Consider the following 71692-nt stretch of genomic DNA (forward strand, 5'->3'; position numbering starts at 1 on the left):
AGGGAGAACAAGATCTACGTTTCCCACCTGGCACTTCCCATGTAGGAGATATAGCAGGATGTATACTGGTTTTGAGGACAACTCAATGGACAATGTAGGGAGAAAAGTTCCTGGCTCCTTGAATGCCGTTTCTGGAGACCCTGCGATCAATGTGGGAGATATGTCAACACGTGTGTTGGTTTTGAGGACGGCTCTCTGGAGAGTCTTAGCAAAGAGGTCACACGGATAATCAGAGCAATTCTCAGAGACACTGAGAACAAGTTCGAAAATTCGCTCTTGGCACTTTCCCTGTAGGAGATACCGCAAGACGTTTCTGTATATTGGGCACTGCGCTCTGCAGGCTGTTAGCAGAGACTTTCCCGGGACAGTGAAACCCTATGTCAGAGACACTGAGAAGAAGCCCCAATGTTCCTTCCAGTCATTTTCAGTGTGGGTGCCTTCTCCACGTGGTTCCTGGTTTCACTGCAGCTCTGAAGGGAATGTTAGCAAAGAGGTAATCGGGACAGTGAAAACAGTACTCAAAGACAGGGAGAGCAAGCTCTACATTATTCTCTTGGCACTTCCCATGTAGTAGATATAGCAGGATATATACCGGGTTTGAGGACAACTCAGTGGACAGTGTAGGCAGAAAAGTTCCTGGCTCCCTGAATGCCGTTCCTGGAGAGACACTGCGATCAAATCCTACAATTGCCTAAGAGCACTTTCCATGTGGGAGATATGTCAAGGTGTGCTTTGGTTTGGAGCACAACTCTCTCGAGAGAACGTTAGCAAAGAGGTAACCGGGAGAGTAGAAAGCAGTACTCAAAGACAGGGAGAACAAGCTCTACATTTCCCACCTGGCATTTTCCCTGTGGGAGATATAGCAGGATGTATATTGGTTTTAAGGTACTGTCCCCGGACAGTGTGGGCAGAAATGTTCCTGGCTCCTTGAATGCGTTCCTGGAGACACTGCCATCAATGTGGGAGATATGTCAAGATGTGTGTTGGTTTTGAGGACGTCTCTCTGGAGAGTCTTAGCAAAGAGGTCACACGGATAATCAGAGCAATTCTCAGAGACACTGAGAACAACCATGCAATTCACTTTTGGCCCTTTGCTTGTTTTACGTATAACAAGACGTTTATGGATTTTGAGGAGAACTCCTCGAGGGTGTAGGCACAAAAGTTGGTGGCACACTGAATGCCGTTATTGGAGACACTGAGAAACAAGCCCTACAATTCCCTCCTGGCTCTTTCCATGTTGGAGGGAGAGCAAGAAGATTGTTGGCTGGTTTTGCGCCTAGCTCTATGGCAAGAGTAGGCAGAGACATAATTAGGTGACTTGAAGCAGTTCCTATCGAGTCCAAGAACAGTCCCCACCTTTCCCTGCTGGCAGTTTCCATGTGGACAGATGTCTTGATATGTGCTTTGCTTTTGAGCACAACGCTCTCGAGAGAACGTTAGCAAAGAGGTAACGGGGAGAGTAGAAAGCAGTACTCAAAGACAGGGAGAACAAGATCTACGTTTCCCACCTGGCACTTCCCATGTAGGAGATATAGCAGGATGTATACTGGTTTTGAGGACAACTCAATGGACAATGTAGGGAGAAAAGTTCCTGGCTCCTTGAATGCCGTTTCTGGAGACCCTGCGATCAATGTGGGAGATATGTCAACACGTGTGTTGGTTTTGAGGACGGCTCTCTGGAGAGTCTTAGCAAAGAGGTCACACGGATAATCAGAGCAATTCTCAGAGACACTGACAACAAGTTCGACAATTCGCTCTTGGCACTTTCCCTGTAGGAGATACCGCAAGACGTTTCTGTATATTGGGCACTGCGCTCTGCAGGCTGTTAGCAGAGACTTTCCCGGGACAGTGAAACCCTATGTCAGAGACACTGAGAAGAAGCCCCAATGTTCCTTCCAGTCATTTTCAGTGTGGGTGCCTTCTCCACGTGGTTCCTGGTTTCACTGCAGCTCTGAAGGGAATGTTAGCAAAGAGGTAATCGGGACAGTGAAAACAGTACTCAAAGACAGGGAGAGCAAGCTCTACATTATTCTCTTGGCACTTCCCATGTAGTAGATATAGCAGGATATATACCGGGTTTGAGGACAACTCAGTGGACAGTGTAGGCAGAAAAGTTCCTGGCTCCCTGAATGCCGTTCCTGGAGAGACACTGCGATCAAATCCTACAATTGCCTAAGAGCACTTTCCATGTGGGAGATATGTCAAGGTGTGCTTTGGTTTGGAGCACAACTCTCTCGAGAGAACGTTAGCAAAGAGGTAACCGGGAGAGTAGAAAGCAGTACTCAAAGACAGGGAGAACAAGCTCTACATTTCCCACCTGGCATTTTCCCTGTGGGAGATATAGCAGGATGTATATTGGTTTTAAGGTACTGTCCCCGGACAGTGTGGGCAGAAATGTTCCTGGCTCCTTGAATGCGTTCCTGGAGACACTGCCATCAATGTGGGAGATATGTCAAGATGTGTGTTGGTTTTGAGGACGTCTCTCTGGAGAGTCTTAGCAAAGAGGTCACACGGATAATCAGAGCAATTCTCAGAGACACTGAGACCAAGCTCCACAATTCCTCCTGGCACTTTCCCTGTAGGAGATACCGCAAGACGTTTCTGTATATTGGGCACAGCTCTCTGCAGGGTGTTAGCAGAGATTTTCCCGGGACACTAAAACCCGACTTCAGAGACATTGAGAAGAAGCCCCAATGTTCCTTCCAGTCATTTTCAGTGTGGGTGCCTTCTCCACGTGGTTCCTGGTTTCACTGCAGCTCTGAAGAGAATGTTAGCAAAGAGGTAATCGGGACAGTGAAAACAGTAGTCAAAGACAGGGAGAGCAAGCTCTACATTATTCTCTTGGCACTTCCCATGTAGTAGATATAGCAGGATATATACCGGTTTTGAGGACAACTCAGTGGACAGTGTAGGCAGAAAAGTTCCTGGCTCACTGAATGCCGTTCCTGGAGAGACACTGCGATCAAATCCTACAATTGCCTAAGAGCACTTTCCATGTGGGAGATATGTCAAGGTGTGCTTTGGTTTGGAGCACAACTCTCTCGAGAGAACGTTAGCAAAGAAGTAACCGGGAGAGTAGAAAGCAGTACTCAAAGACAGGGAGAACAAGCTCTACATTTCCCACCTGGCACTTTCCATGTGGGAGATATAGCAGGATGTATATTGGTTTTGAGGAACTGTCCCCAGACAGTGTAGGCAGAAAAGTTCCTGGCTCACTGAATGCCGTTCCTGGAGAGACACTGCCATCAATGTGGGAGATATGTCAAGATGTGTGTTGCTTTTGAGGACGTCTCTCTGGAGAGTCTTAGCAAAGAGGTCACACGGATAATCAGAGCAATTCTCAGAGACACTGAGAACAACCATGCAATTCACTTTTGGCCCTTTGCTTGTTTTACGTATAACAAGACGTTTATGGATTTTGAGGAGAACTCCTCGAGGGTGTAGGCACAAAAGTTGGTGGCACACTGAATGCCGTTATTGGAGACACTGAGAAACAAGCCCTACAATTCCCTCCTGGCTCTTTCCATGTTGGAGGGAGAGCAAGAAGATTGTTGGCTGGTTTTGCGCCTAGCTCTATGGCAAGAGTAGGCAGAGACATAATTAGGTGACTTGAAGCAGTTCCTATCGAGTCCAAGAACAGTCCCCACCTTTCCCTGCTGGCAGTTTCCATGTGGACAGATGTCTTGATATGTGCTTTGCTTTTGAGCACAACGCTCTCGAGAGAACGTTAGCAAAGAGGTAACGGGGAGAGTAGAAAGCAGTACTCAAAGACAGGGAGAACAAGATCTACGTTTCCCACCTGGCACTTCCCATGTAGGAGATATAGCAGGATGTATACTGGTTTTGAGGACAACTCAATGGACAATGTAGGGAGAAAAGTTCCTGGCTCCTTGAATGCCGTTTCTGGAGACCCTGCGATCAATGTGGGAGATATGTCAACACGTGTGTTGGTTTTGAGGACGGCTCTCTGGAGAGTCTTAGCAAAGAGGTCACACGGATAATCAGAGCAATTCTCAGAGACACTGAGAACAAGTTCGACAATTCGCTCTTGGCACTTTCCCTGTAGGAGATACCGCAAGACGTTTCTGTATATTGGGCACTGCGCTCTGCAGGCTGTTAGCAGAGACTTTCTCGGGACACTAAAACCCTATGTCAGAGACAATGAGAAGAAGCCCCAATGTTCCTTCCAGTCATTTTCAGTGTGGGTGCCTTCTCCACGTGGTTCCTGGTTTCACTGCAGCTCTGAAGAGAATGTTAGCAAAGAGGTAATCGGGACAGTGAAAACAGTACTCAAAGACAGGGAGAGCAAGCTCTACATTATTCTCTTGGCACTTTCCATGTAGTAGATATAGCAGGATATATACCGGTTTTGAGGACAACTCAGTGGACAGTGTAGGGAGAAAAGTTCCTGGCTCACTGAATGCCGTTCCTGGAGAGACACTGCGATCAATGAGGGAGATATGTCAACATGTGTGTTGCTTTTGAGGACGGCTCTCTGGAGAGGCTTGGCAAAGAGGTCACACGGATAATCAGAGCAATTCTCAGAGACACTGAGACCAAGCTCCACAATTCCTCCTGGCACTTTCCCTGTAGGAGATACCGCAAGACCTTTCTGTATATTGGGCACTGCGCTCTGCAGGCTGTTAGCAGAGACTTTCCCGATACAGTAAAACCCGACATCAGAGACACTGAGAAGAAGCCCCAATGTTCCTTCCAGTCATTTTCAGTGTGGGTGCCTTCTCCACATAGTTCCTGGTTTCACTGCCTCTCTGAAGAGAATGTTAGCAAAGAGGTAATCGGGACAGTGAAAAACAGTACTCAAAGACAGGGAGAGCAAGCTCTCTCTTGGCACTTTGGATGTGGGACATAGAGCGAGATGTTTGCTGCTTTTACATTTGTCTGTTGGGAGATTTACAGCACAAAGATATCTAGTTGATTTGAAGCAGTTCTGAGGAAGTCTAAACATAATCCCCACTTTTCCCTCCTGGCACTTTCCATGTGGAGATATAGCAGGATGTATATTGGTTTTAAGGAACTGTCCCCGGACAGTGTGGGTAGAAAAGTTCCTGGCTCCTTGAATGCCGTTCCTGGAGACACTGAGATCAATGAGGGAGATATGTCAACATGTGTGTTGGTTTTGAGGACGTCTCTCTGGAGAGTCTTAGCAAAGAGGTCACACGGATAATCAGAGCAATTCTCAGAGACACTGACAACAAGTTCGACAATTCGCTCTTGGCACTTTCCCTGTAGGAGATACCGCAAGACGTTTCTGTATATTGGGCACTGCGCTCTGCAGGCTGTTAGCAGAGACTTTCCCGATACAGTAAAACCCGACATCAGAGACACTGAGAAGAAGCCCCAATGTTCCTTCCAGTCATTTTCAGTGTGGGTGCCTTCTCCACGTGGTTCCTGGTTTCACTGCAGCTCTGAAGAGAATGTTAGCAAAGAGGTAATCGGGACAGTGAAAACAGTACTCAAAGACAGGGAGAGCAAGCTCTACATTATTCTCTTGGCACTTTCCATGTAGTAGATATAGCAGGATATATACCGGGTTTGAGGACAACTCAGTGGACAGCGTAGGCAGAAAAGTTCCTGGCTCACTGAATGCCGTTCCTGGAGAGACACTGCGATCAAATCCTACAATTGCCTAAGAGCACTTTCCATGTGGGAGATATGTCAAGGTGTGCTTTGGTTTGGAGCACAGCTCTCTCGAGAGAACGTTAGCAAAGAGGTAACCAGGAGAGTAGAAAGCAGTACTCAAAGACAGGGAGAACAAGCTCTACATTTCCCACCTGGCACTTTCCCTGTGGGAGATATAGCAGGATGTATATTGGTTTTGAGGAACTGTCCCCAGACAGTGTAGGCAGAAATGTTCCTGGCTCACTGAATGCCGTTCCTGGAGAGACACTGCCATCAATGTGGGAGATATGTCAAGATGTGTGTTGGTTTTGAGGACGGCTCTCTGGAGAGTCTTAGCAAAGAGGTCACACAGATAATCAGAGCAATTCTCAGAGACACTGAGAACAACCATACAATTCACTTTTGGCCCTTTGCTTGTTTTACGTATAACAAGACGTTTATGGATTTTGAGGAGAACTCCTCGAGGGTGTAGGCACAAAAGTTGGTGGCACACTGAATGCCGTTATTGGAGACACTGAGAAACAAGCCCTACAATTCCCTCCTGGCTCTTTCCATGTTGGAGGGAGAGCAAGAAGATTGTTGGCTGGTTTTGCGCCTAGCTCTATGGCGAGAGTAGGCAGAGACATAATTAGGTGACTTGAAGGAGTTCCTATCGAGTCCAAGAACAGTCCCCACCTTTCCCTGCTGGCAGTTTCCATGTGGAGATATGTCTTGATATGTGCTTTGCTTTTGAGCACAACGCTCTCGAGAGAATGTTAGCAAAGAGGTAACGGGGAGAGTAGAAAGCAGTACTCAAAGACAGGGAGAACAAGATCTACGTTTCCCACCTGGCACTTCCCATGTAGGAGATATAGCAGGATGTATACTGGTTTTGAGGACAACTCAATGGACAATGTAGGGAGAAAAGTTCCTGGCTCCTTGAATGCCGTTTCTGGAGACCCTGCGATCAATGTGGGAGATATGTCAACACGTGTGTTGGTTTTGAGGACGGCTCTCTGGAGAGTCTTAGCAAAGAGGTCACACGGATAATCAGAGCAATTCTCAGAGACACTGAGAACAAGTTCGAAAATTCGCTCTTGGCACTTTCCCTGTAGGAGATACCGCAAGACGTTTCTGTATATTGGGCACTGCGCTCTGCAGGCTGTTAGCAGAGACTTTCCCGGGACAGTGAAACCCTATGTCAGAGACACTGAGAAGAAGCCCCAATGTTCCTTCCAGTCATTTTCAGTGTGGGTGCCTTCTCCACGTGGTTCCTGGTTTCACTGCAGCTCTGAAGGGAATGTTAGCAAAGAGGTAATCGGGACAGTGAAAACAGTACTCAAAGACAGGGAGAGCAAGCTCTACATTATTCTCTTGGCACTTCCCATGTAGTAGATATAGCAGGATATATACCGGGTTTGAGGACAACTCAGTGGACAGTGTAGGCAGAAAAGTTCCTGGCTCCCTGAATGCCGTTCCTGGAGAGACACTGCGATCAAATCCTACAATTGCCTAAGAGCACTTTCCATGTGGGAGATATGTCAAGGTGTGCTTTGGTTTGGAGCACAACTCTCTCGAGAGAACGTTAGCAAAGAGGTAACCGGGAGAGTAGAAAGCAGTACTCAAAGACAGGGAGAACAAGCTCTACATTTCCCACCTGGCATTTTCCCTGTGGGAGATATAGCAGGATGTATATTGGTTTTAAGGTACTGTCCCCGGACAGTGTGGGCAGAAATGTTCCTGGCTCCTTGAATGCGTTCCTGGAGACACTGCGATCAATGTGGGAGATATGTCAAGATGTGTGTTGGTTTTGAGGACGTCTCTCTGGAGAGTCTTAGCAAAGAGGTCACACGGATAATCAGAGCAATTCTCAGAGACACTGAGACCAAGCTCCACAATTCCTCCTGGCACTTTCCCTGTAGGAGATACCGCAAGACCTTTCTGTATATTGGGCACAGCTCTCTGCAGGGTGTTAGCAGAGATTTTCCCGGGACACTAAAACCCGACTTCAGAGACATTGAGAAGAAGCCCCAATGTTCCTTCCAGTCATTTTCAGTGTGGGTGCCTTCTCCACGTGGTTCCTGGTTTCACTGCAGCTCTGAAGAGAATGTTAGCAAAGAGGTAACCGGGACAGTGAAAACAGTAGTCAAAGACAGGGAGAGCAAGCTCTACATTATTCTCTTGGCACTTCCCATGTAGTAGATATAGCAGGATATATACCGGTTTTGAGGACAACTCAGTGGACAGTGTAGGCAGAAAAGTTCCTGGCTCACTGAATGCCGTTCCTGGAGAGACACTGCGATCAAATCCTACAATTGCCTAAGAGCACTTTCCATGTGGGAGATATGTCAAGGTGTGCTTTGGTTTGGAGCACAGCTCTCTCGAGAGAACGTTAGCAAAGAGGTAACCGGGAGAGTAGAAAGCAGTACTCAAAGACAGGGAGAACAAGCTCTACATTTCCCACCTGGCACTTTCCATGTGGGAGATATAGCAGGATGTATATTGGTTTTGAGGAACTGTCCCCAGACAGTGTAGGCAGAAAAGTTCCTGGCTCACTGAATGCCGTTCCTGGAGAGACACTGCCATCAATGTGGGAGATATGTCAAGAGGTGTGTTGGTTTTGAGGACGTCTCTCTGGAGAGTCTTAGCAAAGAGGTCACACGGATAATCAGAGCAATTCTCAGAGACACTGAGAACAACCATACAATTCACTTTTGGCCCTTTGCTTGTTTTACGTATAACAAGACGTTTATGGATTTTGAGGAGAACTCCTCGAGGGTGTAGGCACAAAAGTTGGTGGCACACTGAATGCCGTTATTGGAGACACTGAGAAACAAGCCCTACAATTCCCTCCTGGCTCTTTCCATGTTGGAGGGAGAGCAAGAAGATTGTTGGCTGGTTTTGCGCCTAGCTCTATGGCGAGAGTAGGCAGAAACATAATTAGGTGACTTGAAGGAGTTCCTATCGAGTCCAAGAACAGTCCCCACCTTTCCCTGCTGGCAGTTTCCATGTGGACAGATGTCTTGATATGTGCTTTGCTTTTGAGCACAACTCTCTCGAGAGAATGTTAGCAAAGAGGTAACGGGGAGAGTAGAAAGCAGTACTCAAAGACAGGGAGAACAAGATCTACGTTTCCCACCTGGCACTTCCCATGTAGGAGATATAGCAGGATGTATACTGGTTTTGAGGACAACTCAATGGACAATGTAGGGAGAAAAGTTCCTGGCTCCTTGAATGCCGTTTCTGGAGACCCTGCGATCAATGTGGGAGATATGTCAACACGTGTGTTGGTTTTGAGGACGGCTCTCTGGAGAGTCTTAGCAAAGAGGGCACACGGATAATCAGAGCAATTCTCAGAGACACTGAGAACAAGTTCGAAAATTCGCTCTTGGCACTTTCCCTGTAGGAGATACCGCAAGACGTTTCTGTATATTGGGCACTGCGCTCTGCAGGCTGTTAGCAGAGACTTTCCCGATACAGTAAAACCCGACATCAGAGACACTGAGAAGAAGCCCCAATGTTCCTTCCAGTCATTTTCAGTGTGGGTGCCTTCTCCACGTGGTTCCTGGTTTCACTGCAGCTCTGAAGAGAACGTTAGCAAAGAGGTAATCGGGACAGTGAAAACAGTACTCAAAGACAGGGAGAGCAAGCTCTACATTATTCTCTTGGCACTTCCCATGTAGTAGATATAGCAGGATATATACCGGGTTTGAGGACAACTCAGTGGACAGTGTAGGCAGAAAAGTTCCTGGCTCCCTGAATGCCGTTCCTGGAGAGACACTGCGATCAAATCCTACAATTGCCTAAGAGCACTTTCAATGTGGGAGATATGTCAAGGTGTGCTTTGGTTTGGAGCACAACTCTCTCGAGAGAACGTTAGCAAAGAGGTAACCGGGAGAGTAGAAAGCAGTACTCAAAGACAGGGAGAACAAGCTCTACATTTCCCACCTGGCATTTTCCCTGTGGGAGATATAGCAGGATGTATATTGGTTTTAAGGAACTGTCCCCGGACAGTGTGGGCAGAAAAGTTCCTGGCTCCTTGAATGCGTTCCTGGAGACACTGAGATCAATGAGGGAGATATGTCAAAACGTGTGTTGGTTTTGAGGACGTCTCTCTGGAGAGTCTTAGCAAAGAGGTCACACGGATAATCAGAGCAATTCTCAGAGACACTGAGACCAAGCTCCACAATTCCTCCTGGCACTTTCCCTGTAGGAGATACCGCAAGACGTTTCTGTATATTGGGCACTGCGCTCTGCAGGGTGTTAGCAGAGATTTTCCCGGGACACTAAAACCCGACTTCAGAGACATTGAGAAGAAGCCCCAATGTTCCTTCCAGTCATTTTCAGTGTGGGTGCCTTCTCCACGTGGTTTCTGGTTTCACTGCAGCTCTGAAGAGAATGTTAGCAAAGAGGTAATCGGGACAGTGAAAACAGTAGTCAAAGACAGGGAGAGCAAGCTCTACATTATTCTCTTGGCACTTTCCATGTAGTAGATATAGCAGGATATATACCGGTTTTGAGGACAACTCAGTGGACAGTGTAGGCAGAAAAGTTCCTGGCTCACTGAATGCCGTTCCTGGAGAGACACTGCGATCAAATCCTACAATTGCCTAAGAGCACTTTCCATGTGGGAGATATGTCAAGGTGTGCTTTGGTTTGGAGCACAGCTCTCTCGAGAGAACTTTAGCAAAGAGGTAACGGGGAGAGTAGAAAGCAGTACTCAAAGACAGGGAGAACAAGCTCTACATTTCCCACCTGGCATTTTCCCTGTGGGAGATATAGCAGGATGTATATTGGTTTTAAGGAACTGTCCCCGGACAGTGTGGGCAGAAAAGTTCCTGGCTCACTGAATGCCGTTCCTGGAGAGACACTGCCATCAATGTGGGAGATATGTCAAGATGTGTGTTGGTTTTGAGGACGTCTCTCTGGAGAGTCTTAGCAAAGAGGTCACACGGATAATCAGAGCAATTCTCAGAGACACTGAGAACAACCATACAATTCACTTTTGGCCCTTTGCTTGTTTTACGTATAACAAGACGTTTATGGATTTTGAGGAGAACTCCTCGAGGGTGTAGGCACAAAAGTTGGTGGCACACTGAATGCCGTTATTGGAGACACTGAGAAACAAGCCCTACAATTCCCTCCTGGCTCTTTCCATGTTGGAGGTAGAGCAAGAAGATTGTTGGCTGGTTTTGCGCCTAGCTCCATGGCGAGAGTAGGCAGAGACATAATTAGGTGACTTGAAGCAGTTCCTATCGAGTCCAAGAACAGTCCCCACCTTTCCCTGCTGGCAGTTTCCATGTGGAGATATGTCTTGATATGTGCTTTGCTTTTGAGCACAACTCTCTCGAGAGAATGTTAGCAAAGAGGTAACGGGGAGAGTAGAAAGCAGTACTCAAAGACAGGGAGAACAAGATCTACATTTCCCACCTGGCACTTCCCATGTAGGAGATATAGCAGGATGTATACTGGTTTTGAGGACAACTCAATGGACAATGTAGGGAGAAAAGTTCCTGGCTCACTGAATGCCGTTCCTGGAGAGACACTGCCATCAATGAGGGAGATATGTCAACATGTGTGTTGCTTTTGAGGACGGCTCTCTGGAGAGTCTTAGCAAAGAGGTCACACGGATAATCAGAGCAATTCTCAGAGACACTGAGACCAAGCTCCACAATTCCTCCTGGCACTTTCCCTGTAGGAGATACCGCAAGACCTTTCTGTATATTGGGCACTGCGCTCTGCAGGGTGTTAGCAGAGACTTTCTCGGGACACTAAAACCCTATGTCAGAGACACTGAGAAGAAGCCCCAGTGTTCCTTCCAGTCATTTTCAGTGTGGGTGCCTTCTCCACGTGGTTCCTGGTTTCACTGCAGCTCTGAAGTGAATGTTAGCAAAGAGGTAATCGGGACAGTGAAAACAGTACTCAAAGACAGGGAGAGCAAGCTCTACATTATTCTCTTGGCACTTTCCATGTAGTAGATATAGCAGGATATATACCGGTTTTGAGGACAACTCAGTGGAGTATGTCAACACGTGTGTTGGTTTTGAGGACGGCTCTCTGGAGAGTCTTAGCAAAGAGGTCGCACGGATAATCAGAGCAATTCTCAGAGACACTGACAACAAGTTCGACAATTCGCTCTTGGCACTTTCCCTGTAGGAGATACCGCAAGACGTTTCTGTATATTGGGCACTGCGCTCTGCAGGGTGTCAGCAGAGATTTTCCCGGGACACTAAAACCCGACATCAGAGACACTGAGAAGAAGCCCCAATGTTCCTTCCAGTCATTTTCAGTGTGGGTGCCTTCTCCACATGGTTCCTGGTTTCACTGCAGCTCTGAAGAGAATGTTAGCAAAGAGGTAATCGGGACAGTGAAAACAGTACTCAAAGACAGGGAGAGCAAGCTCTACATTATTCTCTTGGCACTTTCCATGTAGTAGATATAGCAGGATATATACCGGTTTTGAGGACAACTCAGTGGACAGTGTAGGGAGAAAAGTTCCTGGCTCACTGAATGCCGTTCCTGGAGAGACACTGCGATCAATGAGGGAGATATGTCAACATGTGTGTTGCTTTTGAGGACGGCTCTCTGGAGAGTCTTAGCAAAGAGGTCACACGGATAATCAGAGCAATTCTCAGAGACACTGAGACCAAGCTCCACAATTCCTCCTGGCACTTTCCCTGTAGGAGATACCGCAAGACCTTTCTGTATATTGGGCACTGCGCTCTGCAGGCTGTTAGCAGAGACTTTCCCGATACAGTAAAACCCGACATCAGAGACACTGAGAAGAAGCCCCAATGTTCCTTCCAGTCATTTTCAGTGTGGGTGCCTTCTCCACATAGTTCCTGGTTTCACTGCCTCTCTGAAGAGAATGTTAGCAAAGAGGTAATCGGGACAGTGAAAAACAGTACTCAAAGACAGGGAGAGCAAGCTCTCTCTTGGCACTTTGGATGTGGGACATAGAGCGAGATGTTTGCTGCTTTTACATTTGTCTGTTGGGAGATTTACAGCACAAAGATATCTAGTTGATTTGAAGCAGTTCTGAGGAAGTCTAAACATAATCCCCACTTTTCCCTCCTGGCACTTTCCATGTGGAGATATAGCAGGATGTATATTGGTTTTAAGGAACTGTCCCCGGACAGTGTGGGTAGAAAAGTTCCTGGCTCCTTGAATGCCGTTCCTGGAGACACTGAGATCAATGAGGGAGATATGTCAACATGTGTGTTGGTTTTGAGGACGTCTCTCTGGAGAGTCTTAGCAAAGAGGTCACACGGATAATCAGAGCAATTCTCTGAGACACTGACAACAAGTTCGACAATTCGCTCTTGGCACTTTCCCTGTAGGAGATACCGCAAGACGTTTCTGTATATTGGGCACTGCGCTCTGCAGGCTGTTAGCAGAGACTTTCCCGATACAGTAAAACCCGACATCAGAGACACTGAGAAGAAGCCCCAATGTTCCTTCCAGTCATTTTCAGTGTGGGTGCCTTCTCCACGTGGTTCCTGGTTTCACTGCAGCTCTGAAGAGAATGTTAGCAAAGAGGTAATCGGGACAGTGAAAACAGTACTCAAAGACAGGGAGAGCAAGCTCTACATTATTCTCTTGGCACTTTCCATGTAGTAGATATAGCAGGATATATACCGGGTTTGAGGATAACTCAGTGGACAGCGTAGGCAGAAAAGTTCCTGGCTCACTGAATGCCGTTCCTGGAGAGACACTGCGATCAAATCCTACAATTGCCTAAGAGCACTTTCCATGTGGGAGATATGTCAAGGTGTGCTTTGGTTTGGAGCACAGCTCTCTCGAGAGAACGTTAGCAAAGAGGTAACCAGGAGAGTAGAAAGCAGTACTCAAAGACAGGGAGAACAAGCTCTACATTTCCCACCTGGCACTTTCCCTGTGGGAGATATAGCAGGATGTATATTGGTTTTGAGGAACTGTCCCCAGACAGTGTAGGCAGAAAAGTTCCTGGCTCACTGAATGCCGTTCCTGGAGAGACACTGCCATCAATGTGGGAGATATGTCAAGATGTGTGTTGGTTTTGAGGACGGCTCTCTGGAGAGTCTTAGCAAAGAGGTCACACAGATAATCAGAGCAATTCTCAGAGACACTGAGAACAACCATACAATTCACTTTTGGCCCTTTGCTTGTTTTACGTATAACAAGACGTTTATGGATTTTGAGGAGAACTCCTCGAGGGTGTAGGCACAAAAGTTGGTGGCACACTGAATGCCGTTATTGGAGACACTGAGAAACAAGCCCTACAATTCCCTCCTGGCTCTTTCCATGTTGGAGGGAGAGCAAGAAGATTGTTGGCTGGTTTTGCGCCTAGCTCTATGGCGAGAGTAGGCAGAAACATAATTAGGTGACTTGAAGGAGTTCCTATCGAGTCCAAGAACAGTCCCCACCTTTCCCTGCTGGCAGTTTCCATGTGGAGATATGTCTTGATATGTGCTTTGCTTTTGAGCACAACGCTCTCGAGAGAATGTTAGCAAAGAGGTAACGGGGAGAGTAGAAAGCAGTACTCAAAGACAGGGAGAACAAGATCTACGTTTCCCACCTGGCACTTCCCATGTAGGAGATATAGCAGGATGTATACTGGTTTTGAGGACAACTCAATGGACAATGTAGGGAGAAAAGTTCCTGGCTCCTTGAATGCCGTTTCTGGAGACCCTGCGATCAATGTGGGAGATATGTCAACACGTGTGTTGGTTTTGAGGACGGCTCTCTGGAGAGTCTTAGCAAAGAGGTCACACGGATAATCAGAGCAATTCTCAGAGACACTGAGAACAAGTTCGAAAATTCGCTCTTGGCACTTTCCCTGTAGGAGATACCGCAAGACGTTTCTGTATATTGGGCACTGCGCTCTGCAGGCTGTTAGCAGAGACTTTCCCGGGACAGTGAAACCCTATGTCAGAGACACTGAGAAGAAGCCCCAATGTTCCTTCCAGTCATTTTCAGTGTGGGTGCCTTCTCCACGTGGTTCCTGGTTTCACTGCAGCTCTGAAGGGAATGTTAGCAAAGAGGTAATCGGGACAGTGAAAACAGTACTCAAAGACAGGGAGAGCAAGCTCTACATTATTCTCTTGGCACTTCCCATGTAGTAGATATAGCAGGATATATACCGGGTTTGAGGACAACTCAGTGGACAGTGTAGGCAGAAAAGTTCCTGGCTCCCTGAATGCCGTTCCTGGAGAGACACTGCGATCAAATCCTACAATTGCCTAAGAGCACTTTCCATGTGGGAGATATGTCAAGGTGTGCTTTGGTTTGGAGCACAACTCTCTCGAGAGAACGTTAGCAAAGAGGTAACCGGGAGAGTAGAAAGCAGTACTCAAAGACAGGGAGAACAAGCTCTACATTTCCCACCTGGCATTTTCCCTGTGGGAGATATAGCAGGATGTATATTGGTTTTAAGGTACTGTCCCCGGACAGTGTGGGCAGAAATGTTCCTGGCTCCTTGAATGCGTTCCTGGAGACACTGCCATCAATGTGGGAGATATGTCAAGATGTGTGTTGGTTTTGAGGACGTCTCTCTGGAGAGTCTTAGCAAAGAGGTCACACAGATAATCAGAGCAATTCTCAGAGACACTGAGAACAACCATACAATTCACTTTTGGCCCTTTGCTTGTTTTACGTATAACAAGACGTTTATGGATTTTGAGGAGAACTCCTCGAGGGTGTAGGCACAAAAGTTGGTGGCACACTGAATGCCGTTATTGGAGACACTGAGAAACAAGCCCTACAATTCCCTCCTGGCTCTTTCCATGTTGGAGGGAGAGCAAGAAGATTGTTGGCTGGTTTTGCGCCTAGCTCTATGGCGAGAGTAGGCAGAAACATAATTAGGTGACTTGAAGGAGTTCCTATCGAGTCCAAGAACAGTCCCCACCTTTCCCTGCTGGCAGTTTCCATGTGGAGATATGTCTTGATATGTGCTTTGCTTTTGAGCACAACGCTCTCGAGAGAATGTTAGCAAAGAGGTAACGGGGAGAGTAGAAAGCAGTACTCAAAGACAGGGAGAACAAGATCTACGTTTCCCACCTGGCACTTCCCATGTAGGAGATATAGCAGGATGTATACTGGTTTTGAGGACAACTCAATGGACAATGTAGGGAGAAAAGTTCCTGGCTCCTTGAATGCCGTTTCTGGAGACCCTGCGATCAATGTGGGAGATATGTCAACACGTGTGTTGGTTTTGAGGACGGCTCTCTGGAGAGTCTTAGCAAAGAGGTCACACGGATAATCAGAGCAATTCTCAGAGACACTGAGAACAAGTTCGAAAATTCGCTCTTGGCACTTTCCCTGTAGGAGATACCGCAAGACGTTTCTGTATATTGGGCACTGCGCTCTGCAGGCTGTTAGCAGAGACTTTCCCGGGACAGTGAAACCCTATGTCAGAGACACTGAGAAGAAGCCCCAATGTTCCTTCCAGTCATTTTCAGTGTGGGTGCCTTCTCCACGTGGTTCCTGGTTTCACTGCAGCTCTGAAGGGAATGTTAGCAAAGAGGTAATCGGGACAGTGAAAACAGTACTCAAAGACAGGGAGAGCAAGCTCTACATTATTCTCTTGGCACTTCCCATGTAGTAGATATAGCAGGATATATACCGGGTTTGAGGACAACTCAGTGGACAGTGTAGGCAGAAAAGTTCCTGGCTCACTGAATGCCGTTCCTGGAGAGACACTGCGATCAAATCCTACAATTGCCTAAGAGCACTTTCCATGTGGGAGATATGTCAAGGTGTGCTTTGGTTTGGAGCACAACTCTCTCGAGAGAACGTTAGCAAAGAGGTAACCGGGAGAGTAGAAAGCAGTACTCAAAGACAGGGAGAACAAGCTCTACATTTCCCACCTGGCATTTTCCCTGTGGGAGATATAGCAGGATGTATATTGGTTTTAAGGTACTGTCCCCGGACAGTGTGGGCAGAAATGTTCCTGGCTCCTTGAATGCGTTCCTGGAGACACTGCCATCAATGTGGGAGATATGTCAAGATGTGTGTTGGTTTTGAGGACGTCTCTCTGGAGAGTCTTAGCAAAGAGGTCACACGGATAATCAGAGCAATTCTCAGAGACACTGAGACCAAGCTCCACAATTCCTCCTGGCACTTTCCCTGTAGGAGATACCGCAAGACCTTTCTGTATATTGGGCACAGCTCTCTGCAGGGTGTTAGCAGAGATTTTCCCGGGACACTAAAACCCGACTTCAGAGACATTGAGAAGAAGCCCCAATGTTCCTTCCAGTCATTTTCAGTGTGGGTGCCTTCTCCACGTGGTTCCTGGTTTCACTGCAGCTCTGAAGAGAATGTTAGCAAAGAGGTAACCGGGACAGTGAAAACAGTAGTCAAAGACAGGGAGAGCAAGCTCTACATTATTCTCTTGGCACTTCCCATGTAGTAGATATAGCAGGATATATACCGGTTTTGAGGACAACTCAGTGGACAGTGTAGGCAGAAAAGTTCCTGGCTCACTGAATGCCGTTCCTGGAGAGACACTGCGATCAAATCCTACAATTGCCTAAGAGCACTTTCCATGTGGGAGATATGTCAAGGTGTGCTTTGGTTTGGAGCACAGCTCTCTCGAGAGAACGTTAGCAAAGAGGTAACCGGGAGAGTAGAAAGCAGTACTCAAAGACAGGGAGAACAAGCTCTACATTTCCCACCTGGCACTTTCCATGTGGGAGATATAGCAGGATGTATATTGGTTTTGAGGAACTGTCCCCAGACAGTGTAGGCAGAAAAGTTCCTGGCTCACTGAATGCCGTTCCTGGAGAGACACTGCCATCAATGTGGGAGATATGTCAAGAGGTGTGTTGGTTTTGAGGACGTCTCTCTGGAGAGTCTTAGCAAAGAGGTCACACGGATAATCAGAGCAATTCTCAGAGACACTGAGAACAACCATACAATTCACTTTTGGCCCTTTGCTTGTTTTACGTATAACAAGACGTTTATGGATTTTGAGGAGAACTCCTCGAGGGTGTAGGCACAAAAGTTGGTGGCACACTGAATGCCGTTATTGGAGACACTGAGAAACAAGCCCTACAATTCCCTCCTGGCTCTTTCCATGTTGGAGGGAGAGCAAGAAGATTGTTGGCTGGTTTTGCGCCTAGCTCTATGGCGAGAGTAGGCAGAAACATAATTAGGTGACTTGAAGCAGTTCCTATCGAGTCCAAGAACAGTCCCCACCTTTCCCTGCTGGCAGTTTCCATGTGGACATATGTCTTGATATGTGCTTTGCTTTTGAGCACAACTCTCTCGAGAGAATGTTAGCAAAGAGGTAACGGGGAGAGTAGAAAGCAGTACTCAAAGACAGGGAGAACAAGATCTACGTTTCCCACCTGGCACTTCCCATGTAGGAGATATAGCAGGATGTATACTGGTTTTGAGGACAACTCAATGGACAATGTAGGGAGAAAAGTTCCTGGCTCCTTGAATGCCGTTTCTGGAGACCCTGCGATCAATGTGGGAGATATGTCAACACGTGTGTTGGTTTTGAGGACGGCTCTCTGGAGAGTCTTAGCAAAGAGGGCACACGGATAATCAGAGCAATTCTCAGAGACACTGAGAACAAGTTCGAAAATTCGCTCTTGGCACTTTCCCTGTAGGAGATACCGCAAGACGTTTCTGTATATTGGGCACTGCGCTCTGCAGGCTGTTAGCAGAGACTTTCCCGATACAGTAAAACCCGACATCAGAGACACTGAGAAGAAGCCCCAATGTTCCTTCCAGTCATTTTCAGTGTGGGTGCCTTCTCCACGTGGTTCCTGGTTTCACTGCAGCTCTGAAGAGAACGTTAGCAAAGAGGTAATCGGGACAGTGAAAACAGTACTCAAAGACAGGGAGAGCAAGCTCTACATTATTCTCTTGGCACTTCCCATGTAGTAGATATAGCAGGATATATACCGGGTTTGAGGACAACTCAGTGGACAGTGTAGGCAGAAAAGTTCCTGGCTCACTGAATGCCGTTCCTGGAGAGACACTGCGATCAAATCCTACAATTGCCTAAGAGCACTTTCAATGTGGGAGATATGTCAAGGTGTGCTTTGGTTTGGAGCACAACTCTCTCGAGAGAACGTTAGCAAAGAGGTAACCGGGAGAGTAGAAAGCAGTACTCAAAGACAGGGAGAACAAGCTCTACATTTCCCACCTGGCATTTTCCCTGTGGGAGATATAGCAGGATGTATATTGGTTTTAAGGAACTGTCCCCGGACAGTGTGGGCAGAAAAGTTCCTGGCTCCTTGAATGCGTTCCTGGAGACACTGAGATCAATGAGGGAGATATGTCAAAACGTGTGTTGGTTTTGAGGACGTCTCTCTGGAGAGTCTTAGCAAAGAGGTCACACGGATAATCAGAGCAATTCTCAGAGACACTGAGACCAAGCTCCACAATTCCTCCTGGCACTTTCCCTGTAGGAGATACCGCAAGACGTTTCTGTATATTGGGCACTGCGCTCTGCAGGGTGTTAGCAGAGATTTTCCCGGGACACTAAAACCCGACTTCAGAGACATTGAGAAGAAGCCCCAATGTTCCTTCCAGTCATTTTCAGTGTGGGTGCCTTCTCCACGTGGTTTCTGGTTTCACTGCAGCTCTGAAGAGAATGTTAGCAAAGAGGTAATCGGGACAGTGAAAACAGTAGTCAAAGACAGGGAGAGCAAGCTCTACATTATTCTCTTGGCACTTTCCATGTAGTAGATATAGCAGGATATATACCGGTTTTGAGGACAACTCAGTGGACAGTGTAGGCAGAAAAGTTCCTGGCTCACTGAATGCCGTTCCTGGAGAGACACTGCGATCAAATCCTACAATTGCCTAAGAGCACTTTCCATGTGGGAGATATGTCAAGGTGTGCTTTGGTTTGGAGCACAGCTCTCTCGAGAGAACGTTAGCAAAGAGGTAACGGGGAGAGTAGAAAGCAGTACTCAAAGACAGGGAGAACAAGCTCTACATTTCCCACCTGGCATTTTCCCTGTGGGAGATATAGCAGGATGTATATTGGTTTTAAGGAACTGTCCCCGGACAGTGTGGGCAGAAAAGTTCCTGGCTCACTGAATGCCGTTCCTGGAGAGACACTGCCATCAATGTGGGAGATATGTCAAGATGTGTGTTGGTTTTGAGGACGTCTCTCTGGAGAGTCTTAGCAAAGAGGTCACACGGATAATCAGAGCAATTCTCAGAGACACTGAGAACAACCATACAATTCACTTTTGGCCCTTTGCTTGTTTTACGTATAACAAGACGTTTATGGATTTTGAGGAGAACTCCTCGAGGGTGTAGGCACAAAAGTTGGTGGCACACTGAATGCCGTTATTGGAGACACTGAGAAACAAGCCCTACAATTCCCTCCTGGCTCTTTCCATGTTGGAGGTAGAGCAAGAAGATTGTTGGCTGGTTTTGCGCCTAGCTCCATGGCGAGAGTAGGCAGAGACATAATTAGGTGACTTGAAGCAGTTCCTATCGAGTCCAAGAACAGTCCCCACCTTTCCCTGCTGGCAGTTTCCATGTGGAGATATGTCTTGATATGTGCTTTGCTTTTGAGCACAACTCTCTCGAGAGAATGTTAGCAAAGAGGTAACGGGGAGAGTAGAAAGCAGTACTCAAAGACAGGGAGAACAAGATCTACATTTCCCACCTGGCACTTCCCATGTAGGAGATATAGCAGGATGTATACTGGTTTTGAGGACAACTCAATGGACAATGTAGGGAGAAAAGTTCCTGGCTCACTGAATGCCGTTCCTGGAGAGACACTGCCATCAATGAGGGAGATATGTCAACATGTGTGTTGCTTTTGAGGACGGCTCTCTGGAGAGTCTTAGCAAAGAGGTCACACGGATAATCAGAGCAATTCTCAGAGACACTGAGACCAAGCTCCACAATTCCTCATGGCACTTTCCCTGTAGGAGATACCGCAAGACCTTTCTGTATATTGGGCACTGCGCTCTGCAGGGTGTTAGCAGAGACTTTCTCGGGACACTAAAACCCTATGTCAGAGACACTGAGAAGAAGCCCCAGTGTTCCTTCCAGTCATTTTCAGTGTGGGTGCCTTCTCCACGTGGTTCCTGGTTTCACTGCAGCTCTGAAGTGAATGTTAGCAAAGAGGTAATCGGGACAGTGAAAACAGTACTCAAAGACAGGGAGAGCAAGCTCTACATTATTCTCTTGGCACTTTCCATGTAGTAGATATAGCAGGATATATACCGGTTTTGAGGACAACTCAGTGGAGTATGTCAACACGTGTGTTGGTTTTGAGGACGGCTCTCTGGAGAGTCTTAGCAAAGAGGTCGCACGGATAATCAGAGCAATTCTCAGAGACACTGACAACAAGTTCGACAATTCGCTCTTGGCACTTTCCCTGTAGGAGATACCGCAAGACGTTTCTGTATATTGGGCACTGCGCTCTGCAGGGTGTCAGCAGAGATTTTCCCGGGACACTAAAACCCGACATCAGAGACACTGAGAAGAAGCCCCAATGTTCCTTCCAGTCATTTTCAGTGTGGGTGCCTTCTCCACATGGTTCCTGGTTTCACTGCAGCTCTGAAGAGAATGTTAGCAAAGAGGTAATCGGGACAGTGAAAACAGTACTCAAAGACAGGGAGAGCAAGCTCTACATTATTCTCTTGGCACTTTCCATGTAGTAGATATAGCAGGATATATACCGGTTTTGAGGACAACTCAGTGGACAGTGTAGGGAGAAAAGTTCCTGGCTCACTGAATGCCGTTCCTGGAGAGACACTGCGATCAATGAGGGAGATATGTCAACATGTGTGTTGCTTTTGAGGACGGCTCTCTGGAGAGGCTTGGCAAAGAGGTCACACGGATAATCAGAGCAATTCTCAGAGACACTGAGACCAAGCTCCACAATTCCTCCTGGCACTTTCCCTGTAGGAGATACCGCAAGACCTTTCTGTATATTGGGCACTGCGCTCTGCAGGGTGTTAGCAGAGACTTTCTCGGGACACTTAAACCCTATGTCAGAGACACTGAGAAGAAGCCCCAATGTTCCTTCCAGTCATTTTCAGTGTGGGTGCCTTCTCCACGTGGTTCCTGGTTTCACTGCAGCTCTGAAGAGAATGTTAGCAAAGAGGTAATCGGGACAGTGAAAACAGTACTCAAAGACAGGGAGAGCAAGCTCTACATTATTCTCTTGGCACTTTCCATGTAGTAGATATAGCAGGATATATACCGGTTTTGAGGACAACTCAGTGGAGTATGTCAACACGTGTGTTGGTTTTGAGGACGGCTCTCTGGAGAGTCTTAGCAAAGAGGTCACACGGATAATCAGAGCAATTCTCAGAGACACTGAGAACAAGCACCACAATTCCTCATGGCACTATCCCTGTAGGAGATACCGCAAGACGTTTCTGTATATTGGGCACTGCGCTCTGCAGGGTGTTAGCAGAGATTTTCCCGGGACACTAAAACCCGACATCAGAGACACTGAGAAGAAGCCCCAATGTTCCTTCCAGTCATTTTCAGTGTGGGTGCCTTCTCCACGTGGTTCCTGGTTTCACTGCAGCTCTGAAGAGAATGTTAGCAAAGAGGTAATCGGGACAGTGAAAACAGTAGTCAAAGACAGGGAGAGCAAGCTCTACATTATTCTCTTGGCACTTTCCATGTAGTAGATATAGCAGGATGTATACTGGTTTTGAGGACAACTCAGTGGACAGTGTAGGGAGAAAAGTTCCTGGCTCACTGAATGCCGTTCCTGGAGAGACATTGCGATCAATGAGGGAGATATGTCAACATGTGTGTTGCTTTTGAGGACGGCTCTCTGGAGAGGCTTGGCAAAGAGGTCACACGGATAATCAGAGCAATTCTCAGAGACACTGAGACCAAGCACCACAATTCCTCATGGCACTTTCCCTGTAGGAGATACCGCAAGACCTTTCTGTATATTGGGCACTGCGCTCTGCATGCTGTTAGCAGAGACATTCTCGGGACACTAAAACCCTATGTCAGAGACAATGAGAAGAAGGCCCAATGTTCCTTCCAGTCATTTTCAGTGTGGGTGCCTTCTCCACGTGGTTCCTGGTTTCACTGCAGCTCTGAAGAGAATGTTAGCAAAGAGGTAATCGGGACAGTGAAAACAGTACTCAGAGACAGGGAGAGCAAGCTCTACATTATTCTCTTGGCACTTTCCATGTAGTAGATATAGCAGGATATATACCGGTTTTGAGGACAACTCAGTGGACAGTGTAGGCAGAAAAGTTCCTGGCTCACTGAATGCCGTTCCTGGAGAGACACTGCCATCAATGTGGGAGATATGTCAAGATGTGTGTTGCTTTTGAGGACGGCTCTCTGGAGAGTCTTAGCAAAGAGGTCACACGGATAATCAGAGCAATTCTCAGAGACACTGAGAACAACCATACAATTCACTTTTGGCCCTTTGCTTGTTTTACGTATAACAAGACGTTTATGGATTTTGAGGAGAACTCCTCGAGGGTGTAGGCACAAAAGTTGGTGGCACACTGAATGCCGTTATTGGAGACACTGAGAAACAAGCCCTACAATTCCCTCCTGGCTCTTTCCATGTTGGAGGGAGAGCAAGAAGATTGTTGGCTGGTTTTGCGCCTAGCTCCATGGCAAGAGTAGGCAGAGACATAATTAGGTGACTTGAAGCAGTTCCTATCGAGTCCAAGAACAGTCCCCACCTTTCCCTGCTGGCAGTTTCCATGTGGACATATGTCTTGATATGTGCTTTGCTTTTGAGCACAACTCTCTCGAGAGAATCTTAGCAAAGAGGTAACGGGGAGAGTAGAAAGCAGTACTCAAAGACAGGGACAACAAGATCTACATTTCCCACCTGGCACTTCCCATGAAGGAGATATAGCAGGATGTATACTGGTTTTGAGGACAACTCAATGGACAATGTAGGGAGAAAAGTTCCTGGCTCCTTGAATGCCGTGCCTGAAGACCCTGCGATCAATGTGGGAGATATGTCAACACATGTGTTGCTTTTGAGGACGGCTCTCTGGAGAGTCTTAGCAAAGAGGTCACACGGATAATCAGAGCAATTCTCAGAGACACTGAGACCAAGCACCACAATTCCTCATGGCACTTTCCCTGTAGGAGATACCACAAAGCGTTTCTGTATAGTGGGCACAGCTCTCTGCAGGGTGTTAGCAGAGACTTTCCCGGGACACTAAAACCCGACATCAGAGACACTGAGAAGAAGCCCCAATGTTCCTTCCAGTCATTTTCAGTGTGGGTGCCTTCTCCACATAGTTCCTGGTTTCACTGCCTCTCTGAAGAGAATGTTAGCAAAGAGGTAATCGGGACAGTGAAAACAGTACTCAAAGACAGGGAGAGCAAGCTCTACATTATTCTCTTGGCACTTTCCATGTAGTAGATATAGCAGGATATATACCGGTTTTGAGGACAACTCAGTGGACAGTGTGGGGAGAAAAGTTCCTGGCTCACTGAATGCCGTTCCTGGAGAGACACTGCAATCAATGTGGGAGATATGTCAACACGTGTGTTGGTTTTGAGGACGGCTCTCTGGAGAGTCTTAGCAAAGAGGTCACATGGATAATCAGAGCAATTCTCAGAGACACTGACAACAAGTTCGACAATTCGCTCTTGGCACTTTCCCTGTAGGAGATACCGCAAGACCTTTCTGTATATTGGGCACTGCGCTCTGCAGGCTGTTAGCAGAGACTTTCCCGATACAGTAAAACCCGACATCAGAGACACTGAGAAGAAGGCCCAATGTTCCTTCCAGTCATTTTCAGTGTGGGTGCCTTCTCCACGTGGTTCCTGGTTTCACTGCAGCTCTGAAGAGAATGTTAGCAAAGAGGTAACCGGGACAGTGAAAACAGTACTCAAAGACAGCGAGAGCAAGCTCTCTCTTGGCACTTTGGATGTGGGACATACAGCGAGATGTTTGCAGCTTTTACAAATGTCTGTTGGGAGATTCACAGCACAAAGATATCTAGTTGATTTGAAGCAGTTCTGAGAAAGTCTAAACATAATCCCCACTTTTCCCTCCTGGCACTTTCCATGTGGGAGATATAGCAGGATGTATATTGGTTTTAAGGAACTGTCCCCGGACAGTGTGGGCAGAAAAGTTCCTGGCTCCTTGAATGCGTTCCTGGAGACACTGCGATCAATGAGGGAGATATGTCAACACGTGTGTTGGTTTTGAGGACGTCTCTCTGGAGAGTCTTAGCAAAGAGGTCACACGGATAATCAGAGCAATTCTCAGAGACACTGAGACCAAGCTCCACAATTCCTCCTGGCACTTTCCCTGTAGGAGATACCGCAAGACCTATCTGTATATTCGGCACTGCGCTCTGCAGGGTGTTAGCAGAGACTTTCCCGGGACACTAAAACCCGACTTCAGAGACACTGAGAAGAAGCCCCAATGTTCCTTCCAGTCATTTTCAGTGTGGGTGCCTTCTCCACATGGTTCCAGGTTTCACTGCAGCTCTGAAGAGAATGTTAGCAAAGAGGTAATCGGGACAGTGAAAACAGTACTCAAAGACAGGGAGAGCAAGCTCTACATTATTCTCTTGGCACTTTCCATGTAGTAGATATAGCAGGATATATACCGGTTTTGAGGACAACTCAGTGGACAGTGTAGGCAGAAAAGTTCCTGGCTCACTGAATGCCGTTCCTGGAGAGACACTGCGATCAAATCCTACAATTGCCTAAGAGCACTTTCCATGTGGGAGATATGTCAAGGTGTGCTTTGGTTTGGAGCACAACTCTCTCGAGAGAACGTTAGCAAAGAGGTAACCGGGAGAGTAGAAAGCAGTACTCAAAGACAGGGAGAACAAGCTCTACATTTCCCACCTGGCACTTTCCATGTGGGAGATATAGCAGGATGTATATTGGTTTTGAGGAACTGTCCCCAGACAGTGTAGGCAGAAAAGTTCCTGGCTCACTGAATGCCATTCCTGGAGAGACACTGCCATCAATGTGGGAGATATGCCAAGATGTGTGTTGGTTTTGAGGACGGCTCTCTGGAGAGTCTTAGCAAAGAGGTCACACGGATAATCAGAGCAATTCTCAGAGACACTGAGACCAAGCTCCACAATTCCTCCTGGCACTTTCCCTGTAGGAGATACCGCAAGGCGTTTCTGTATATTGGGCACAGCTCTCTGCAGGGTGTTAGCAGAGACTTTCCCGGCACACTAAAACCCTATGTCAGAGACACTGAGAAGAAGCCCCAATGTTCCTTCCAGTCATTTTCAGTGTGGGTGCCTTCTCCACATGGTTCCTGGTTTCACTGCAGCTCTGAAGAGAATGTTAGCAAAGAGGTAACCGGGACAGTGAAAACAGTACTCAAAGACAGCGAGAGCAAGCTCTCTCTTGGCACTTTGGATGTGGGACATACAGCGAGATGTTTGCTGCTTTTACATTTGGCTGTTGGGAGATTTACAGCACAAAGATATCTAGTTGATTTGAAGAAGTTCTGAGAAAGTCTAAACATAATCCCCACTTTTCCCTCCTGGCATTTTCCATGTGGGAGATATAGCAGGATGTATATTGGTTTTAAGGAACTGTCCCCGGACAGTGTGGGCAGAAAAGTTCCTGGCTCCTTGAATGCCGTTCCTGGAGACACTGCCATCAATGAGGGAGATATGTCAACATGTGTGTTGCTTTTGAGGACGTCTCTCTGGAGAGTCTTAGCAAAGAGGTCACACGGATAATCAGAGCAATTCTCAGAGACACTGAGACCAAGCTCCACAATTCCTCCTGGCACTTTCCCTGTAGGAGATACCGCAAGACGTTTCTGTATATTGGGCACTGCGCTCTGCAGGGTGTTAGCAGAGACTTTCCCGGGACACTAAAACCCTATGTCAGAGACACTGAGAAGAAGCCCCAATTCCTGGTTTCACTGCAGCTCTGAAGAGAATGTTAGCAAAGAGGTAACCGGGACAGTGAAAACAGTACTCAAAGACAGGGAGAGCAAGCTCTACATTATTCTCTTGGCACTTTCCATGTAGTAGATATAGCATGATATATACCGGGTTTGAGGACAACTCAGTGGAGAGCGTAGGGAGAAAAGTTCCTGGCTCACTGAATGCCGTTCCTGGAGAGACACTGCGATCAAATCCTACAATTGCCTAAGAGCACTTTCCATGTGGGAGATATGTCAAGGTGTGCTTTGGTTTGGAGCACAACTCTCTCGAGAGAACGTTAGCAAAGAGGTAACCGGGAGAGTAGAAAGCAGTACTCAAAGACAGGGAGAACAAGCTCTACATTTCCCACCTGGCACTTTCCCTGTGGGAGATATAGCAGGATGTATATTGGTTTTGAGGAACTGTCCCCAGACAGTGTAGGCAGAAAAGTTCCTGGCTCACTGAATGCCGTTCCTGGAGAGACACTGCCATCAATGTGGGAGATATGTCAAGATGTGTGTTGCTTTTGAGGACGGCTCTCTGGAGAGTCTTAGCAAAGAGGTCACACGGATAATCAGAGCAATTCTCAGAGACACTGAGAACAACCATACAATTCACTTTTGGCCCTTTGCTTGTTTTACGTATAACAAGACGTTTATGGATTTTGAGGAGAACTCCTCGAGGGTGTAGGCACAAAAGTTGGTGGCACACTGAATGCCATTATTGGAGACACTGAGAAACTAGCCCTACAATTCCCTCCTGGCTCTTTCCATGTTGGAAGTAGAGCAAGAAGATTGTTGGCTGGTTTTGCTCCTAGCTCTATGGCAGGAGTAGGCAGAGACATAATTAGATGACTTGAAGCAGTTCCTATCGAGTCCAAGAACAGTCCCCACCTTTCCCTGCTGGCAGTTTCCATGTGGAGATATGTCTTGATATGTGTTTTGCTTTTGAGCACAACTCTCTCGAGAGAATGTTAGCAAAGAGGTAACGGGGAGAGTAGAAAGCAGAACTCAAAGACAGGGAGAACAAGATCTACATTTCCCACCTGGCACTTCCCATGTAGGAGATATAGCAGGATGTATACTGGTTTTGAGGACAACTCAATGGACAATGTAGGGAGAAAAGTTCCTGGCTCCTTGAATGCCGTTTCTGGAGACACTGCGATCAATGAGGGAGTTATATCAAGATGTGTGTTGGTTTTGAGGACGGCTCTCTGGAGAGGCTTAGCAAAGAGGTCACACGGATAATCAGAGCAATTCTCAGAGACACTGAGACCAAGCTCCACAATTCCTCCTGGCACTTTCCCTGTAGGAGATACCGCAAGGCGTTTCTGTATATTGGGCATTGCGCTCTGCAGGGTGTTAGCAGAGACTTTCCCGGGACGCTAAAACCCTATGTCAGAGACAATGAGAAGAAGCCCCAATGTTCCTTCCAGTCATTTTCAGTGTGGGTGCCTTCTCCACGTGGTTCCTGGTTTCACTGCAGCTCTGAAGAGAACGTTAGCAAAGAGGTAATCGGGACAGTGAAAACAGTACTCAAAGACAGCGAGAGCAAGCTCTCTCTTGGCACTTTGGATGTGGGACATACAGCGAGATGTTTGCTGCTTTTACATTTGGCTGTTGGGAGATTTACAGCACAAAGATATCTAGTTGATTTGAAGAAGTTCTGAGAAAGTCTAAACATAATCCCCACTTTTCCCTCCTGGCATTTTCCATGTGGGAGATATAGCAGGATGTATATTGGTTTTAAGGAACTGTCCCCGGACAGTGTGGGCAGAAAAGTTCCTGGCTCCTTGAATGCCGTTCCTGGAGACACTGCCATCAATGAGGGAGATATGTCAACATGTGTGTTGCTTTTGAGGACGTCTCTCTGGAGAGTCTTAGCAAAGAGGTCACACGGATAATCAGAGCAATTCTCAGAGACACTGAGACCAAGCTCCACAATTCCTCCTGGCACTTTCCCTGTAGGAGATACCGCAAGACGTTTCTGTATATTGGGCACTGCGCTCTGCAGGCTGTTAGCAGAGACTTTCCCGGGACACTAAAACCCTATGTCAGAGACACTGAGAAGAAGCCCCAATGTTCCTTCCAGTCATTTTCAGTGTGGGTGCCTTCTCCACATGGTTCCTTGTTTCACTGCAGCTCTGAAGAGAATGTTAGCAAAGAGGTAACCGGGACAGTGAAAACAGTACTCAAAGACAGCGAGAGCAAGCTCTCTCTTGGCACTTTGGATGTGGGACATACAGCGAGATGTTTGCTGCTTTTACATTTGGCTGTTGGGAGATTTACAGCACAAAGATATCTAGTTGATTTGAAGCAGTTCTGAGAAAGTCTAAACATAATCCCCACTTTTCCCTCCTGGCATTTTCCATGTGGGAGATATAGCAGGATGTATATTGGTTTTAAGGAACTGTCCCCGGACAGTGTGGGCAGAAAAGTTCCTGGCTCCTTGAATGCCGTTCCTGGAGACACTGCCATCAATGAGGGAGATATGTCAACATGTGTGTTGCTTTTGAGGACGTCTCTCTGGAGAGTCTTAGCAAAGAGGTCACACGGATAATCAGAGCAATTCTCAGAGACACTGAGACCAAGCTCCACAATTCCTCCTGGCACTTTCCCTGTAGGAGATACCGCAAGACGTTTCTGTATATTGGGCACTGCACTCTGCAGGCTGTTAGCAGAGACTTTCCCGGGACACTAAAACCCTATGTCAGAGACACTGAGAAGAAGCCCCAATGTTCCTTCCAATCATTTTCAGTGTGGGTGCCTTCTCCACATGGTTCCTTGTTTCACTGCAGCTCTGAAGAGAATGTTAGCAAAGAGGTAATCGGGACAGTGAAAACAGTAGTCAAAGACAGGGAGAGCAAGCTCTACATTATTCTCTTGGCACTTTCCATGTAGTAGATATAGCAGGATATATACCGGTTTTGAGGACAACTCAGTGGACAGTGTAGGGAGAAAAGTTCCTGGCTCACTGAATGCCGTTCCTGGAGAGACACTGCGATCAAATCCTACAATTGCCTAAGAGCACTTTCCATGTGGGAGGTATGTGAAGGTGTGCTTTGGTTTGGAGCACAACTCTCTCGAGAGAACGTTAGCAAAGAGGTAACCGGGAGAGTAGAAAGCAGTACTCAAAGACAGGGAGAACAAGCTCTACATTTCCCACCTGGCACTTTCCCTGTGGGAGATATAGCAGGATGTATATTGGTTTTGAGGAACTGTCCCCAGAGAGTGTAGGCAGAAAAGTTCCTGGCTCACTGAATGCCGTTCCTGGAGAGACACTGCCATCAATGTGGGAGATATGTCAAGATGTGTGTTGCTTTTGAGGACGGCTCTCTGGAGAGTCTTAGCAAAGAGGTCACACGGATAATCAGAGCAATTCTCAGAGACACTGAGAACAACCATACAATTCACTTTTGGCCCTTTGCTTGTTTTACGTATAACAAGACGTTTATGGATTTTGAGGAGAACTCCTCGAGGGTGTAGGCACAAAAGTTGGTGGCACACTGAATGCCGTTATTGGAGACACTGAGAAACTAGCCCTACAATTCCCTCCTGGCTCTTTCCATGTTGGAGGTAGAGCAAGAAGATTGTTGGCTGGTTTTGCTCCTAGCTCTATGGTAGGAGTAGGCAGAGACATAATTAGGTGACTTGAAGCAGTTCCTATCGAGTCCAAGAACAGTCCCCACCTTTCCCTGCTGGCAGTTTCCATGTGGAGATATGTCTTGATATGTGTTTTGCTTTTGAGCACAACTCTCTCGAGAGAATGTTAGCAAAGAGGTAACGGGGAGAGTAGAAAGCAGAACTCAAAGACAGGGAGAACAAGATCTACATTTCCCACCTGGCACTTCCCATGTAGGAGATATAGCAGGATGTATACTGGTTTTGAGGACAACTCAATGGACAATGTAGGGAGAAAAGTTCCTGGCTCCTTGAATGCCGTTTCTGGAGACACTGCGATCAATGTGGGAGATATGTCAAGATGTGTGTTGGTTTTGAGGACGGCTCTCTGGAGAGGCTTAGCAAAGAGGTCACACGGATAATCAGAGCAATTCTCAGAGACACTGAGACCAAGCTCCACAATTCCTCCTGGCGCTTTCCCTGTAGGAGATACCGCAAGGCGTTTCTGTATATTGGGCACTGCGCTCTGCAGGCTGTTAGCAGAGACTTTCCCGGCACACTAAAACCCGACATCAGAGACACTGAGAAGAAGCCCCAATGTTCCTTCCAGTCATTTTCAGTGTGGGTGCCTTCTCCACATGGTTCCTGGTTTCACTGCAGCTCTGAAGAGAATGTTAGCAAAGAGGTAACCGGGACAGTGAAAACAGTACTCAAAGACAGGGAGAGCAAGCTCTCTCTTGGCACTTTGGATGTGGGACATACAGCGAGATGTTTGCTGCTTTTACATTTGGCTGTTGGGAGATTTACAGCACAAAGATATCTAGTTGATTTGAAGAAGTCCTGAGAAAGTCTAAACATAATCCCCACTTTTCCCTCCTGGCATTTTCCATGTGGGAGATATAGCAGGATGTATATTGGTTTTAAGGAACTGTCCCCGGACAGTGTGGGCAGAAAAGTTCCTGGCTCCTTGAATGCCGTTCCTGGAGACACTGCCATCAATGAGGGAGATATGTCAACATGTGTGTTGCTTTTGAGGACGTCTCTCTGGAGAGTCTTAGCAAAGAGGTCACACGGATAATCAGAGCAATTCTCAGAGACACTGAGACCAAGCTCCACAATTCCTCATGGCACTTTCCCTGTAGGAGATACCGCAAGACCTTTCTGTATATTGGGCACTGCGCTCTGCAGGCTGTTAGCAGAGACTTTCCCGGGACACTAAAACCCTATGTCAGAGACACTGAGAAGAAGCCCCAATGTTCCTTCCAGTCATTTTCAGTGTGGGTGCCTTCTCCACATGGTTCCTTGTTTCACTGCAGCTCTGAAGAGAATATTAGCAAAGAGGTAACCGGGACAGTGAAAACAGTACTCAAAGACAGGGAGAGCAAGCTCTACATTATTCTCTTGGCACTTTCCATGTAGTAGATATAGCAGGATATATACCGGTTTTGAGGACAACTCAGTGGACAGTGTAGGCAGAAAAGTTCCTGGCTCACTGAATGCCGTTCCTGGAGAGACACTGCGATCAAATCCTACAATTGCCTAATAGCACTTTCCATGTGGGAGGTATGTCAAGGTGTGCTTTGGTTTGGAGCACAACTCTCTCGAGAGAACGTTAGCAAAGAGGTAACCGGGAGAGTAGAAAGCAGTACTCAAAGACAGGGAGAACAAGCTCTACATTTCCCACCTGGCACTTTCCATGTGGGAGATATAGCAGGATGTATATTGGTTTTGAGGAACTGTCCCCAGACAGTGTAGGCAGAAAAGTTCCTGGCTCACTGAATGCTGTTCCTGGAGAGACACTGCCATCAATGTGGGAGATATGTCAAGATGTGTGTTGGTTTTGAGGACGGCTCTCTGGAGAGTCTTAGCAAAGAGGTCACACGGATAATCAGAGCAATTCTCAGAGGCACTGAGAACACGCTCCACAATTCCTCCTGGCACCATCGCTGTAGGAGATACCGCAAGACGTTTCTGTATATTGGCCACAGCGCTCTGCGGGGTGCTATCAGAGACTTTCTTGGGACAGTGAAAGCCAATGTCAGAGACACTGAGAAGAAGCCCCAAAGTTCCTCCCCTGGAGATTGGTCGCACGCCCAAAGAGCCAGCAGGGAAAACTATGCCTTGTTCTAAAGATCTTTGGGAAACTCTTGCGTAGCCCCACACACCTGCGGGCTGCAGGCTTTCCTGCTGCCTTCAGCCTCAAAACCACCCTTTCCCACTTGGCGCCGCGCCAGGCACAAAAATGGCCATATGTCTGGAGACTGGTCCCACGCCCAAAGAGCCAGCAGGGAAAACTATGCCTTGTTCTAAAGCTCTTTGGGAACCGCTTGGTAGCCCCACAGACCTGGGGGCTGCAGGCCTTTCTGGCGCCTTCAGCCTCAAAACCACCCTTTCCCACTTGGCGCCGCGCCAGGCACAAAAATGGCCATATGTCTGGAGATTGGTCCCACGCCCAAAGAGCCAGCAGGGAAAACTATGTCTTTTTCTAAAGCTCTTTGGGAACCGCTTGCGTAGCCCCACAGACCTGGGGGCTGCAGGCTTTCCTGCTGCCTTCAGCCTCAAAACCACCCTTTCCCCCTTGGCGCCACGCCAGGCACAAAAATGGCCATATGGCTGGAGATTCTTCCCACGCCCAAAGAGCCAGCAGGGAAAACTATGCCTTGTTCTAAAGCTCTTTGGGAACCGCTTGCGTAGCCCCACACACCTGGGGGCTGCAGGCTTTCCTGCTGCCTTCAGCCTCAAAACCACCCTTTCCCACTTGGCGTCACGCCAGGCACAAAAATGGCCATATGTCTGGAGACTGGTCCCACGCCCAAAGAGCCAGCAGGGAAAACTATGCCTTGTTCTAAAGCTCTTTGGGAAACTCTTGCATAGCCCCACACACCTGGGGGCTGCAGGCTTTCCTGCTGCCTTCAGCCTCAAAACCACCCTTTCCCACTTGGCGTCACGCCAGGCACAAAAATGGCCATATGTCTTGAGACTGGTATTACGCCCAAAGAGCCAGCAGGGAAAACTATGCCTTGTTCTAAAGCTCTTTGGGAACCGCTTGCGTAGCCCCACACGCCTGGGGGCTGCAGGCTTTCCAGCTGCCTTCAGCCTCAAAACCACCCTTTCCCACTAGGCGCCACGCCAGGCACAAAAATGGCCATATGTCTGGAGACTGGTCCCATGCCCAAAGAGCCAGCAGGGAAAACTATGTCTTCTTCTAAAGCTCTTTGGGAAACTCTTGCATAGCCCCACACACCTGGGGGCTGCAGGCTTTCCAGCTGCCTTCAGCCTCAAAACCACCCTTTCCCACTTGGCGCCGCGCCAGGCACAAAAATGGCCATATGTCTGGAGACTGGTCCCACACCCAAAGATCCAGCAGGGGAAAATATGCCTTGTTCTAAAGCTCTTTGGGAAACTCTTGCATAGCCCCACACACCTGGGGGCTGCAGGCTTTCCTGCTGCCTTCAGCCTCAAAACCACCCTTTCCCACTAGGCGCCACGCCAGGCACAAAAATGGCCATATGTCTTGAGACTGGTCCCATGCCCAAAGAGCCAGCAGGGAAAACTATGCCTTGTTCTAAAGATATTTGGGAACCGCTTGCGTAGCCCCACAGACCTGGGGGCTGCAGGCTTTCCTGCTGCCTTCAGCCTCAAAACCACCCTTTCCCACTTGGCGCCACGCCAGGCACAAAAATGGCCATATGTCTGGAGATTGGTCCCACGCCCAAAGAGCCAGCAGGGAAAACTATGCCTTGTTCTAAAGCTCTTTGGGAACCGCTTGCGTAGCCCCACACACCTGGGGGCTGCAGGCTTTCCTGCTGCCTTCAGCCTCAAAACCACCCTTTCCCACTTGGCGCCGCGCCAGGCACAAAAATGGCCATATGTCTGGAGACTGGTATTACGCCCAAAGAGCCAGCAGGGAAAACTATGCCTTGTTCTAAAGCTCTTTGGGAAACTTTTGCATAGCCCCACACACCTGGGGGCTGCAGGCTTTCCTGCTGCCTTCAGCCTCAAAACCACCCTTTCCCACTTGGCGCCGCGCTAGGCACAAAAATGGCCATATGTCTGGAGACTGGTCCCACACCCAAAGAGCCAGCAGGGAAAACTATGCCTTCTTCTAAAGCTCTTTGGGAAACTCTTGCATAGCCCCACAGACCTGGGGGCTGCAGGCTTTCCTGCTGCCTTCAGCCTCAAAACCACCCTTTCCCACTTGGCGCCGCGCTAGGCACAAAAATGGCCATATGTCTGGAGACTGGTCCCACGCCCAAAGATCCAGCAGGGAAAAGTATGCCTTCTTCTAAAGCTCTTTGTGAAACTCTTACATAGCCCCAAAGACCTGGGGGCTGCAGGCTTTCCTGCTGCCTTCAGCCTCAAAACCACCCTTTCCCACTTGGCGCCGCGCCAGGCACAAAAATGGCCATATGTCTGGAGACTGGTCCCACACCCAAAGATCCAGCAGGGGAAAATATGTCTTCTTCTAAAGCTCTTTGGGAAACTCTTGCGTAGCCCCACACACCTGGGGGCTGCAGGGTTTCCAGCTGCCTTCAGCCTCAAAACCACCCTTTCCCACTTGGCGCCGCGCCAGGCACAAAAATGGCCATATGTCTGGAGACTGGTCCCACGCCCAAAGAGCCAGCAGGGAAAACTATGTCTTCTTCTAAAGCTCTTTGGGAAACTCTTGCATAGCCCCACACACCTGGGGGCTGCAGGCTTTCCTGCTGCCTTCAGCCTCAAAACCACCCTTTCCCACTTGGCGCCGCGCCAGGCACAAAAATGGCCATATGTCTGGAGATTCGTCCCTCGCCAAAAGAGCCAGCAGGGAAAACTATGCCTTGTTCTAAAGATCTTTGGGAACCGCTTGCGTAGCCCCACACACCTGGGGGCTGCAGGCTTTCCTGCTGCCTTCAGCCTCAAAACCACCCTTTCCCACTTGGCGCCGCGCCAGGCACAAAAATGGCCATATGTCTTGAGGCTGGTCCCACGCCCAAAGAGCCAGCAGGGAAAACTATGCCTTGTTCTAAAGCTCTTTGGGAAACTCTTACATAGCCCCACAGACCTGGGGGCTGCAGGCTTTCCTGCTGCCTTCAGCCTCAAAACCACCCTTTCCCACTTGGCGCCGCGCTAGGCACAAAAATGGCCATATGTCTGGAGACTGGTCCCACACCCAAAGATCCAGCAGGGGAAAATATGCCTTGTTCTAAAGCTCTTTGGGAAACTCTTGCATAGCCACACAGACCTGGGGGCTGCAGGCTTTCCAGCTGCCTTCAGCCTCAAAACCACCCTTTCCCACTTGGCGCCGCGCCAGGCACAAAAATGGCCATATGTCTGGAGACTGGTATTACGCCCAAAGAGCCAGCAGGGAAAACTATGCCTTGTTCTAAAGTTCTTTGGGAAACTCTTACATAGCCCCACAGACCTGGGGGCTGCAGGCTTTCCTGCTGCCTTCAGCCTCAAAACCACCCTTTCCCACTTGGCGCCGCGCCAGGCACAAAAATGGCCATATGTCTGGAGACTGGTCCCACACCCAAAGAGCCAGCAGGGAAAACTATGCCTTGTTCTAAAGCTCTTTGGGAAACTTTTGCATAGCCCCACACACCTGGGGGCTGCAGGCTTTCCTGCTGCCTTCAGCCTCAAAATCACCCTTTCCCACTTGGCGCCGCGCCAGGCACAAAAATGGCCATATGTCTGGAGATTGGTCCCACACCCAAAGAGCCAGCAGGGAAAACTATGCCTTCTTCTAAAGCTCTTTGGGAAACTCTTGCATAGCCCCACACACCTGGGGGCTGCAGGCTTTCCTGCTGCCTTCAGCCTCAAAACCACCCTTTCCCACTTGGCGCCGCGCCAGGCACAAAAATGACCATATGTCTGGAGACTGGTCCCACGCCCAAAGAGCCAGCAGGGAAAACTATGTCTTCTTCTAAAGCTCTTTGGGAAACTCTTGCATAGCCCCACACACCTGGGGGCTGCAGGCTTTCCTGCTGCCTTCAGCCTCAAAACCACCCTTTCCCACTTGGCGCCGCGCCAGGCACAAAAATGGCCATATGTCTGGAGACTGGTCCCGCACCCAAAGATCCAGCAGGGGAAAATATGCCTTGTTCTAAAGCTCTTTGGGAAACTCTTGCATAGCCCCACACACCTGGGGGCTGCAGGCTTTCCAGCTGCCTTCAGCCTCAAAACCACCCTTTCCCACTTTGCGTCGCGCAGGCACAAAAATGGCCATATGTCTGGAGACTGGTCCCACGCCCAAAGAGCCAGCAGGGAAAACTATGCCTTCTTCTAAAGCTCTTTGGGAAACTCTTGCATAGCCCCACAGACCTGGGGGCTGCAGGCTTTCCTGCTGCCTTCAGCCTCAAAACCACCCTTTCCCACTTGGCGCCGCGCTAGGCACAAAAATGGCCATATGTCTGGAGATTGGTCCCTCGCCCAAAGAGCCAGCAGGGAAAACTATGCCTTGTTCTAAAGCTCTTTCGGAACCGCTTGCGTAGCCCCACAGACCTAGGGGCTGCAGGCTTTCCTGCTGCCTTCAGCCTCAAAACCACCCTTTCCCACTTGGCGCCGCGCCAGGCACAAAAATGGCCATATGTCTGGAGACTGGTCCCACACCCAAAGAGCCAGCAGGGAAAACTATGTCTTCTTCTAAAGCTCTTTGGGAAACTCTTGCATAGCCGCACAGACCTGGGGGCTGCAGGCTTTCCTGCTGCCTTCAGCCTCAAAACGACCCTTTCCCACTTGGAGCCGCGCCAGGCACAAAAATGGCCATATGTCTGGAGACTGGTATTACGCCCAAAGAGCCAGCAGGGAAAACTATGCCTTGCTCTAAAGCTCTTTGGGAAACTTTTGCATAGCCCCACAGACCTAGGGGCTGCAGGCTTTCCTGCTGCCTTCAGCCTCAAAACCACCCTTTCCCACTTGGCGCCGCGCTAGGCACAAAAATGGCCATATGTCTGGAGACTGGTCCCACGCCCAAAGAGCCAGCAGGGAAAACTATGCCTTCTTCTAAAGCTCTTTGGGAAACTCTTGCATAGCCCCACACACCTGGGGGCTGCAGGCTTTCCTGCTGCCTTCAGCCTCAAAACCACCCTTTCCCACTTGGCGCCGCGCCAGGCACTAAAATGGCCATATGTCTGGAGACTGGTCCCACGCCCAAAGATCCAGCAGGGGAAAATATGCCTTATTCTAAAGCTCTTTGGGAAACTCTTGCATAGCCCCACACACCTGGGGGCTGCAGGCTTTCCTGCTGCCTTCAAACTCAAAACCACCCTTTCCCACTTGGCGCCACGCTAGGCAGAAAAATGGCCATATGTCTGGAGATTGGTCCCACGCCCAAAGAGCCAGCAGGGAAAACTATGCCTTGTTCTAAAGCTCTTTCAGAATCTCTTGCGTAGCCCCACAGACCTGGGAGCTGCAGGCTTTCCTGCTGCCTTCAGCCTCAAAACCACCCTTTCCCACTTGGCGCCGTGCTAGGCACAAAAATGGCCATATGTCTGGAGATTGGTCCCACACCCAAAGATCCAGCAGGGGAAAATATGCCTTGTTCTAAAGCTCTTTGGGAAACTCTTGCATAGCCCCACACACCTGGGGGCTGCAGGCTTTCCAGCTGCCTTCAGCCTCAAAACGACCCTTTCCCACTTGGCGCCGCGCCAGGCACAAAAATGGCCATATGTCTGGAGACTGGTCCCACGCCCAAAGAGCCAGCAGGGAAAAATATGCCTTCTTCTAAAGCTCTTTGGGAAACTCTTGCATAGCCACACAGACCTGGGGGCTGCAGGCTTTCCTGCTGCCTTCAGCCTCAAAACCACCCTTTCCCACTTGGCGCCGCGCTAGGCAGAAAAATGGCCATATGTCTGGAGATTGGTCCCACGCCCAAAGAGCCAGCAGGGAAAACTATGCCTTGTTCTAAAGCTCTTTGGGAACCGCTTGCGTAGCCCCACAGACCTGGGGGCTGCAGGCTTTCCTGCTGCCTTCAGCCTCAAAACCACCCTTTCACACTTGGCGCCGTGCAAGGCACAAAAATGGCCATATGTCTGGAGACTGGTCCCACACCCAAAGAGCCAGCAGGGGAAAATATGCCTTGTTCTAAAGTTCTTTGGGAAACTCTTGCATAGCCCCACAGACCTGGGGGCTGCAGGCTTTCCTGCTGCCTTCAGCCTCAAAACCACCCTTTCCCACTTGGCGCCGCGCCAGGCACAAAAATGGCCATATGTCTGGAGATTGGTCCCACGCCCAAAGAGCCAGCAGGGAAAACTATGCCTTGTTTTAAAGCTCTTTGGGAAACTCTTACATAGCCCCACACACCTGGGGGCTGCAGGCTTTCCTGCTGCCTTCAGCCTCAAAACCACCCTTTCCCACTTGGCGCCGCGCCAGGCACAAAAATGGCCATATGGCTGGAGATTGGTCCCACGCCCAAAGAGCCAACAGGGAAAACTATGCCTTGTTATAAAGCTCTTTCAGAATCTCTTGCGTAGCCCCACACACCTGGGGGCTGCAGGCTTTCCTGCTGCCTTCAGCCTCAAAACCACCCTTTCCCACTTGGCGCCGCGCCAGGCACAAAAATGGCCATATGTCTGGAGACTGGTCCCACACCCAAAGATCCAGCAGGGGAAAATATGCCTTGTTCTAAAGCTCTTTGGGAAACTCTTGCATAGCCCCACACACCTGGGGGCTGCAGGCTTTCCAGCTGCCTTCAGCCTCAAAACCACCCTTTCCCACTTGGCGCCGCGCCAGGCACAAAAATGGCCATATGTCTGGAGATTGGTCCCACGCCCAAAGAGCCAGCAGGGAAAACTATGCCTTGTTCTAAAGCTCTTTGGGAAACTCTTGCATAGCCACACAGACCTGGGGGCTGCAGGCTTTCCTGCTGCCTTCAGCCTCAAAACCACCCTTTCCCACTTGGCGCCGCGCTAGGCACAAAAATGGCCATATGTCTGGAGATTGGTCCCACGCCCAAAGAGCCAGCAGGGAAAACTATGCCTTGTTCTAAAGATCTTTGGGAACCGCTTGCGTAGCCCCACACACCTGGGGGCTGCAGGCTTTCCTGCTGCCTTCAGCCTCAAAACCACCCTTTCCCACTTGGCGCCACGCCAGGCACAAAAATGGCCATATGGCTGGAGATTGGTCCCACGCCCAAAGAGCCAGCAGGGAAAACTATGCCTTGTTCTAAAGTTCTTTGGGAAACTCTTACATAGCCCCACAGACCTGGGGGCTGCAGGCTTTCCTGCTGCCTTCAGCCTCAAAACCACCCTTTCCCACTTGGCGCCGCGCCAGGCACAAAAATGGCCATATGTCTGGAGACTGGTCCCACACCCAAAGAGCCAGCAGGGAAAACTATGTCTTCTTCTAAAGCTCTTTGGGAAACTCTTGCATAGCCCCACAGACCTGGGGGCTGCAGGCTTTCCTGCTGCCTTCAGCCTCAAAACCACCCTTTCCCACTTGGCGCCGCGCCAGGCACAAAAATGGCCATATGTCTGGAGACTGGTATTACGCCCAAAGAGCCAGCAGGGAAAACTATGCCTTGCTCTAAAGCTCTTTGGGAAACTTTTGCATAGCCCCACAGACCTAGGGGCTGCAGGCTTTCCTGCTGCCTTCAGCCTCAAAACCACCCTTTCCCACTTGGCGCCGCGCTAGGCACAAAAATGGCCATATGTCTGGAGACTGGTCCCACGCCCAAAGAGCCAGCAGGGAAAACTATGCCTTCTTCTAAAGCTCTTTGGGAAACTCTTGCATAGCCGCACAGACCTGGGGGCTGCAGGCTTTCCTGCTGCCTTCAGCCTCAAAACCACCCTTTCCCACTTGGCGCCGCGCCAGGCACTAAAATGGCCATATGTCTGGAGACTGGTCCCACACCCAAAGAGCCAGCAGGGGAAAATATGCCTTATTCTAAAGCTCTTTGGGAAACTCTTGCATAGCCCCACACACCTGGGGGCTGCAGGCTTTCCTGCTGCCTTCAGCCTCAAAACCACCCTTTCCCACTTGGCGCCACGCTAGGCAGAAAAATGGCCATATGTCTGGAGATTGGTCCCACGCCCAAAGAGCCAGCAGGGAAAACTATGCCTTGTTCTAAAGCTCTTTGGGAACCGCTTGCGTAGCCCCACAGACCTGGGGGCTGCAGGCTTTCCTGCTGCCTTCAGCCTCAAAACCACCCTTTCACACTTGGCGCCGTGCAAGGCACAAAAATGGCCATATGTCTGGAGACTGGTCCCACACCCAAAGAGCCAGCAGGGGAAAATATGCCTTGTTCTAAAGCTCTTTGGGAAACTCTTGCATAGCCCCACAGACCTGGGGGCTGCAGGCTTTCCTGCTGCCTTCAGCCTCAAAACCACCCTTTCCCACTTGGCGCCGCGCCAGGCACAAAAATGGCCATATGTCTGGAGATTGGTCCCTCGCCCAAAGAGCCAGCAGGGAAAACTATGCCTTGTTTTAAAGCTCTTTGGGAAACTCTTACATAGCCCCACACACCTGGGGGCTGCAGGCTTTCCTGCTGCCTTCAGCCTCAAAACCACCCTTTCCCACTTGGCGCCGCGCCAGGCACAAAAATGGCCATATGGCTGGAGATTGGTCCCACGCCCAAAGAGCCAACAGGGAAAACTATGCCTTGTTATAAAGCTCTTTCAGAATCTCTTGCGTAGCCCCACACACCTGGGGGCTGCAGGCTTTCCTGCTGCCTTCAGCCTCAAAACCACCCTTTCCCACTTGGCGCCGCGCCAGGCACAAAAATGGCCATATGTCTGGAGACTGGTCCCACACCCAAAGATCCAGCAGGGGAAAATATGCCTTGTTCTAAAGCTCTTTGGGAAACTCTTGCATAGCCCCACACACCTGGGGGCTGCAGGCTTTCCAGCTGCCTTCAGCCTCAAAACCACCCTTTCCCACTTGGCGCCGCGCCAGGCACAAAAATGGCCATATGTCTGGAGATTGGTCCCACGCCCAAAGAGCCAGCAGGGAAAACTATGCCTTGTTCTAAAGCTCTTTGGGAAACTCTTGCATAGCCACACAGACCTGGGGGCTGCAGGCTTTCCTGCTGCCTTCAGCCTCAAAACCACCCTTTCCCACTTGGCGCCGCGCTAGGCACAAAAATGGCCATATGTCTGGAGATTGGTCCCACGCCCAAAGAGCCAGCAGGGAAAACTATGCCTTGTTCTAAAGATCTTTGGGAACCGCTTGCGTAGCCCCACACACCTGGGGGCTGCAGGCTTTCCTGCTGCCTTCAGCCTCAAAACCACCCTTTCCCACTTGGCGCCACGCCAGGCACAAAAATGGCCATATGGCTGGAGATTGGTCCCACGCCCAAAGAGCCAGCAGGGAAAACTATGCCTTGTTCTAAAGTTCTTTGGGAAACTCTTACATAGCCCCACAGACCTGGGGGCTGCAGGCTTTCCTGCTGCCTTCAGCCTCAAAACCACCCTTTCCCACTTGGCGCCGCGCCAGGCACAAAAATGGCCATATGTCTGGAGACTGGTCCCCTGCCCAAAGAGCCAGCAGGGAAAACTATGCCTTGTTCTAAAGATCTTTGGGAAACTTTTGCATAGCCCCACACACCTGGGGGCTGCAGGCTTTCCTGCTGCCTTCAGCCTCAAAACCACCCTTTCCCACTTGGCGCCGCGCCAGGCACAAAAATGGCCATATGTCTGGAGACTGGTATTACGCCCAAAGAGACAGCAGGGAAAACTATGCCTTGTTCTAAAGTTCTTTGGGAAACTCTTACATAGCCCCACAGACCTGGGGGCTGCAGGCTTTCCAGCTGCCTTCAGCCTCAAAACCACCCTTTCCCACTTGGCGCCGCGCCAGGCACAAAAATGGCCATATGTCTGGAGACTGGTCCCCTGCCCAAAGAGCCAGCAGGGAAAACTATGCCTTGTTCTAAAGCTCTTTGGGAAACTTTTGCATAGCCCCACACACCTGGGGGCTGCAGGCTTTCCTGCTGCCTTCAGCCTCAAAACCACCCTTTCCCACTTGGCGCCGCGCTAGGCACAAAAATGGCCATATGTCTGGAGACTGGTCCCACGCCCAAAGAGCCAGCAGGGAAAACTATGCCTTCTTCTAAAGCTCTTTGGGAAACTCTTGCATAGCCCCACAGACCTGGGGGCTGTAGGCTTTCCTGCTGCCTTCAGCCTCAAAACCACCCTTTCCCACTTGGCGCCGCGCCAGGCACAAAAATGACCATATGTCTGGAGACTGGTCCCACGCCCAAAGAGCCAGCAGGGAAAACTATGTCTTCTTCTAAAGCTCTTTGGGAAACTCTTGCATAGCCCCACACACCTGGGGGCTGCAGGCTTTCCAGCTGCCTTCAGCCTCAAAACCACCCTTTCCCACTTGGCGCCGCGCCAGGCACAAAAACGGCCATATGTCTGGAGACTGGTCCCACGCCCAAAGAGCCAGCAGGGAAAACTATGCCTTCTTCTAAAGCTCTTTGGGAAACTCTTGCATAGCCACACAGACCTGGGGGCTGCAGGCTTTCCTGCTGCCTTCAGCCTCAAAACCACCCTTTCCCACTTGGCGCCGCGCTAGGCACAAAAATGGCCATATGTCTGGAGATTGGTCCCACGCCCAAAGAGCCAGCAGGGAAAACTATGCCTTGTTCTAAAGATCTTTGGGAACCGCTTGCGTAGCGCCACACACGTGGGGGCTGCAGGCTTTCCTGCTGCCTTCAGCCTCAAAACCACCCTTTCCCACTTGGCGCCACGCCAGGCACAAAAATGGCCATATGGCTGGAGATTGGTCCCACGCCCAAAGAGTCAGCAGGGAAAACTATGCCTTGTTTTAAAGTTCTTTGGGAAACTCTTACATAGCCCCACAGACCTGGGGGCTGCAGGCTTTCCTGCTGCCTTCAGCCTCAAAACCACCCTTTCCCACTTGGCGCCGCGCCAGGCACAAAAATGGCCATATGTCTGGAGACTGGTCCCACGCCCAAAGAGCCAGCATGGAAAACTATGTCTTCTTCTAAAGCTCTTTGGGAAACTCTTGCATAGCCCCACAGACCTGGGGGCTGCAGGCTTTCCTACTGCATTCAGCCTCAAAACCACCCTTTCACACTTGGCGCCGCGCCAGGCACAAAAATGGCCATATGTCTGGAGACTGGTCCCACGCCCAAAGAGCCAGCAGGGAAAACTGTGCCTTGTTCTAAAGATCTTTGGGAAACTCTTGCATAGCCCCACACACCTGGGGGCTGCAGGCTTTCCTGCTGCCTTCAGCCTCAAAACCACCCTTTCCCACTTGGCGTCGCGCTAGGCACAAAAATGGCCATATGTCTGGAGATTGGTCCCTCGCCCAAAGAGCCAGCAGGGAAAACTATGTCTTGTTCTAAAGCGCTTTGGGAACCGCTTGCGTAGCCCCACAGACCTGGGGGCTGCAGGCTTTCCTGCTGCCTTCAGCCTCAAAACCACCCTTTCCCACTTGGCGCCACGCCAGGCACAAAAATGGCCATATGGCTGGAGATTGGTCCCACGCCCAAAGAGCCAGCAGGGAAAACTATGCCTTGTTCTAAAGCTCTTTCGGAACCGCTTGCGTAGCCCCACAGACCTGGGGGCTGCAGGCTTTCCAGCTGCCTTCAGCCTCAAAACCACCCTTTCCCACTTGGCGCCGCGCCAGGCACAAAAATGGCCATATGTCTGGAGACTGGTATTACGCCCAAAGAGACAGCAGGGAAAACTATGCCTTGTTCTAAAGTTCTTTGGGAAACTCTTACATAGCCCCACAGACCTAGGGGCTGCAGGCTTTCCTGCTGCCTTCAGCCTCAAAACCACCCTTTCCCACTTGGCGCCGCGCCAGGCACAAAAATGGCCATATGTCTGGAGACTGGTCCCCTGCCCAAAGGGCCAGCAGGGAAAACTATGCCTTGTTCTAAAGCTCTTTGGGAAACTCTTGCATAGCCCCACAGACCTGGGGGCTGTAGGCTTTCCTGCTGCCTTCAGCCTCAAAACCACCCTTTCCCACTTGGCGCCGCGCCAGGCACAAAAATGACCATATGTCTGGAGACTGGTCCCACGCCCAAAGAGCCAGCAGGGAAAACTATGTCTTCTTCTAAAGCTCTTTGGGAAACTCTTGCATAGCCCCACACACCTGGGGGCTGCAGGCTTTCCAGCTGCCTTCAGCCTCAAAACCACCCTTTCCCACTTGGCGCCGCGCCAGGCACAAAAACGGCCATATGTCTGGAGACTGGTCCCACGCCCAAAGAGCCAGCAGGGAAAAATATGCCTTCTTCTAAAGCTCTTTGGGAAACTCTTGCATAGCCACACAGACCTGGGGGCTGCAGGCTTTCCTGCTGCCTTCAGCCTCAAAACCACCCTTTCCCACTTGGCGCCGCGCTAGGCACAAAAATGGCCATATGTCTGGAGATTGGTCCCACGCCCAAAGAGCCAGCAGGGAAAACTATGCCTTGTTCTAAAGATCTTTGGGAACCGCTTGCGTAGCGCCACACACCTGGGGGCTGCAGGCTTTCCTGCTGCCTTCAGCCTCAAAACCACCCTTTCCCACTTGGCGCCACGCCAGGCACAAAAATGGCCATATGGCTGGAGATTGGTCCCACGCCCAAAGAGTCAGCAGGGAAAACTATGCCTTGTTTTAAAGTTCTTTGGGAAACTCTTACATAGCCCCACAGACCTGGGGGCTGCAGGCTTTCCTGCTGCCTTCAGCCTCAAAACCACCCTTTCCCACTTGGCGCCGCGCCAGGCACAAAAATGGCCATATGTCTGGAGACTGGTCCCACGCCCAAAGAGCCAGCATGGAAAACTATGTCTTCTTCTAAAGCTCTTTGGGAAACTCTTGCATAGCCCCACAGACCTGGGGGCTGCAGGCTTTCCTACTGCATTCAGCCTCAAAACCACCCTTTCACACTTGGCGCCGCGCCAGGCACAAAAATGGCCATATGTCTGGAGACTGGTCCCACGCCCAAAGAGCCAGCAGGGAAAACTGTGCCTTGTTCTAAAGATCTTTGGGAAACTCTTGCATAGCCACACAGACCTGGGGGCTGCAGGCTTTCCTGCTGCCTTCAGCCTCAAAACCACCCTTTCCCACTTGGCGTCGTGCCAGGCACAAAAATGGCCATATGTCTGGAGATTGGTCCCTCGCCCAAAGAGCCAGCAGGGAAAACTATGTCTTGTTCTAAAGCGCTTTGGGAACCGCTTGCGTAGCCCCACACACCTGGGGGCTGCAGGCTTTCCTGCTGCCTTCAGCCTCAAAACCACCCTTTCCCACTTGGCGCCACGCCAGGCACAAAAATGGCCATATGGCTGGAGATTGGTCCCACGCCCAAAGATCCAGCAGGGAAAACTATGCCTTGTTCTAAAGCTCTTTCGGAACCGCTTGCGTAGCCCCACAGACCTGGGGGCTGCAGGCTTTCCAGCTGCCTTCAGCCTCAAAACCACCCTTTCCCACTTGGCGCCGCGCCAGGCACAAAAATGGCCATATGTCTGGAGACTGGTATTACGCCCAAAGAGACAGCAGGGAAAACTATGCCTTGTTCTAAAGCTCTTTGGGAAACTTTTGCATAGCCCCACAGACCTGGGGGCTGCAGGCTTTCCTGCTGCCTTCAGCCTCAAAACCACCCTTTCCCACTTGGCGCCGCGCTAGGCACAAAAATGGCCATATGTCTGGAGACTGGTCCCACACCCAAAGAGCCAGCAGGGAAAACTATGCCTTCTTCTAAAGCTCTTTGGGAAACTCTTGCATAGCCCCACAGACCTGGGGGCTGCAGGCTTTCCTGCTGCCTTCAGCCTCAAAACCACCCTTTCCCACTTGGCGCCGCGCTAGGCACAAAAATGGCCATATGTCTGGAGACTGGTCCCACACCCAAAGATCCAGCAGGGGAAAATATGCCTTGTTCTAAAGCTCTTTGGGAAACTCTTGCATAGCCCCACACACCTGGGGGCTGCAGGCTTTCCAGCTGCCTTCAGCCTCAAAACCACCCTTTCCCACTTGGCGCCGCGCCAGGCACAAAAATGGCCATATGTCTGGAGATTGGTCCCACGCCCAAAGAGCCAGCAGGGAAAAGTATGCCTTCTTCTAAAGTTCTTTGTGAAACTCTTACATAGCCCCAAAGACCTGGGGGCTGCAGGCTTTCCTGCTGCCTTCAGCCTCAAAACCACCCTTTCCCACTTGGCGCCGCGCCAGGCACAAAAATGGCAATATGTCTGGAGACTGGTCCCACACCCAAAGATCCAGCAGGGGAAAATATGCCTTGTTCTAAAGCTCTTTGGGAAACTCTTGCATAGCCCCACACACCTGGGGGCTGCAGGCTTTCCAGCTGCCTTCAGCCTCAAAACCACCCTTTCCCACTTGGCGCCGCGCCAGGCACAAAAATGGCCATATGTCTGGAGATTCGTCCCTCGCCCAAAGAGCCAGCAGGGAAAACTATGCCTTGTTCTAAAGATATTTGGGAACCGCTTGCGTAGCCCCACAGACCTGGGGGCTGCAGGCTTTCCTGCTGCCTTCAGCCTCAAAACCACCCTTTCCCACTTGGCGCCACGCCAGGCACAAAAATGGCCATATGGCTGGAGATTGGTCCCACGCCCAAAGAGCCAGCAGGGAAAACTATGCCTTGTTCTAAAGCTCTTTGGGAACCGCTTGCGTAGCCCCACACACCTGGGGGCTGCAGGCTTTCCTGCTGCCTTCAGCCTCAAAACCACCCTTTCCCACTTGGCGCCGCGCCAGGCACAAAAATGGCCATATGTCTTGAGGCTGGTATTACGCCCAAAGAGACAGCAGGGAAAACTATGCCTTGTTCTAAAGTTCTTTGGGAAACTCTTACATAGCCCCACAGACCTGGGGGCTGCAGGCTTTCCTGCTGCCTTCAGCCTCAAAACCACCCTTTCCCACTTGGCGCCGCGCCAGGCACTAAAATGGCCATATGTCTGGAGACTGGTCCCACACCCAAAGATCCAGCAGGGGAAAATATGCCTTATTCTAAAGCTCTTTGGGAAACTCTTGCATAGCCCCACACACCTGGGGGCTGCAGGCTTTCCTGCTGCCTTCAGCCTCAAAACCACCCTTTCCCACTTGGCGCCACGCTAGGCAGAAAAATGGCCATATGTCTGGAGATTGGTCCCACGCCCAAAGAGCCAGCAGGGAAAACTATGCCTTGTTCTAAAGCTCTTTGGGAACCGCTTGCGTAGCCCCACAGACCTGGGGGCTGCAGGCTTTCCTGCTGCCTTCAGCCTCAAAACCACCCTTTCACACTTGGCGCCGTGCAAGGCACAAAAATGGCCATATGTCTGGAGACTGGTCCCACACCCAAAGAGCCAGCAGGGGAAAATATGCCTTGTTCTAAAGCTCTTTGGGAAACTCTTGCATAGCCCCACAGACCTGGGGGCTGCAGGCTTTCCAGCTGCCTTCAGCCTCAAAACGACCCTTTCCCACTTGGCGCCGCGCCAGGCACAAAAATGGCCATATGTCTGGAGACTGGTATTACGCCCAAAGAGACAGCAGGGAAAACTATGCCTTGTTTTAAAGTTCTTTGGGAAACTCTTACATAGCCCCACAGACCTGGGGGCTGCAGGCTTTCCAGCTGCCTTCAGCCTCAAAACCACCCTTTCCCACTTGGTGCCACGCTAGGCACAAAAATGGCCATATGTCTGGAGACTGGTCCCACGCCCAAAGAGCCAGCAGGGAAAACTATGCCTTCTTCTAAAGCTCTTTGGGAAACTCTTGCATAGCCCCACAGACCTGGGGGCTGCAGGCTTTCCTGCTGCCTTCAGCCTCAAAACCACCCTTTCCCACTTGGCGCCGCGCCAGGCACAAAAATGGCCATATGTCTGGAGATTGGTCCCACGCCCAAAGAGCCAGCAGGGAAAACTATGTCTTCTTCTAAAGCTCTTTGGGAAACTCTTACATAGCCCCACACACCTGGGGGCTGCAGGCTTTCCTGCTGCCTTCAGCCTCAAAACCACCCTTTCCCACTTGGCGCCGTGCCAGGCACAAAAATGGCCATATGGCTGGAGATTGGTCCCACGCCCAAAGAGCCAGCAGGGAAAACTATGCCTTGTTATAAAGCTCTTTCAGAATCTCTTGCGTAGCCCCACACACCTGGGGGCTGCAGGCTTTCCTGCTGCCTTCAGCCTCAAAACCACCCTTTCCCACTTGGCGCCGCGCCAGGCACAAAAATGGCCATATGTCTGGAGACTGGTCCCACACCCAAAGATCCAGCAGGGGAAAATATGCCTTGTTCTAAAGCTCTTTGGGAAACTCTTGCATAGCCCCACACACCTGGGGGCTGCAGGCTTTCCAGCTGCCTTCAGCCTCAAAACCACCCTTTCCCACTTGGCGCCGCGCCAGGCACAAAAATGGCCATATGTCTGGAGATTGGTCCCACGCCCAAAGAGCCAGCAGGGAAAACTATGCCTTGTTCTAAAGCTCTTTGGGAAACTCTTGCATAGCCACACAGACCTGGGGGCTGCAGGCTTTCCTGCTGCCTTCAGCCTCAAAACCACCCTTTCCCACTTGGCGCCGCGCTAGGCACAAAAATGGCCATATGTCTGGAGATTGGTCCCACGCCCAAAGAGCCAGCAGGGAAAACTATGCCTTGTTCTAAAGATCTTTGGGAACCGCTTGCGTAGCGCCACACACCTGGGGGCTGCAGGCTTTCCTGCTGCCTTCAGCCTCAAAACCACCCTTTCCCACTTGGCGCCACGCCAGGCACAAAAATGGCCATATGGCTGGAGATTGGTCCCACGCCCAAAGAGCCAGCAGGGAAAACTATGCCTTGTTCTAAAGTTCTTTGGGAAACTCTTACATAGCCCCACAGACCTGGGGGCTGCAGGCTTTCCAGCTGCCTTCAGCCTCAAAACCACCCTTTCCCACTTGGCGCCGCGCCAGGCACAAAAATGGCCATATGTCTGGAGACTGGTCCCACGCACAAAGAGCCTGCAGGGAAAACTATGTCTTGTTCTAAAGCTCTTTGGGAAACTTTTGCATAGCCCCACAGACCTAGGGGCTGCAGGCTTTCCTGCTGCCTTCAGCCTCAAAACCACCCTTTCCCACTTGGCGCCGCGCCAGGCATAAAAATGGCCATATGTCTGGAGATTGGTCCCTCGCCCAAAGAGCCAGCAGGGAAAACTATGCCTTGTTCTAAAGATCTTTGGGAACCGCTTGCGTAGCCCCACAGACCTGGGGGCTGCAGGCTTTCCTGCTGCCTTCAGCCTCAAAACCACCCTTTCCCACTTGGCGCCGCGCCAGGCACAAAAATGGCCATATGTCTGGAGACTGGTATTACGCCCAAAGAGACAGCAGGGAAAACTATGCCTTGTTCTAAAGTTCTTTGGGAAACTCTTACATAGCCCCACACACCTGGGGGCTGCAGGCTTTCCTGCTGCCTTCAGCCTCAAAACCACCCTTTCCCACTTGGCGCCGCGCCAGGCACAAAAATGGCCATATGTCTGGAGACTGGTCCCCTGCCCAAAGAGCCAGCAGGGAAAACTATGCCTTGTTCTAAAGCTCTTTGGGAAACTTTTGCATAGCCCCACACACCTGGGGGCTGCAGGCTTTCCTGCTGCCTTCAGCCTCAAAACCACCCTTTCCCACTTGGCGCCGCGCTAGGCACAAAAATGGCCATATGTCTGGAGATTGGTCCCACGCCCAAAGAGCCAGCAGGGAAAACTATGCCTTGTTCTAAAGATCTTTGGGAACCGCTTGCGTAGCCCCACACACCTGGGGGCTGCAGGCTTTCCTGCTGCCTTCAGCCTCAAAACCACCCTTTCCCACTTGGCGTCGTGCCAGGCACAAAAATGGCCATATGTCTGGAGATTGGTCCCTCGCCCAAAGAGCCAGCAGGGAAAACTATGTCTTGTTCTAAAGCGCTTTGGGAACCGCTTGCGTAGCCCCACACACCTGGGGGCTGCAGGCTTTCCTGCTGCCTTCAGCCTCAAAACCACCCTTTCCCACTTGGCGCCACGCCAGGCACAAAAATGGCCATATGGCTGGAGATTGGTCCCACGCCCAAAGATCCAGCAGGGAAAACTATGCCTTGTTCTAAAGCTCTTTCGGAACCGCTTGCGTAGCCCCACAGACCTGGGGGCTGCAGGCTTTCCAGCTGCCTTCAGCCTCAAAACCACCCTTTCCCACTTGGCGCCGCGCCAGGCACAAAAATGGCCATATGTCTGGAGACTGGTATTACGCCCAAAGAGACAGCAGGGAAAACTATGCCTTGTTCTAAAGCTCTTTGGGAAACTTTTGCATAGCCCCACAGACCTGGGGGCTGCAGGCTTTCCTGCTGCCTTCAGCCTCAAAACCACCCTTTCCCACTTGGCGCCGCGCTAGGCACAAAAATGGCCATATGTCTGGAGACTGGTCCCACACCCAAAGAGCCAGCAGGGAAAACTATGCCTTCTTCTAAAGCTCTTTGGGAAACTCTTGCATAGCCCCACAGACCTGGGGGCTGCAGGCTTTCCTGCTGCCTTCAGCCTCAAAACCACCCTTTCCCACTTGGCGCCGCGCTAGGCACAAAAATGGCCATATGTCTGGAGACTGGTCCCACACCCAAAGATCCAGCAGGGGAAAATATGCCTTGTTCTAAAGCTCTTTGGGAAACTCTTGCATAGCCCCACACACCTGGGGGCTGCAGGCTTTCCAGCTGCCTTCAGCCTCAAAACCACCCTTTCCCACTTGGCGCCGCGCCAGGCACAAAAATGGCCATATGTCTGGAGATTGGTCCCACGCCCAAAGAGCCAGCAGGGAAAAGTATGCCTTCTTCTAAAGTTCTTTGTGAAACTCTTACATAGCCCCAAAGACCTGGGGGCTGCAGGCTTTCCTGCTGCCTTCAGCCTCAAAACCACCCTTTCCCACTTGGCGCCGCGCCAGGCACAAAAATGGCAATATGTCTGGAGACTGGTCCCACACCCAAAGATCCAGCAGGGGAAAATATGCCTTGTTCTAAAGCTCTTTGGGAAACTCTTGCATAGCCCCACACACCTGGGGGCTGCAGGCTTTCCAGCTGCCTTCAGCCTCAAAACCACCCTTTCCCACTTGGCGCCGCGCCAGGCACAAAAATGGCCATATGTCTGGAGATTCGTCCCTCGCCCAAAGAGCCAGCAGGGAAAACTATGCCTTGTTCTAAAGATATTTGGGAACCGCTTGCGTAGCCCCACAGACCTGGGGGCTGCAGGCTTTCCTGCTGCCTTCAGCCTCAAAACCACCCTTTCCCACTTGGCGCCACGCCAGGCACAAAAATGGCCATATGGCTGGAGATTGGTCCCACGCCCAAAGAGCCAGCAGGGAAAACTATGCCTTGTTCTAAAGCTCTTTGGGAACCGCTTGCGTAGCCCCACACACCTGGGGGCTGCAGGCTTTCCTGCTGCCTTCAGCCTCAAAACCACCCTTTCCCACTTGGCGCCGCGCCAGGCACAAAAATGGCCATATGTCTTGAGGCTGGTATTACGCCCAAAGAGACAGCAGGGAAAACTATGCCTTGTTCTAAAGTTCTTTGGGAAACTCTTACATAGCCCCACAGACCTGGGGGCTGCAGGCTTTCCTGCTGCCTTCAGCCTCAAAACCACCCTTTCCCACTTGGCGCCGCGCCAGGCACTAAAATGGCCATATGTCTGGAGACTGGTCCCACACCCAAAGATCCAGCAGGGGAAAATATGCCTTATTCTAAAGCTCTTTGGGAAACTCTTGCATAGCCCCACACACCTGGGGGCTGCAGGCTTTCCTGCTGCCTTCAGCCTCAAAACCACCCTTTCCCACTTGGCGCCACGCTAGGCAGAAAAATGGCCATATGTCTGGAGATTGGTCCCACGCCCAAAGAGCCAGCAGGGAAAACTATGCCTTGTTCTAAAGCTCTTTGGGAACCGCTTGCGTAGCCCCACAGACCTGGGGGCTGCAGGCTTTCCTGCTGCCTTCAGCCTCAAAACCACCCTTTCACACTTGGCGCCGTGCAAGGCACAAAAATGGCCATATGTCTGGAGACTGGTCCCACACCCAAAGAGCCAGCAGGGGAAAATATGCCTTGTTCTAAAGCTCTTTGGGAAACTCTTGCATAGCCCCACAGACCTGGGGGCTGCAGGCTTTCCAGCTGCCTTCAGCCTCAAAACGACCCTTTCCCACTTGGCGCCGCGCCAGGCACAAAAATGGCCATATGTCTGGAGACTGGTATTACGCCCAAAGAGACAGCAGGGAAAACTATGCCTTGTTTTAAAGTTCTTTGGGAAACTCTTACATAGCCCCACAGACCTGGGGGCTGCAGGCTTTCCAGCTGCCTTCAGCCTCAAAACCACCCTTTCCCACTTGGTGCCACGCTAGGCACAAAAATGGCCATATGTCTGGAGACTGGTCCCACGCCCAAAGAGCCAGCAGGGAAAACTATGCCTTCTTCTAAAGCTCTTTGGGAAACTCTTGCATAGCCCCACAGACCTGGGGGCTGCAGGCTTTCCTGCTGCCTTCAGCCTCAAAACCACCCTTTCCCACTTGGCGCCGCGCCAGGCACAAAAATGGCCATATGTCTGGAGATTGGTCCCACGCCCAAAGAGCCAGCAGGGAAAACTATGTCTTCTTCTAAAGCTCTTTGGGAAACTCTTACATAGCCCCACACACCTGGGGGCTGCAGGCTTTCCTGCTGCCTTCAGCCTCAAAACCACCCTTTCCCACTTGGCGCCGTGCCAGGCACAAAAATGGCCATATGGCTGGAGATTGGTCCCACGCCCAAAGAGCCAGCAGGGAAAACTATGCCTTGTTATAAAGCTCTTTCAGAATCTCTTGCGTAGCCCCACACACCTGGGGGCTGCAGGCTTTCCTGCTGCCTTCAGCCTCAAAACCACCCTTTCCCACTTGGCGCCGCGCCAGGCACAAAAATGGCCATATGTCTGGAGACTGGTCCCACACCCAAAGATCCAGCAGGGGAAAATATGCCTTGTTCTAAAGCTCTTTGGGAAACTCTTGCATAGCCCCACACACCTGGGGGCTGCAGGCTTTCCAGCTGCCTTCAGCCTCAAAACCACCCTTTCCCACTTGGCGCCGCGCCAGGCACAAAAATGGCCATATGTCTGGAGATTGGTCCCACGCCCAAAGAGCCAGCAGGGAAAACTATGCCTTGTTCTAAAGCTCTTTGGGAAACTCTTGCATAGCCACACAGACCTGGGGGCTGCAGGCTTTCCTGCTGCCTTCAGCCTCAAAACCACCCTTTCCCACTTGGCGCCGCGCTAGGCACAAAAATGGCCATATGTCTGGAGATTGGTCCCACGCCCAAAGAGCCAGCAGGGAAAACTATGCCTTGTTCTAAAGATCTTTGGGAACCGCTTGCGTAGCGCCACACACCTGGGGGCTGCAGGCTTTCCTGCTGCCTTCAGCCTCAAAACCACCCTTTCCCACTTGGCGCCACGCCAGGCACAAAAATGGCCATATGGCTGGAGATTGGTCCCACGCCCAAAGAGCCAGCAGGGAAAACTATGCCTTGTTCTAAAGTTCTTTGGGAAACTCTTACATAGCCCCACAGACCTGGGGGCTGCAGGCTTTCCAGCTGCCTTCAGCCTCAAAACCACCCTTTCCCACTTGGCGCCGCGCCAGGCACAAAAATGGCCATATGTCTGGAGACTGGTCCCACGCACAAAGAGCCTGCAGGGAAAACTATGTCTTGTTCTAAAGCTCTTTGGGAAACTTTTGCATAGCCCCACAGACCTAGGGGCTGCAGGCTTTCCTGCTGCCTTCAGCCTCAAAACCACCCTTTCCCACTTGGCGCCGCGCCAGGCATAAAAATGGCCATATGTCTGGAGATTGGTCCCTCGCCCAAAGAGCCAGCAGGGAAAACTATGCCTTGTTCTAAAGATCTTTGGGAACCGCTTGCGTAGCCCCACAGACCTGGGGGCTGCAGGCTTTCCTGCTGCCTTCAGCCTCAAAACCACCCTTTCCCACTTGGCGCCGCGCCAGGCACAAAAATGGCCATATGTCTGGAGACTGGTATTACGCCCAAAGAGACAGCAGGGAAAACTATGCCTTGTTCTAAAGTTCTTTGGGAAACTCTTACATAGCCCCACACACCTGGGGGCTGCAGGCTTTCCTGCTGCCTTCAGCCTCAAAACCACCCTTTCCCACTTGGCGCCGCGCCAGGCACAAAAATGGCCATATGTCTGGAGACTGGTCCCCTGCCCAAAGAGCCAGCAGGGAAAACTATGCCTTGTTCTAAAGCTCTTTGGGAAACTTTTGCATAGCCCCACACACCTGGGGGCTGCAGGCTTTCCTGCTGCCTTCAGCCTCAAAACCACCCTTTCCCACTTGGCGCCGCGCTAGGCACAAAAATGGCCATATGTCTGGAGATTGGTCCCACGCCCAAAGAGCCAGCAGGGAAAACTATGCCTTGTTCTAAAGATCTTTGGGAACCGCTTGCGTAGCCCCACACACCTGGGGGCTGCAGGCTTTCCTGCTGCCTTCAGCCTCAAAACCACCCTTTCCCACTTGGCGCCACGCCAGGCACAAAAATGGCCATATGGCTGGAGATTGGTCCCACGCCCAAAGAGTCAGCAGGGAAAACTATGCCTTGTTTTAAAGTTCTTTGGGAAACTCTTACATAGCCCCACAGACCTGGGGGCTGCAGGCTTTCCTGCTGCCTTCAGCCTCAAAACCACCCTTTCCCACTTGGCGCCGCGCCAGGCACAAAAATGGCCATATGTCTGGAGACTGGTCCCACGCCCAAAGAGCCAGCATGGAAAACTATGTCTTCTTCTAAAGCTCTTTGGGAAACTCTTGCATAGCCCCACAGACCTGGGGGCTGCAGGCTTTCCTACTGCATTCAGCCTCAAAACCACCCTTTCACACTTGGCGCCGCGCCAGGCACAAAAATGGCCATATGTCTGGAGACTGGTCCCACGCCCAAAGAGCCAGCAGGGAAAACTGTGCCTTGTTCTAAAGATCTTTGGGAAACTCTTGCATAGCCACACAGACCTGGGGGCTGCAGGCTTTCCAGCTGCCTTCAGCCTCAAAACCACCCTTTCCCACTTGGCGCCGCGCCAGGCACAAAAATGGCCATATGTCTGGAGACTGGTCCCACGCCCAAAGAGCCAGCAGGGAAAACTATGCCTTCTTCTAAAGCTCTTTGGGAAACTCTTGCATAGCCACACAGACCTGGGGGCTGCAGGCTTTCCTGCTGCCTTCAGCCTCAAAACCACCCTTTCCCACTTGGCGCCGCGCCAGGCACAAAAATGGCCATATGTCTGGAGATTGGTCCCACGCCCAAAGAGCCAGCAGGGAAAACTATGTCTTCTTCTAAAGCTCTTTGGGAAACTCTTACATAGCCCCACACACCTGGGGGCTGCAGGCTTTCCTGCTGCCTTCAGCCTCAAAACCACCCTTTCCCACTTGGCGCCGTGCCAGGCACAAAAATGGCCATATGGCTGGAGATTGGTCCCACGCCCAAAGAGCCAGCAGGGAAAACTATGCCTTGTTATAAAGCTCTTTCAGAATCTCTTGCGTAGCCCCACACACCTGGGGGCTGCAGGCTTTCCTGCTGCCTTCAGCCTCAAAACCACCCTTTCCCACTTGGCGCCGCGCCAGGCACAAAAATGGCCATATGTCTGGAGACTGGTCCCACACCCAAAGATCCAGCAGGGGAAAATATGCCTTGTTCTAAAGCTCTTTGGGAAACTCTTGCATAGCCCCACACACCTGGGGGCTGCAGGCTTTCCAGCTGCCTTCAGCCTCAAAACCACCCTTTCCCACTTGGCGCCGCGCCAGGCACAAAAATGGCCATATGTCTGGAGATTGGTCCCACGCCCAAAGAGCCAGCAGGGAAAACTATGCCTTGTTCTAAAGCTGTTTGGGAAACTCTTGCATAGCCCCACAGACCTGGGGGCTGCAGGCTTTCCTGCTGCCTTCAGCCTCAAAACCACCCTTTCCCACTTGGCGCCGCGCTAGGCACAAAAATGGCCATATGTCTGGAGATTGGTCCCACGCCCAAAGAGCCAGCAGGGAAAACTATGCCTTGTTCTAAAGATCTTTGGGAACCGCTTGCGTAGCGCCACACACCTGGGGGCTGCAGGCTTTCCTGCTGCCTTCAGCCTCAAAACCACCCTTTCCCACTTGGCGCCACGCCAGGCACAAAAATGGCCATATGGCTGGAGATTGGTCCCACGCCCAAAGAGCCAGCAGGGAAAACTATGCCTTGTTCTAAAGTTCTTTGGGAAACTCTTACATAGCCCCACAGACCTGGGGGCTGCAGGCTTTCCAGCTGCCTTCAGCCTCAAAACCACCCTTTCCCACTTGGCGCCGCGCCAGGCACAAAAATGGCCATATGTCTGGAGACTGGTCCCACGCACAAAGAGCCTGCAGGGAAAACTATGTCTTCTTCTACAGCTCTTTGGGAAACTTTTGCATAGCCCCACAGACCTAGGGGCTGCAGGCTTTCCTGCTGCCTTCAGCCTCAAAACCACCCTTTCCCACTTGGCGCCGCGCCAGGCATAAAAATGGCCATATGTCTGGAGATTGGTCCCTCGCCCAAAGAGCCAGCAGGGAAAACTATGCCTTGTTCTAAAGATCTTTGGGAACCGCTTGCGTAGCCCCACAGACCTGGGGGCTGCAGGCTTTCCTGCTGCCTTCAGCCTCAAAACCACCCTTTCCCACTTGGCGCCGCGCCAGGCACAAAAATGGCCATATGTCTGGAGACTGGTATTACGCCCAAAGAGACAGCAGGGAAAACTATGCCTTGTTCTAAAGTTCTTTGGGAAACTCTTACATAGCCCCACACACCTGGGGGCTGCAGGCTTTCCTGCTGCCTTCAGCCTCAAAACCACCCTTTCCCACTTGGCGCCGCGCCAGGCACAAAAATGGCCATATGTCTGGAGACTGGTCCCCTGCCCAAAGAGCCAGCAGGGAAAACTATGCCTTGTTCTAAAGCTCTTTGGGAAACTTTTGCATAGCCCCACACACCTGGGGGCTGCAGGCTTTCCTGCTGCCTTCAGCCTCAAAACCACCCTTTCCCACTTGGCGCCGCGCTAGGCACAAAAATGGCCATATGTCTGGAGATTGGTCCCACGCCCAAAGAGCCAGCAGGGAAAACTATGCCTTGTTCTAAAGATCTTTGGGAACCGCTTGCGTAGCCCCACACACCTGGGGGCTGCAGGCTTTCCTGCTGCCTTCAGCCTCAAAACCACCCTTTCCCACTTGGCGCCACGCCAGGCACAAAAATGGCCATATGGCTGGAGATTGGTCCCACGCCCAAAGAGTCAGCAGGGAAAACTATGCCTTGTTTTAAAGTTCTTTGGGAAACTCTTACATAGCCCCACAGACCTGGGGGCTGCAGGCTTTCCTGCTGCCTTCAGCCTCAAAACCACCCTTTCCCACTTGGCGCCGCGCCAGGCACAAAAATGGCCATATGTCTGGAGACTGGTCCCACGCCCAAAGAGCCAGCATGGAAAACTATGTCTTCTTCTAAAGCTCTTTGGGAAACTCTTGCATAGCCCCACAGACCTGGGGGCTGCAGGCTTTCCTACTGCATTCAGCCTCAAAACCACCCTTTCACACTTGGCGCCGCGCCAGGCACAAAAATGGCCATATGTCTGGAGACTGGTCCCACGCCCAAAGAGCCAGCAGGGAAAACTGTGCCTTGTTCTAAAGATCTTTGGGAAACTCTTGCATAGCCACACAGACCTGGGGGCTGCAGGCTTTCCTGCTGCCTTCAGCCTCAAAACCACCCTTTCCCACTTGGCGTCGCGCTAGGCACAAAAATGGCCATATGTCTGGAGATTGGTCCCTCGCCCAAAGAGCCAGCAGGGAAAACTATGCCTTGTTCTAAAGCGCTTTGGGAACCGCTTGCGTAGCCCCACACACCTGGGGGCTGCAGGCTTTCCTGCTGCCTTCAGCCTCAAAACCACCCTTTCCCACTTGGCGCCACGCCAGGCACAAAAATGGCCATATGGCTGGAGATTGGTCCCACGCCCAAAGAGCCAGCAGGGAAAACTATGCCTTGTTCTAAAGCTCTTTCGGAACCGCTTGCGTAGCCCCACAGACCTGGGGGCTGCAGGCTTTCCAGCTGCCTTCAGCCTCAAAACCACCCTTTCCCACTTGGCGCCGCGCCAGGCACAAAAATGGCCATATGTCTGGAGACTGGTATTACGCCCAAAGAGACAGCAGGGAAAACTATGCCTTGTTCTAAAGTTCTTTGGGAAACTCTTACATAGCCCCACAGACCTGGGGGCTGCAGGCTTTCCTGCTGCCTTCAGCCTCAAAACCACCCTTTCCCACTTGGCGCCGCGCCAGGCACAAAAATGGCCATATGTCTGGAGACTGGTCCCCTGCCCAAAGGGCCAGCAGGGAAAACTATGCCTTGTTCTAAAGCTCTTTGGGAAACTCTTGCATAGCCCCACACACCTGGGGGCTGCAGGCTTTCCTGCTGCCTTCAGCCTCAAAACCACCCTTTCCCACTTGGCGCCGCGCTAGGCACAAAAATGGCCATATGTCTGGAGACTGGTCCCACACCCAAAGAGCCAGCAGGGAAAACTATGCCTTGTTCTAAAGCTCTTTGGGAAACTCTTGCATAGCCCCACAGACCTGGGGGCTGCAGGCTTTCCTGCTGCCTTCAGCCTCAAAACCACCCTTTCCCACTTGGCGCCGCGCTAGGCACAAAAATGGCCATATATCTGGAGACTGGTCCCACACCCAAAGATCCAGCAGGGGAAAATATGCCTTGTTCTAAAGCTCTTTGGGAAACTCTTGCATAGCCCCACACACCTGGGGGCTGCAGGCTTTCCAGCTGCCTTCAGCCTCAAAACCACCCTTTCCCACTTGGCGCCGCGCCAGGCACAAAAATGGCCATATGTCTGGAGATTGGTCCCACGCCCAAAGAGCCAGCAGGGAAAAGTATGCCTTCTTCTAAAGTTCTTTGTGAAACTCTTACATAGCCCCAAAGACCTGGGGGCTGCAGGCTTTCCTGCTGCCTTCAGCCTCAAAACCACCCTTTCCCACTTGGCGCCGCGCCAGGCACAAAAATGGCAATATGTCTGGAGACTGGCCCCACACCCAAAGATCCAGCAGGGGAAAATATGCCTTGTTCTAAAGCTCTTTGGGAAACTCTTGCATAGCCCCACACACCTGGGGGCTGCAGGCTTTCCAGCTGCCTTCAGCCTCAAAACCACCCTTTCCCACTTGGCGCCGCGCCAGGCACAAAAATGGCCATATGTCTGGAGACTGGTATTACGCCCAAAGAGCCAGCAGGGAAAACTATGCCTTGTTCTAAAGTTCTTTGGGAAACTCTTACATAGCCCCACAGACCTGGGGGCTGCAGGCTTTCCAGCTGCCTTCAGCCTAAAAACCACCCTTTCCCACTTGGCGCCGCGCCAGGCACAAAAATGGCCATATGGCTGGAGACTGGTCCCACGCCCAAAGAGCCAGCAGGGAAAACTATGCCTTGTTCTAAAGCTCTTTGGGAAACTTTTGCATAGCCCCACACACCTGGGGGCTGCAGGCTTTCCTGCTGCCTTCAGCCTCAAAACCACCCTTTCCCACTTGGCGCCGCGCTAGCACAAAAATGGCCATATGTCTGGAGACTGGTCCCACACCCAAAGAGCCAGCAGGGAAAACTATGCCTTCTTCTAAAGCTCTTTGGGAAACTCTTGCATAGCCCCACAGACCTGGGGGCTGTAGGCTTTCCTGCTGCCTTCAGCCTCAAAACCACCCTTTCCCACTTGGCGCCGCGCCAGGCACAAAAATGGCCATATGTCTGGAGACTGGTCCCGCACCCAAAGATCCAGCAGGGGAAAATATGCCTTGTTCTAAAGCTCTTTGGGAAACTCTTGCATAGCCCCACACACCTGGGGGCTGCAGGCTTTCCAGCTGCCTTCAGCCTCAAAACCACCCTTTCCCACTTTGCGCCGCGCAGGCACAAAAATGGCCATATGTCTGGAGACTGGTATTACGCCCAAAGAGCCAGCAGGGAAAACTATGCCTTCTTCTAAAGCTCTTTGGGAAACTCTTGCATAGCCACATAGACCTGGGGGCTGCAGGCTTTCCTGCTGCCTTCAGCCTCAAAACCACCCTTTCCCACTTGGCGCCGCGCTAGGCACAAAAATGGCCATATGTCTGGAGATTGGTCCCTCGCCCAAAGAGCCAGCAGGGAAAACTATGCCTTGTTCTAAAGCTCTTTCGGAACCGCTTGCGTAGCCCCACACACCTGGGGGCTGCAGGCTTTCCTGCTGCCTTCAGCCTCAAAACCACCCTTTCCCACTTGGCGCCGCGCCAGGCACAAAAATGGCCATATGTCTGGAGACTGGTCCCACACCCAAAGAGCCAGCAGGGAAAACTATGTCTTCTTCTAAAGCTCTTTGGCAAACTCTTGCATAGCCGCACAGACCTGGGGGCTGCAGGCTTTCCTACTGCCTTCAGCCTCAAAACCACCCTTTCCCACTTGGCGACGCGCCAGGCACAAAAATGGCCATATGTCTGGAGACTGGTATTACGCCCAAAGAGCCAGCAGGGAAAACTATGCCTTGCTCTAAAGCTCTTTGGGAAACTTTTGCATAGCCCCACAGACCTAGGGGCTGCAGGCTTTCCTGCTGCCTTCAGCCTCAAAACCACCCTTTCCCACTTGGCGCCGCGCTAGGCACAAAAATGGCCATATGTCTGGAGACTGGTCCCACGCCCAAAGAGCCAGCAGGGAAAACTATGCCTTCTTCTAAAGCTCTTTGGGAAACTCTTGCATAGCCCCACAGACCTGGGGGCTGCAGGCTTTCCTGCTGCCTTCAGCCTCAAAACCACCCTTTCCCACTTGGCGCCGCGCCAGGCACTAAAATGGCCATATGTCTGGAGACTGGTCCCACGCCCAAAGATCCAGCAGGGGAAAATATGCCTTATTCTAAAGCTCTTTGGGAAACTCTTGCATAGCCCCACACACCTGGGGGCTGCAGGCTTTCCTGCTGCCTTCAGCCTCAAAACCACCCTTTCCCACTTGGCGCCACGCTAGGCAGAAAAATGGCCATATGTCTGGAGATTGGTCCCACGCCCAAAGAGCCAGCAGGGAAAACTATGCCTTGTTCTAAAGCTCTTTCAGAATCTCTTGCGTAGCCCCACAGACCTGGGAGCTGCAGGCTTTCCTGCTGCCTTCAGCCTCAAAACCACCCTTTCCCACTTGGCGCCGCGCTAGGCACAAAAATGGCCATATGTCTGGAGATTGGTCCCACACCCACAGATCCAGCAGGGGAAAATATGCCTTCTTCTAAAGCTCTTTGGGAAACTCTTGCATAGCCCCACACACCTGGGGGCTGCAGGCTTTCCAGCTGCCTTCAGCCTCAAAACCACCCTTTCCCACTTGGCGCCGCGCCAGGCACAAAAATGGCCATATGTCTGGAGACTGGTCCCACGCCCAAAGAGCCAGCAGGGAAAAATATGCCTTCTTCTAAAGCTCTTTGGGAAACTCTTGCATAGCCACACAGACCTGGGGGCTGCAGGCTTTCCTGCTGCCTTCAGCCTCAAAACCACCCTTTCCCACTTGGCGCCGCTCCAGGCACAAAAATGGCCATATGTCTGGAGATTCGTCCCTCGCCCAAAGAGCCAGCAGGGAAAACTATGCCTTGTTCTAAAGATATTTGGGAACCGCTTGCGTAGCCCCACACACCTGGGGGCTGCAGGCTTTCCTGCTGCCTTCAGCCTCAAAACCACCCTTTCCCACTTGGCGCCACGCCAGGCACAAAAATGGCCATATGGCTGGAGATTGGTCCCACGCCCAAAGAGCCAGCAGGGAAAACTATGCCTTGTTCTAAAGCTCTTTGGGAACCGCTTGCGTAGCCCCACACACCTGGGGGCTGCAGGCTTTCCTGCTGCCTTCAGCCTCAAAACCACCCTTTCCCACTTGGCGCCGCGCCAGGCACAAAAATGGCCATATGTCTTGAGGCTGGTATTACGCCCAAAGAGACAGCAGGGAAAACTATGCCTTGTTCTAAAGTTCTTTGGGAAACTCTTACATAGCCCCACAGACCTGGGGGCTGCAGGCTTTCCTGCTGCCTTCAGCCTCAAAACCACCCTTTCCCACTTGGCGCCGCGCTAGGCACAAAAATGGCCATATGTCTGGAGACTGGTCCCACACCCAAAGATCCAGCAGGGGAAAATATGCCTTGTTCTAAAGCTCTTTGGGAAACTCTTGCATAGCCCCACAGACCTGGGGGCTGCAGGCTTTCCAGCTGCCTTCAGCCTCAAAACCACCCTTTCCCACTTGGCGCCGCGCCAGGCACAAAAATGGCCATATGTCTGGAGACTGGTATTACGCCCAAAGAGCCAGCAGGGAAAACTATGCCTTGTTCTAAAGTTCTTTGGGAAACTCTTACATAGCCCCACAGACCTGGGGGCTGCAGGCTTTCCAGCTGCCTTCAGCCTCAAAACCACCCTTTCCCACTTGGCGCCGCGCCAGGCACAAAAATGGCCATATGTCTGGAGACTGGTCCCCTGCCCAAAGAGCCAGCAGGGAAAACTATGCCTTGTTCTAAAGCTCTTTGGGAAACTTTTGCATAGCCCCACACACCTGGGGGCTGCAGGCTTTCCTGCTGCCTTCAGCCTCAAAACCACCCTTTCCCACTTGGCGCCGCGCTAGCACAAAAATGGCCATATGTCTGGAGACTGGTCCCACACCCAAAGAGCCAGCAGGGAAAACTATGCCTTCTTCTAAAGCTCTTTGGGAAACTCTTGCATAGCCCCACAGACCTGGGGGCTGTAGGCTTTCCTGCTGCCTTCAGCCTCAAAACCACCCTTTCCCACTTGGCGCCGCGCCAGGCACAAAAATGACCATATGTCTGGAGACTGGTCCCACGCCCAAAGAGCCAGCAGGGAAAACTATGCCTTCTTCTAAAGCTCTTTGGGAAACTCTTGCATAGCCCCACACACCTGGGGGCTGTAGGCTTTCCAGCTGCCTTCAGCCTCAAAACCACCCTTTCCCACTTGGCGCCGCGCCAGGCACAAAAATGGCCATATGTCTGGAGACTGGTCCCGCACCCAAAGATCCAGCAGGGGAAAATATGCCTTCTTCTAAAGCTCTTTGGGAAACTCTTGCATAGCCCCACACACCTGGGGGCTGCAGGCTTTCCAGCTGCCTTCAGCCTCAAAACCACCCTTTCCCACTTTGCGCCGCGCAGGCACAAAAATGGCCATATGTCTGGAGACTGGTCCCACGCCCAAAGAGCCAGCAGGGAAAACTATGCCTTCTTCTAAAGCTCTTTGGGAAACTCTTGCATAGCCACATAGACCTGGGGGCTGCAGGCTTTCCTGCTGCCTTCAGCCTCAAAACCACCCTTTCCCACTTGGCGCCACGCCAGGCACAAAAATGGCCATATGGCTGGAGATTGGTCCCACGCCCAAAGAGCCAGCAGGGAAAACTATGCCTTGTTCTAAAGCTCTTTGGGAACCGCTTGCGTAGCCCCACACACCTGGGGGCTGCAGGCTTTCCTGCTGCCTTCAGCCTCAAAACCACCCTTTCCCACTTGGCGCCGCGCCAGGCACAAAAATGGCCATATGTCTTGAGGCTGGTATTACGCCCAAAGAGACAGCAGGGAAAACTATGCCTTGTTCTAAAGTTCTTTGGGAAACTCTTACATAGCCCCACAGACCTGGGGGCTGCAGGCTTTCCTGCTGCCTTCAGCCTCAAAACCACCCTTTCCCACTTGGCGCCGCGCTAGGCACAAAAATGGCCATATGTCTGGAGACTGGTCCCACACCCAAAGATCCAGCAGGGGAAAATATGCCTTGTTCTAAAGCTCTTTGGGAAACTCTTGCATAGCCCCACAGACCTGGGGGCTGCAGGCTTTCCAGCTGCCTTCAGCCTCAAAACCACCCTTTCCCACTTGGCGCCGCGCCAGGCACAAAAATGGCCATATGTCTGGAGACTGGTATTACGCCCAAAGAGCCAGCAGGGAAAACTATGCCTTGTTCTAAAGTTCTTTGGGAAACTCTTACATAGCCCCACAGACCTGGGGGCTGCAGGCTTTCCAGCTGCCTTCAGCCTCAAAACCACCCTTTCCCACTTGGCGCCGCGCCAGGCACAAAAATGGCCATATGTCTGGAGACTGGTCCCCTGCCCAAAGAGCCAGCAGGGAAAACTATGCCTTGTTCTAAAGCTCTTTGGGAAACTTTTGCATAGCCCCACACACCTGGGGGCTGCAGGCTTTCCTGCTGCCTTCAGCCTCAAAACCACCCTTTCCCACTTGGCGCCGCGCTAGCACAAAAATGGCCATATGTCTGGAGACTGGTCCCACACCCAAAGAGCCAGCAGGGAAAACTATGCCTTCTTCTAAAGCTCTTTGGGAAACTCTTGCATAGCCCCACAGACCTGGGGGCTGTAGGCTTTCCTGCTGCCTTCAGCCTCAAAACCACCCTTTCCCACTTGGCGCCGCGCCAGGCACAAAAATGACCATATGTCTGGAGACTGGTCCCACGCCCAAAGAGCCAGCAGGGAAAACTATGCCTTCTTCTAAAGCTCTTTGGGAAACTCTTGCATAGCCCCACACACCTGGGGGCTGTAGGCTTTCCAGCTGCCTTCAGCCTCAAAACCACCCTTTCCCACTTGGCGCCGCGCCAGGCACAAAAATGGCCATATGTCTGGAGACTGGTCCCGCACCCAAAGATCCAGCAGGGGAAAATATGCCTTCTTCTAAAGCTCTTTGGGAAACTCTTGCATAGCCCCACACACCTGGGGGCTGCAGGCTTTCCAGCTGCCTTCAGCCTCAAAACCACCCTTTCCCACTTTGCGCCGCGCAGGCACAAAAATGGCCATATGTCTGGAGACTGGTCCCACGCCCAAAGAGCCAGCAGGGAAAACTATGCCTTCTTCTAAAGCTCTTTGGGAAACTCTTGCATAGCCCCACACACCTGGGGGCTGCAGGCTTTCCTGCTGCCTTCAGCCTCAAAACCACCCTTTCCCACTTGGCGCCGCGCTAGCACAAAAATGGCCATATGTCTGGAGACTGGTCCCACACCCAAAGAGCCAGCAGGGAAAACTATGCCTTCTTCTAAAGCTCTTTGGGAAACTCTTGCATAGCCCCACAGACCTGGGGGCTGTAGGCTTTCCTGCTGCCTTCAGCCTCAAAACCACCCTTTCCCACTTGGCGCCGCGCCAGGCACAAAAATGACCATATGTCTGGAGACTGGTCCCACGCCCAAAGAGCCAGCAGGGAAAACTATGCCTTCTTCTAAAGCTCTTTGGGAAACTCTTGCATAGCCCCACACACCTGGGGGCTGTAGGCTTTCCAGCTGCCTTCAGCCTCAAAACCACCCTTTCCCACTTGGCGCCGCGCCAGGCACAAAAATGGCCATATGTCTGGAGACTGGTCCCGCACCCAAAGATCCAGCAGGGGAAAATATGCCTTCTTCTAAAGCTCTTTGGGAAACTCTTGCATAGCCCCACACACCTGGGGGCTGCAGGCTTTCCAGCTGCCTTCAGCCTCAAAACCACCCTTTCCCACTTTGCGCCGCGCAGGCACAAAAATGGCCATATGTCTGGAGACTGGTCCCACGCCCAAAGAGCCAGCAGGGAAAACTATGCCTTCTTCTAAAGCTCTTTGGGAAACTCTTGCATAGCCACATAGACCTGGGGGCTGCAGGCTTTCCTGCTGCCTTCAGCCTCAAAACCACCCTTTCCCACTTGGCGCCGCGCTAGGCACAAAAATGGCCATATGTCTGGAGATTGGTCCCTCGCCCAAAGAGCCAGCAGGGAAAACTATGCCTTGTTCTAAAGCTCTTTCGGAACCGCTTGCGTAGCCCCACACACCTGGGGGCTGCAGGCTTTCCTGCTGCCTTCAGCCTCAAAACCACCCTTTCCCACTTGGCGCCGCGCCAGGCACAAAAATGGCCATATGTCTGGAGACTGGTCCCACACCCAAAGAGCCAGCAGGGAAAACTATGTCTTCTTCTAAAGCTCTTTGGGAAACTCTTGCATAGCCGCACAGACCTGGGGGCTGCAGGCTTTCCTGCTGCCTTCAGCCTCAAAACCACCCTTTCCCACTTGGCGCCGCGCCAGGCACAAAAATGGCCATATGTCTGGAGACTGGTATTACGCCCAAAGAGCCAGCAGGGAAAACTATGCCTTGCTCTAAAGCTCTTTGGGAAACTTTTGCATAGCCCCACAGACCTAGGGGCTGCAGGCTTTCCTGCTGCCTTCAGCCTCAAAACCACCCTTTCCCACTTGGCGCCGCGCCAGGCACAAAAATGGCCATATGTCTGGAGACTGGTCCCACGCCCAAAGAGCCAGCAGGGAAAACTATGCCTTCTTCTAAAGCTCTTTGGGAAACTCTTGCATAGCCCCACAGACCTGGGGGCTGCAGGCTTTCCTGCTGCCTTCAGCCTCAAAACCACCCTTTCCCACTTGGCGCCGCGCCAGGCACTAAAATGGCCATATGTCTGGAGACTGGTCCCACGCCCAAAGATCCAGCAGGGGAAAATATGCCTTATTCTAAAGCTCTTTGGGAAACTCTTGCATAGCCCCACACACCTGGGGGCTGCAGGCTTTCCTGCTGCCTTCAGCCTCAAAACCACCCTTTCCCACTTGGCGCCACGCTAGGCAGAAAAATGGCCATATGTCTGGAGATTGGTCCCACGCCCAAAGAGACAGCAGGGAAAACTATGCCTTGTTCTAAAGCTCTTTCAGAATCTCTTGCGTAGCCCCACAGACCTGGGAGCTGCAGGCTTTCCTGCTGCCTTCAGCCTCAAAACCACCCTTTCCCACTTGGCGCCGCGCTAGGCACAAAAATGGCCATATGTCTGGAGATTGGTCCCACACCCAAAGATCCAGCAGGGGAAAATATGCCTTCTTCTAAAGCTCTTTGGGAAACTCTTGCATAGCCCCACAGACCTGGGGGCTGCAGGCTTTCCTGCTGCCTTCAGCCTCAAAACCACCCTTTCCCACTTGGCGCCGCGCTAGGCACAAAAATGGCCATATGTCTGGAGACTGGTCCCACACCCAAAGATCCAGCAGGGGAAAATATGCCTTGTTCTAAAGCTCTTTGGGAAACTCTTGCATAGCCCCACAGACCTGGGGGCTGCAGGCTTTCCAGCTGCCTTCAGCCTCAAAACCACCCTTTCCCACTTGGCGCCGCGCCAGGCACAAAAATGGCCATATGTCTGGAGATTGGTCCCACGCCCAAAGAGCCAGCAGGGAAAAGTATGCCTTCTTCTAAAGTTCTTTGTGAAACTCTTACATAGCCCCAAAGACCTGGGGGCTGCAGGCTTTCCTGCTGCCTTCAGCCTCAAAACCACCCTTTCCCACTTGGCGCCGCGCCAGGCACAAAAATGGCAATATGTCTGGAGACTGGCCCCACACCCAAAGATCCAGCAGGGGAAAATATGCCTTGTTCTAAAGCTCTTTGGGAAACTCTTGCATAGCCCCACACACCTGGGGGCTGCAGGCTTTCCAGCTGCCTTCAGCCTCAAAACCACCCTTTCCCACTTGGCGCCGCGCCAGGCACAAAAATGGCCATATGTCTGGAGACTGGTATTACGCCCAAAGAGCCAGCAGGGAAAACTATGCCTTGTTCTAAAGTTCTTTGGGAAACTCTTACATAGCCCCACAGACCTGGGGGCTGCAGGCTTTCCAGCTGCCTTCAGCCTCAAAACCACCCTTTCCCACTTGGCGCCGCGCCAGGCACAAAAATGGCCATATGGCTGGAGACTGGTCCCACGCCCAAAGAGCCAGCAGGGAAAACTATGCCTTGTTCTAAAGCTCTTTGGGAAACTTTTGCATAGCCCCACACACCTGGGGGCTGCAGGCTTTCCTGCTGCCTTCAGCCTCAAAACCACCCTTTCCCACTTGGCGCCGCGCTAGCACAAAAATGGCCATATGTCTGGAGACTGGTCCCACACCCAAAGAGCCAGCAGGGAAAACTATGCCTTCTTCTAAAGCTCTTTGGGAAACTCTTGCATAGCCCCACACACCTGGGGGCTGTAGGCTTTCCTGCTGCCTTCAGCCTCAAAACCACCCTTTCCCACTTGGCGCCGCGCCAGGCACAAAAATGGCCATATGTCTGGAGACTGGTCCCGCACCCAAAGATCCAGCAGGGGAAAATATGCCTTGTTCTAAAGCTCTTTGGGAAACTCTTGCATAGCCCCACACACCTGGGGGCTGCAGGCTTTCCAGCTGCCTTCAGCCTCAAAACCACCCTTTCCCACTTTGCGCCGCGCAGGCACAAAAATGGCCATATGTCTGGAGACTGGTATTACGCCCAAAGAGCCAGCAGGGAAAACTATGCCTTCTTCTAAAGCTCTTTGGGAAACTCTTGCATAGCCACATAGACCTGGGGGCTGCAGGCTTTACTGCTGCCTTCAGCCTCAAAACCACCCTTTCCCACTTGGCGCCGCGCTAGGCACAAAAATGGCCATATGTCTGGAGATTGGTCCCTCGCCCAAAGAGCCAGCAGGGAAAACTATGCCTTGTTCTAAAGCTCTTTGGCAAACTCTTGCATAGCCGCACAGACCTGGGGGCTGCAGGCTTTCCTACTGCCTTCAGCCTCAAAACCACCCTTTCCCACTTGGCGCCGCGCCAGGCACAAAAATGGCCATATGTCTGGAGACTGGTATTACGCCCAAAGAGCCAGCAGGGAAAACTATGCCTTGCTCTAAAGCTCTTTGGGAAACTTTTGCATAGCCCCACAGACCTAGGGGCTGCAGGCTTTCCTGCTGCCTTCAGCCTCAAAACCACCCTTTCCCACTTGGCGCCGCGCTAGGCACAAAAATGGCCATATGTCTGGAGACTGGTCCCACGCCCAAAGAGCCAGCAGGGAAAACTATGCCTTCTTCTAAAGCTCTTTGGGAAACTCTTGCATAGCCCCACAGACCTGGGGGCTGCAGGCTTTCCTGCTGCCTTCAGCCTCAAAACCACCCTTTCCCACTTGGCGCCGCGCCAGGCACTAAAATGGCCATATGTCTGGAGACTGGTCCCACGCCCAAAGATCCAGCAGGGGAAAATATGCCTTATTCTAAAGCTCTTTGGGAAACTCTTGCATAGCCCCACACACCTGGGGGCTGCAGGCTTTCCTGCTGCCTTCAGCCTCAAAACCACCCTTTCCCACTTGGCGCCACGCTAGGCAGAAAAATGGCCATATGTCTGGAGATTGGTCCCACGCCCAAAGAGCCAGCAGGGAAAACTATGCCTTCTTCTAAAGCTCTTTCAGAATCTCTTGCGTAGCCCCACAGACCTGGGAGCTGCAGGCTTTCCTGCTGCCTTCAGCCTCAAAACCACCCTTTCCCACTTGGCGCCGCGCTAGGCACAAAAATGGCCATATGTCTGGAGATTGGTCCCACACCCACAGATCCAGCAGGGGAAAATATGCCTTCTTCTAAAGCTCTTTGGGAAACTCTTGCATAGCCCCACACACCTGGGGGCTGCAGGCTTTCCAGCTGCCTTCAGCCTCAAAACCACCCTTTCCCACTTGGCGCCGCGCCAGGCACAAAAATGGCCATATGTCTGGAGACTGGTCCCACGCCCAAAGAGCCAGCAGGGAAAAATATGCCTTCTTCTAAAGCTCTTTGGGAAACTCTTGCATAGCCACACAGACCTGGGGGCTGCAGGCTTTCCTGCTGCCTTCAGCCTCAAAACCACCCTTTCCCACTTGGCGCCGCGCCAGGCACAAAAATGGCCATATGTCTGGAGATTCGTCCCTCGCCCAAAGAGCCAGCAGGGAAAACTATGCCTTGTTCTAAAGATATTTGGGAACCGCTTGCGTAGCCCCACACACCTGGGGGCTGCAGGCTTTCCTGCTGCCTTCAGCCTCAAAACCACCCTTTCCCACTTGGCGCCACGCCAGGCACAAAAATGGCCATATGGCTGGAGATTGGTCCCACGCCCAAAGAGCCAGCAGGGAAAACTATGCCTTGTTCTAAAGCTCTTTGGGAACCGCTTGCGTAGCCCCACACACCTGGGGGCTGCAGGCTTTCCTGCTGCCTTCAGCCTCAAAACCACCCTTTCCCACTTGGCGCCGCGCCAGGCACAAAAATGGCCATATGTCTTGAGGCTGGTATTACGCCCAAAGAGACAGCAGGGAAAACTATGCCTTGTTCTAAAGTTCTTTGGGAAACTCTTACATAGCCCCACAGACCTGGGGGCTGCAGGCTTTCCAGCTGCCTTCAGCCTCAAAACCACCCTTTCCCACTTGGCGCCGCGCCAGGCACAAAAATGGCCATATGTCTGGAGACTGGTCCCCTGCCCAAAGAGCCAGCAGGGAAAACTATGACTTGTTCTAAAGCTCTTTGGGAAACTTTTGCATAGCCCCACACACCTGGGGGCTGCAGGCTTTCCTGCTGCCTTCAGCCTCAAAACCACCCTTTCCCACTTGGCGCCGCGCTAGCACAAAAATGGCCATATGTCTGGAGACTGGTCCCACACCCAAAGAGCCAGCAGGGAAAACTATGCCTTCTTCTAAAGCTCTTTGGGAAACTCTTGCATAGCCCCACAGACCTGGGGGCTGTAGGCTTTCCTGCTGCCTTCAGCCTCAAAACCACCCTTTCCCACTTGGCGCCGCGCCAGGCACAAAAATGACCATATGTCTGGAGACTGGTCCCACGCCCAAAGAGCCAGCAGGGAAAACTATGCCTTCTTCTAAAGCTCTTTGGGAAACTCTTGCATAGCCCCACACACCTGGGGGCTGTAGGCTTTCCAGCTGCCTTCAGCCTCAAAACCACCCTTTCCCACTTGGCGCCGCGCCAGGCACAAAAATGGCCATATGTCTGGAGACTGGTCCCGCACCCAAAGATCCAGCAGGGGAAAATATGCCTTGTTCTAAAGCTCTTTGGGAAACTCTTGCATAGCCCCACACACCTGGGGGCTGCAGGCTTTCCAGCTGCCTTCAGCCTCAAAACCACCCTTTCCCACTTTGCGCCGCGCAGGCACAAAAATGGCCATATGTCTGGAGACTGGTCCCACGCCCAAAGAGCCAGCAGGGAAAACTATGCCTTCTTCTAAAGCTCTTTGGGAAACTCTTGCATAGCCACATAGACCTGGGGGCTGCAGGCTTTCCTGCTGCCTTCAGCCTCAAAACCACCCTTTCCCACTTGGCGCCGCGCTAGGCACAAAAATGGCCATATGTCTGGAGATTGGTCCCTCGCCCAAAGAGCCAGCAGGGAAAACTATGCCTTGTTCTAAAGCTCTTTGGGAACCGCTTGCGTAGCCCCACACACCTGGGGGCTGCAGGCTTTCCTGCTGCCTTCAGCCTCAAAACCACCCTTTCCCACTTGGCGCCGCGCCAGGCACAAAAATGGCCATATGTCTGGAGACTGGTCCCACACCCAAAGAGCCAGCAGGGAAAACTATGTCTTCTTCTAAAGCTCTTTGGGAAACTCTTGCATAGCCGCACAGACCTGGGGGCTGCAGGCTTTCCTGCTGCCTTCAGCCTCAAAACCACCCTTTCCCACTTGGCGCCGCGCCAGGCACAAAAATGGCCATATGTCTGGAGACTGGTATTACGCCCAAAGAGCCAGCAGGGAAAACTATGCCTTGCTCTAAAGCTCTTTGGGAAACTTTTGCATAGCCCCACAGACCTAGGGGCTGCAGGCTTTCCTGCTGCCTTCAGCCTCAAAACCACCCTTTCCCACTTGGCGCCGCGCCAGGCACAAAAATGGCCATATGTCTGGAGACTGGTCCCACGCCCAAAGAGCCAGCAGGGAAAACTATGCCTTCTTCTAAAGCTCTTTGGGAAACTCTTGCATAGCCCCACAGACCTGGGGGCTGCAGGCTTTCCTGCTGCCTTCAGCCTCAAAACCACCCTT

Source organism: Larus michahellis, chromosome 6 (genome assembly GCF_964199755.1).
Source record: "Larus michahellis chromosome 6, bLarMic1.1, whole genome shotgun sequence".
Classification (NCBI taxonomy): Eukaryota; Metazoa; Chordata; class Aves; order Charadriiformes; family Laridae; genus Larus; species Larus michahellis.